This window comes from Pseudophryne corroboree, chromosome 9, assembly GCF_028390025.1.
Source record: "Pseudophryne corroboree isolate aPseCor3 chromosome 9, aPseCor3.hap2, whole genome shotgun sequence".
Lineage (NCBI taxonomy): Eukaryota > Metazoa > Chordata > Amphibia > Anura > Myobatrachidae > Pseudophryne > Pseudophryne corroboree.
Window position 1 is genome coordinate 51,778,033 of NC_086452.1, and position 72,089 is coordinate 51,850,121.

Genomic DNA, 72,089 nt, shown 5'->3' on the forward strand with positions numbered 1-72,089 from the left:
TATCAGGAACAGCAGGGTCTTCCGTGATATGTAATACGTCTTTTATCGCCACAATTATGTACTGAATGCTCTTAGCCAGTTTAGGATTCAATCTGGCATCACTATAGTCGACACTGGAATCAGAGTCCGTGTCGGTATCTGTATCCGCTATCTGGGTAAAGGAACGCTTCTGTGACCCTGAGGGGGTCTGAACTTGTGATAATGCATCCTCCATGGATTTTCTCCATGTCTGGTTCTGAGACTCATATTTATCTAATCTCTTATTTAATCGAGCTACATTTGCATTCAAAACACTCAAAACATTTACCCAATCAACCGTCGGCGGTGCTGACACGGTCACTCCCACAGTCTCTTCTGTCCCCACACCAGCCTCCTCCTGGGAAGAGCACTCAGCCTCAGACATGTCGACACACGCGTACCAACACCAGCGACCACACTGGGCTATAGGGGACAGACCCACAGTAAAGCCTGTCAGAGAAACACAGAGGGAGTTTGCCACCTCACAACCCAGCGCCTATCCCGGTACTGAAACTTATACACAATGCCTCAGACCTGTTAGCGCTTTTAGAATTATTAAAACAGCACCAAATTTACTGTGCCCCCGCCCCCCTGTTTTGCACCCTGTTACTTGGACAGTAGTGTAGGAGGCCAGGGCCAGCGATTCTGCAGCTCTGTGAAGAGAAAATGGTGCTGATTAGAGCTGTGAGGGCTAAGCCACGCCCCCTTAATGGCGCGCTTCAGTCGCGCTAATTTTCATATTCTTTATACTGACGGGGGTCTGGATATAGTGCCAAAGCACTGTATTCCTCTTTTGCCAGGTATTTATGAGGTATTATGCTGCCCAGGGCGCCTCCCCCTGCGCCCTGTAGTGCCGCTGTCAGTGTGGGAGCATGGCGTGCAGCGCGGCCGCTGCGCGATACCTCAAAGACACTGAAGTCTTCTGCCGTCACTGAAGTCTTCTGATCTTCTTTTACTCACCCGTCTTCTGACTTCTGGCTCTGCAAGGGGGTTGACGGCGCGGCTCCGGGAACGAGCATCTAGGCGTACCTAGCGATCAGACCCTTTGGAGCTAATGGTGTCCAGTAGCCTAAGAAGCAGAGCCTTGAAACTCGCAGAAGTAGGTCTGCTTCTCTCCCCTCAGTCCCACGAAGCAGGGAGCCTGTTGCCAGCAGAGCTTCCTGAAAATAAAAAACCTAACATAAGTCTTTTTTAGAGAAACTCAGTAGAGCTCCCCTGTGTGTGACCAGTCTCCCTGGGCATAGAATCTAACTGGGGTCTGGAGGAGGGGCATAGAGGGAGGAACCAGTTCACACCCATTTAAATTCTTAAAGTGCCCATGTCTCCTGCGGATCCTGTCTATACCCCATGGTTCTTGAAGCATCCCCAGCATCCTCTAGGACCTATGAGAAATGTAGATTTACCATACTATGCCTTTAAACCGGGACGCTCAGGGATTACACAGGTTCTCTAGCTGCTTAAAACCAGGTGAAATGCAGGCTTGAAGTCAGCCAGTCACAGAACCTGTGTAATTCATAAGTGTCCTGGTTTAAAGGGATAGTATAGTAAGCCTATAGAGAGAGAGAGAGGCAGAGATACATACACACATATTAAACTGACTTATTATGCAGATTATAAATTCCTGGTCATGTGTCAGTCACCCTGCCCTGTGTGCATGGGAAAGTGTCAGTAAAACACTGCAGATCTTGTGACAGGACTGGAGCCCTGGGCAACACCAAGCAGGAAAAACATTCCTCCTCATCCTCCTCACTACAACTGAATTGACTTTCCAGACTTTACCTTGCTTTTGCCACTAGCAAAAATGGCGGCGTAGGACTCAGTTCTACGTCACGCACATACAGCGAAATGCGGCTGGCCGCTTCGAATGAAGCCCCGCCCAGCCGACGGGGCACGTTGGCCCAATCAGAAAGCCCCATCGGACGCGACGCAGAAAGCGTCCCACGGTTGTCACGGAGACCGTCGCCGGCGAATAGCCAATCAGGTGACGCGGCGGCTGGAGTTTAAAACCTGGGGCGAGAGGCGTGCGCAGCGCTGTGTGACCGTTACTGGTGGCTACTGAGAGCGGTGTGACGGTGAGTGCGTTCCCCGGGATGTTGCTGCTGCGGCCTGAGGACCGTGTACACGGTGCTGGGCAGAGGAGAGCCTGTGGGGGAATGTGTCAGATGGGGCAGTGGTGTCAGCACTGCATGTTTATCAGGATATCCTCTGTTATAAGGCGTTGCCCCCTGTGCTGTGTGTGGGATATCTCTGGGCTGTATCTCCTATAGAGGCGTGTGGCCTTTATATAGGCTCCCTGCTGACTTATACTCATTGCTGCTTATTAGTACACACTGCAGTAACAATAATAATCTGTATTGTTACTCTATTATACCCCTCACTGCTGAAACACAGGTGCCACTGGGGCAGGCATGGTGTTGCCCAATTGGCATTGTGCCCTGGACAAAAAACTAACCCCAAATCTGTACATTGAGGGCTTTTTGTTCCTGTGCTGATGTGCGCCATCAACATAGGCTGGTGTATTAGCGCTCAGCTGTGCCATGTAGGGCCATAGCCTTGCAGCGTTACTGGGTGTAGGTTGTGCAGTGTGGTATTGCTACCCTTATTGCTAACGAACCAGTGTTGGATGTGTTTCATTACTTTATATCGGTGTTGCAAGCCCTGACCCCTCTGTCACATCTGCGGGTGGTCTCTGTTGCATGTGGCCTGTAACTGTATGCCTGTGGCTGGTTGTAACAACTTTTATGTTAAGATGACTACTGCTTATATTGTCACATGTTGCTGTTTGGAAGAAATTTGGGTTGATGTATCAGTGAAACGCCTGGTGTATGAGTGTTTGTGGTTTTTGGAAGGGGTGGTGGGGGGGTGCATGAGCTTTAGTGACTGGGTAGGTAATGTCACTCTCTAACTTCCTCTAACGCTGTCTAACTTGTCTCCATGCAGATTAAGGGATCATGGCGCAGTTTGTATTTGAAAATGATCTAAACAGTATTCTCAAGCTGGATGCACCAATCCCGAATGCACCTCTTGCAAGATGGCAGCGGAAGGCGAAGGAAGGGAGCTGCTCCTTTGCGAACACATCGGTGAACACTAGTGTTCTATCGCCCATGAAGGCTGCAAACCGGTCTCACAGTTCCAGCAAGACCCCTTCAAAAACTCCAGGTGTGGCGTTGTTCCGTCTGTCTTGGCACAGATTGACTGAAAAATGTGGCCCAATATGGCGGCGTGGGGCTTCATGACCAGCGCAGTTCTTCATGGCTGAGTAACTTGGGTATTGGGTGTCATGATAATGCGGTACCCCTCAAACTGCGCTGACAGGCCTGAGTCACGGTGTACGTGTTGCAGCTGCTAGGCCACTGAGCAACAATCCTTTCTGGCAAAGTCCCTGACACGACTATCCCTGTTGTGCTGTGGGCTTGTTCAATAACTTCTTATGCACACGCTTGTATAAGAACAGACCAGAGTAAAACGCCAGCTAGACAAATTCTTTAGCCTACTATCTAAGGAACCGTATTACCCAGTTTGAGACGTGACCAGTTTCAGGTTGGTAAAAGCAGAGATTGTAGTTGGTAAGGAACGTCCTTTTAGCAATACTTTTATGTCTTGCATGTAGGGTGGCCAAACACGGGACTGGTTTGTATCCTGTGTGGCCGCAGCCGCCCCACACACACAACTCACCATACTACACAGGCAGGAGGGTGGGTCACTTCCTCTGGGTGCGGTGGGTGACGGGCGGCTGGCTGCGCACAATTCCACCGTTTTTGGTAAGGTCTGTGTCTGGCTGCGCAACTTGACTTGACTTCACGTTGCATTGCGCAGGGGGAGAAGGAAGTCGAGCAGCGTCTGAGCCTCCTGAGGACGCTTAACGTTGCCCGGCATTTAAAAAGACACAGGGCCGCCTGATCCTGAAATCCCTGGGATTGGAGCGTCCAATCTGGGATTAAATCCCGCATTATTTTTGGCCTAAATCCTGGGATTGGCCATCCTATTTGTGGCATGTTAAACTAAATGGCTTAGTGGGATGAAGTTGGCATCACAATGTATGGGATACCAGCGCCCAGAATCCTGACTGATTCTGACGGGGGGGGTTAGGGTTACTTTAGTTGAGCACACCTGTCGGGATTTTAGGCATCCTGACTGCTGGTATCCCGTACCAAACTCTGTTTAATGATTGGTTAGCACAGGTCTAGTTTATTTTCGCACATTACTCTTATGAAGTGGAGTTGGTGACATGTTTGTCTCTTCAGGCAAATCCCAGGGTAAAATGCAGGGTACCCCGTCCAGAGCTGGTGGTGACCGGTACATTCCCAATCGGAGCACTATGCAAATGGATGTCGCCAGCTTTCTACTAACCAAAGAGAATGAGCCGACTGACCAGTCTCCCACAAAGAAGGTAATGCATATTGTCTGCTTCGTAACCCCCCAAAACATGGATGACTTGTAGCTGACCGTTGGGGTGTTTGTCAATCAGTTACTAAAAGAAGGCTGTGCCCTGCAATATCTGCCATAATGACCTAAATATCCTTGTGTGCTTTCAGATTGAGTTGCTCAGTGATCAGTTCATTAACGTTAGACAATCACAAATGCATTGTAAAGAGGTGCACTGACCTTGTTAGGCCTCTGGAACTGCTTAAGATACTCATCCTGGAATGCAGACTCTAATCCCATCTACATGTATGTGCACTCTGGGCAGTGTTGTCTGCGGGTGGTTCTGTGTGTCGGATGGTGGGAGTGCAGTGCTTATGGCAGCTGTTCCAAGTTATAAAGATGTTAAAAATGGTATGCTTTCTGCAGCAGGGTACATAGGGTTTCCACAGGGAAACATCGGGGGTGTAGTGGTGGATGAGGCATCCACCCGGGCACCAACAACCGAAGCTTTAGCTGTCCCAGGATGCATAGCTTCCCCCCTCTATAACTCTCTGCCTCCAGGCACTAGTAGCTCAGTTTTTCAGTCAGTGCCTGCAGCATAGCAGGAGCACTAAATTGCGCTGTGGACAGTTTCTGGGACTGCGTGGCACACGAGTGTGTGTGGTAGTGATTTCTCTCCACTTTATATCTATGCTTTGATAAATACCCCCCTTGGTGCTCCTGTGAACTGAGACTTGCAGATGTAAGATACCCATTTAAAGTACTAAGCTTCCATTGTAGTTCTGATTAAATTACCCACCACCCCATTCTAGAAGGATGAAGCTCAATGGGAGACTGCAGTCTTCTGAGCTACTGTGCATCATCACCAAACCCTATCCAGGGAGTCCTCCATTCCAGGCAGTGCGTTTCTTTAAAGCAAGAATGCCAAACTGTTAGGAGTTTCTCAAACTCTGTCCTCTGTTCTGATTTTCCAGGTCATCTGGATCTTTTAAATGGGATAGTAGGGAATGAATACATAGTAGGGAATGAATACAAGGTGGTCTGCAAAATGAGAATGGTTAGCGGCCCTAAGGACAGAGTCTGAGAAACTTTCCTAACATGGAAACTGTCTACAGAAGAATGAATGAGCACGTTGGTGTATACACTTGGTGGTCTATTACTAAGCAATGTGTTTTCAACCCGTATACCCCATGGGTTATGGGTGAGCTGCAGTCTTCAGCTTTTACATTAACTCAGGCTCCTATGCGAAGTCATATTTAACTTCCAATGCTACAGTGCAATGCAGGAGGTCTTTAAATGTGAATAGAGCTGGTGATCTACCGTGGCTAAATAGATGTGTCTTCTTAGATCTTTGCTCCGTGCATTACACAACGCATTGGTGACGTGTGACTCTGTAGCACAGAGCAGCTTTTTTTTTTCTTCTCTAGCATCCATAAGGGATATTGGGTGAAACTAGTATGATGGGTATAGACGTGGTCCAAAGGAGCCAGTGCACTTTAAATTTGAACTGGGTGTGCTGGCTCCACCCCTCCATGCCCCCTCCCACAGGCAGTTTAGAAAAAAATGCCTTCAGGTGAGGATGCACACTCAGAAGCTCCAGAGTTTTTCTTCAATTTCATTTTTAAAACTTTATTTATTTTTTCCCGGTATGCTGTCTGGGCATCGGCATCCCTGCACCATGGGAGTTGGGGGGTGTTCATTGGCCTTGCGAGGTGCAGAGCTGCTTCCCCGCTGCAGGACCGCTGTCTTGAGCGGGGCGCTGCGCCTTGGCTGTCACAGCCGCAGCACGTCACACACCCTTAACATTAGCCTGAAGGTGACATTGGTGGTGAGTACACACCAGGGACCCCGCTCCACCCCCTCCAATGGCTAGGTGCCATTGGAGGGGGTGGAGCTTCCTCAGAGTGGGACTAGCGGCGTTTTGGCGCCTTCCTCTTTCAGCAGCACACAGTCAGCACTTCCTACCTCAGACACGCTGGAAACTGGTACAGGGTGTAGCTAAGGGGGAGAGCTGCTTGTGTACACTTTTCTGTGCCTATTCAGGACTGCATTTATTAGTTATTGTGATTATAGAGATGAGTCTAACTGGGGCTGTGTAGCTCTGGGTGTGCTGGTATTTCTCCCTCTGGGTCTCCTCTCACATACAGTAGGGCAAGCTTGCTTTATAACTGTCTGTTTGTACTTGCTGTGAAATATGGGTAAGCACAAGCTGTGTAGTATCTGTCACACCAGATTCTCCATTATCAAATGACTGTTTCATGTGAGCAATGTAGTCAATCTTCACAAATTAGTGAAGAGGTTGGGGGAGAAGGGTACAGAGCCCCACTGGTTAGGGTCTGTTAAGAGTGATGTCAGATATGTCATCCCAGCTCACTGCTAATGTACAGAAAACCCAGCTGCTGCAACAAGCTGTTGCAGATTTAGCTGCTAGGGCTGATGCACAGCCCCTGCTTTCTCATGCAGGAACCCCAAAAGTGTGGTTTACCTGTGCTGCGATCTGATACAGATGATGATATCCAGGATGATGGGGATGACCTGGATCCCGATTCTACTCGGGGTATTGAACCCCTCATTTTGGCTATAAGGGATGTTACAGCTTCCTCTAGAGGACACTGCATCACAGCAGTTTGTTTGTTTTTCTTTGTACAAAACAAGCCCAATGTCACTTTACCTGAATCTCCAGAGTTAGATGACTTGTTTTAAACAAGCCTGGAAAAATCCAGACAAAATTCCAAGTGTCCAAAAAGTTTTTGTACACTTTCCCATTTGCTCCTCAAGGTAGAACATTTTGCGAGGAACCCACTGGGGTGGATGTCTCAGTCTCTCGCCTGTCTAAGAAGGCGGTGCTGCCTGCCCCGGTCTCCTTTACTGTGAAGGATCCTGGGGATAGAAATATTGAGACTACCCTAAAATCTGTATACACTGCAGCCGGCCTTTCACAAAGACAGGTCATTGCAGGTTGCTGGATGAGCCATGCTATTCATTTTTGGGCCACGCAAATTCAGTGGGGATATGCCCTTAGTTACTATGGTAACCCTCCTGCCACACATTAAGGACACTACCAGTGTCTGTGATTCTCTCAAGGAGATGGGGAACATTAATGCTCAGATGTCTGCCATGGCAGTGTCTGCACACAGGGTCTTGTGGTTGCATCAGTGGATTGCGGATGCAGAATCCAAACGTAGTGTGGAATCCCTCCCCTTTTCTGGGGAATGGCTCTATGGGGTTGAGTTGGATACATGAATTTCCAAAGTCACTGCAGGGAAATCCACATTTCTCCCCTCTGGACCCCTGCCAGCTAGGCATTCCTACCTGAGGCAGTCTGTCCAGTCTTTTCGGTCTAACAGATTTTGTTCTAGGGCCAGAGGTACCTCCACTGCGACTAGAGGTACCAGACAGTAGACAGCCCAGCTGTTGCAGGTTCTTGGGAGAGCACCAGTTCTGCTTCCACTGAGGTCTCGGCATGACGGTGCCCACCCAGCCCGAGGGGATCTCTAGATGGGAGCTCAACTGCATCACTTCAGCTGTGTCTGGGAGAGCTCCTGCCAGGACACCTGGGTAAAGGACATCTCTCACGGCTACAAGCTGGAGTTTGATGGCGCTCCTCCGCAATGATTTTTCAAATCAGCCTTTCCAGCTTTGAAGGATAAGCATGTTACATGGAAACAGGCCATCCAAAAATTGTTACTGTGCCACTGCAACATGGAAAGGGTTACTACTCCAACCTGTTTGTGGTACAGACACCAGACTGTTTGCTAGGGCCTATTTTGGATCTAATATCCTTGAACCCTTGCCTACAGGTTTGCAAGTTCCAGCTGGAATACTTGCGAGCAGTGCTTGCAGGCCTGGAAGACCGCAAGCTTTTATTGCTTCATTTAGGCTGCACTATCCAACTTCTGTCACAGCATGGTTAGATTCTCAATTTACAGAAGTCCCACCTGGAGCCAACTCAGCAGCTCCTGTTCCTGGGAATGTTGCTGGATACTGTGGCCCAGAAGGGTTCCTCCCAGGGGACACAGTGAGAGCATTTCAGGAGTTGGTCGCATGGTTCTCCGGCCTACTCAAATATCCATCCTTGCATAGGATTGTTGAGAAAGGTGCACCCTCATACGAGGTGATCCAGTATGGAAGGTTACATGCTAGAACTTTTCAATTGGATCTCCTGAGCAAGTGGTTCGGATGCACCAGATAATACGGCTGTCACCTCAGGCCAGGATTTCTCTCCTGTGGTGGCTGTGGTCCTCCAACCTACTGGAAGGCTAAAGTTTTGGGATCCAGGATTGGATACTCCTCAGGACGGATGAGTATGGGGAGCTGTCACCCAAAGGGCTCAGTTCCAGGGCAGGTGGTCAGCTCACGAAGCCCTCCTTTCCAATAAACAGTCTAGAACTTCAGGTGGTCTACAATGCCCTGCTTCAGGCCTCTCCTCTACCCAAGGATCGCACGATCAAAGTCCAGTCTGACAATGCCACAGCAGTGGTGTACATCAATCGGCAGGGAGAGACGAAAAGCAGAGCCTGCATGCGAGAGGTGTCAAGGATACTCTGGGTGCAAAGAAATGCAAGAGCACTGTTGGCAATCTTCATTCTGGGTGTGGCCAACTGGGAGGTGGACTTCCTGAGTCGTTGGGGCTCCACCATCTGGTGTTCCAGCAGATCATTAGCTGGTGGGGTTGCCCACAAATAGCCATGATGGCTTCTCATCTCAACAAGAAACTTCCCTGGTATTGCTCACGCACAGTGGACCTTCAGGCGAGGGCAGTGGACGCACTGGCGTTGCCTTGGCTGTAACAGCTGGTCTACCTGTTTTTCCTCCGATTCTGTTGCTCCCAAGGGTTTTAAAGCTAATTAGAAATCGGGGTGTTCAGGCAATTCTGATTGGCCTCAGAGCATGGTACGCAGTTCTGGACATGTCCGTCAAAGACCCTTAGCCTCTACCACTCAGAAGAGATCTTCTTCAGCAAGTACTGTTAATCTACCCGGACTTACGGTGACTTCATTTGACGGCATGGAGGTTGAGCGGCACTTCCTAGCTCACAAGAGCCTTTCCAAGAAGGTTATTGCTACCATGGTTCAGGCCCGGAAACCTGTGACGTCAAAACACAATCATATCTGGAGGATATGTCTCTTGGTGCGAGGCACGCAAGTATCCACCTGCAGAGTTTCACATGGGACATTTCCTGCAGGCTGGTGTGGATAAGGGCTTACGTCTGGTTTCTATTAAGGTCCAGATTTCAGCCCTCTATTTTTCTTCCAAAGAAATACTCCACATACAACCACCTTTTGTGCTGCCTCTGGCACCCTAGGATTTGGCTGTAGTATTGGCATTTCTACAGTCCTCCTGGTTTGAACCTGACAATGCAAGACCAGTACCTCATGTGGAAAACCGTAATGTTACTGGCCCTGGCTTCTGCTCAACGTGTCTCAGAATTGGGGGCCTTGTCGTGTAAAAGTCCGTACTTAGTCTTTTACAAAAGCTGAGCGGAGCTCCGGACTAGACTGCAATTCCTGCTGAAGGTTGTCTCTGCGTTTTTCCTCTGAATCAACCTATTGTGGTTCCGTCCACTTCTGACGCTTCTGCTCCTCCGGAGGCTTTGGATACAGTGCGTGTTTTGAAGATCTATGTGAAGTGCACGGCTCGGGTCAGAAAAACGGATTCCTTGTTCGTGCTTTATGTGCAGAAGGGTTGCCCTGCTTCAAAGCAGTCCATTGCTCTTTCAATTATGCATACTAGCCAGCAGGCCTATGTCGGCAGCCTTACCTGTTCCTAGGTCTCTGAAGGCCCACTCTACAAGATCAGTGGGCTCTTCCTGGGCAGCTGCCTGTGGAGTCTCGGCCTTGCAACTATGCTGAGCTCATATCTGGTCAGGGAAGAACACCTTTGAAATTCTACAAATTTGATACCCTGGCCAAAGAGGATACCCAGTTTGGGCAAGCAGTGCCGCCTCAGTGCGTTGACTTTTCTGCAGGTTCTTGTTCTATAGTTACCTGTTCAGCTGTTGCTGTTGTTGCCAGCCATTGCTGGTTGTTAGTGGTGTGCTGGTGTATATATCTCTCCACCTTTTATCTTATTCCTTCTCTCCTATGTCCTTTCACCTTCAGGCACGTTTTTTACCTTTAACTGCCTGTGGGAGGGGGCATAGAGGGGAGGAGCCAGCACACCCAGTTGAAGAAATTTAAAGTGCTCTCGCTCCTTTGGACTCCGTCTATACCCATCGTACTAGTTTCCCCCAATATCCCTTATGGAGTACGAGAGAAGTATTTACCGGTAGGTATTAAAATCCAAAAAATTATTTTTATTTTTTCCCGGTTCTCGCAACAATAAGTCTTAGACCTAAAGTAATGTAATAGGACACACAAGCAGCCTCTGCTGATTAAAATGAGGGGGTGATTCAGGACTGATTGCTGGGCTGCGAACTTTGCTGTCCTGCATTCCGATAGTTGCCGCCTGCAGGGGGAGTGTATATTCACCGTGCAAGTGTGCGATCCCATGTGTACACAGATGCAAAAATCCACTTTGTGCATTCTCTGTGCAGCCCTGGACTTACTCCTACATAAGAGGATGATCGGGTCTGAGTCGAATTGGGACACCCTCCCTGAAAACACTTGGACGCGCCTGCGTTTTCTCTGACGTCCTAGTGGATGCTGGGACTCCGTCAGGACCATGGGGATTAGCGGCTCCGCAGGAGACAGGGCACAAAATTTAAAAGTTTGACCACTAGGTGGTGTACTGGCTCCTCCCCCTATGACCCTCCTCCAAGCCTCAGTTAGGTTTTTGTGCCCGTCCGAGCAGGGTGCAATCTAGGTGGCTCTCCTAAAGAGCTGCTTAGAAAAAGTTTGTTAGGTTTTTTATTTTCAGTGAGTCCTGCTGGCAACAGGCTCACTGCAACGAGGGACTTGGGGGAGAAGAAGTGAACTCGCCTGCGTGCAGGATGGATTTGCTTCTTAGGCTACTGGACACTAGCTCCAGAGGGACGATCACAGGTACAGCCTGGATGGGTCACCGGAGCCGCGCCGCCGACCCCCTTGCAGATGCCGAATAGAGAAGAGGTCCAGAAACCGGCGGCAGAAGACGTCTCAGTCTTCATGAGGTAGTGCACAGCACTGCAGCTGTGCGCCATTGCTCTCCGCACACTTCACACCAGCGGTCACTGAGGGAGCAGGGCGCTGGGGGGGGGCGCCCTGGGCAGCAATGTAATATACCTATTCTGGCTAAAATATATCACATATAGCCCCTGGGGCTATATGGATGTATTTAACCCCTGCCAGGTTCCAAAAAAAACGGGTGAAGAAGCCTGCCGAAAAGGGGGCGGGGCCTATTCTCCTCAGCACACAGCGCCATTTTCCTGCCCAGCTCCGCTGCGAGGAAGGCTCCCAGGACTCTCCCCTGCACTGCACTACAGAAACCGGGTAAAAACAGAGAGGGGGGGCACTTATTGGCGATATTTATAATATTTGAGCTGCTATAAAGGGAACACACTTATTAAGGTTGTCCCTATATATATTTATAGCGCTTGGGTGTGTGCTGGCAAACTCTCCCTCTGTCTCCCCAAAGGGCTAGTGGGGTCCTGTCTTCTATCAGAGCATTCCCTGTGTCTGTACGTGTGTGTCGACATGTATGAGGACGATGTTGGCGTGGAGGCGGAGCAATTGCCTGTAATGGTGATGTCACCCCCTAGGGAGTCGACACCAGAATGGATGGCTTTGTTTATGGAATTACGGGATAGTGTCAGCACGCTACAAAAGTCGGTTGACGACATGAGACAGCCGGCAAACCAGTTAGTACCTGTCCAGGCGTCTCAGACACCGTCGGGGGCTGTAAAACGCCCTTTACCTCAGTCGGTCGACACAGACCCAGACACTGACACTGAATCCAGTGTCGACGGTGAAGAAACAAACGTATTTTCCAGTAGGGCCACACGTTATATGATCACGGCAATGAAGGAGGCTTTGCATATCTCTGATACTGCAAGTACCACAAAAAGGGGTATTATGTGGGGTGTGAAAAAACTACCGATAGTTTTTCCTGAATCAGAGGAACTGAATGAAGTGTGTGATGAAGCGTGGGTTACCCCAGATAGAAAACTGCTAATTTCAAAGAAGTTATTGGCATTATACCCTTTCCCGCCAGAGGTTAGGGCGCGCTGGGAAACACCTCCTAGGGTGGATAAGGCGCTCACACGCTTATCAAAGCAAGTGGCGTTACCGTCTCCTGATACGGCCGCCCTCAAGGATCCAGCTGATAGGAGGCTGGAGAATACATTAAAAAGTATATACACACATATGGGTGTTATACTGAGACCAGCAATCACCTCAGCCTGGATGTGCAGTGCTGGCGTGGCTTGGTCGGAGTCACTGTCTGAAAATATTGATACCCTGGATAGGGACAGTATTTTACGGACTATAGAGCAGTTAAAGGATGCATTTCTTTATATGCGAGATGCACAGAGAGATATTTGCACTCTGGCATCAAGAGTAAGTGCGATGTCCATATCTGCCAGAAGAAGTTTATGGACGCGCCAGTGGTCAGGTGATGCGGATTCCAAACGACATATGGAAGTATTGCCGTATAAGGGGGAGGAATTATTTGGGGTCGGTCTATCGGATCTGGTGGCCACGGCAACGGCCGGAAAATCCACCTTTTTACCCCAGGTCACCTCCCAGCAGAAAAAGCCGCAGTCCTTTCGTTCCTATAAGAACAAACGAGCAAAAGGACATTCCTATTTGCCCCGAGGCAAAGGAAAGGGTAAGAGACTGCAACAAGCAGCTCCTTCCCAGGAGCAGAAGCCCTCCCCGGCTTCTATAAAGGCGTCAGCATGACGCTGGGACCTTACAAGCAGACTCGGGGGCGGTGGGGGGTCGCCTCAAACATTTCAGCGCACAGTGGGCTCACTCGCAGGTGGACCCCTGGATCCTGCAGGTAGTATCTCAGGGTTACAGGTTGGAATTCGAGAAGTCCCCTCCTCGCCGTTTCCTGAAGTCTTTTGCCAACGTCTCCCTCCGACAGGGTGACGGTATTGGAGGCCATTCACAAGCTGTATTCTCAGCAGGTGATAGTCAAGGTACCCCTCCTACAACAGGGACAGGGGTATTACTCCACGCTATTTGTGGTACCGAAGCCGGACGGCTCGGTAAGACCGATTCTAAAGAGAAGGCGTCTTAATTATCCCTTACTTGGACGATCTCCTGATAAGGGCAAGATCCAGAGAACAGCTGGAGGTCGGAGTAGCACTAACCCAAGTAGTGCTCCAACAACACGGGTGGATTCTGAATTTTCCAAAATCCCAACTGATCCCGACGACACGTCTGTTGTTCCTAGGGATGATTCTGGACACTGTTCAGAAAAAGGTATTTCTTCCGGAGGAGAAAGCCAGGGAGTTATCCGATCTAGTCAGGAACCTCCTAAAACCAGGAAAAGTATCTGTGCATCAATGCACAAGAGTCCTGGGAAAAATGGTAGCTTCTTACGAAGCGATTCCATTCGGCAGATTCCATGCACAAACTTTTCAGTGGGATCTGCTGGACAAATGGTCCGGATCGCATCTGCAGATGCATCGGCGGATAAAATTGTCCACAAGGACAAGAGTGTCTCTGCTATGGTGGTTAGAGAGTGCTCATCTGTTAGAGGGCCGCATATTCGGCATACAGAACTGGGTCCTAGTGACCACGGATGCCAGCCTGAGAGGCTGGGGAGCGGTCACACAGGGAAGAAACTTCCAGGGCGTGTGGTCAAGCCTGGAGACGTCTCTTCACATAAATATACTGGAGCTAAGAGCAATCTACAATGCTCTAAGCCTGACAAAACCTCTGCTTCAGGGTCAGCCGGTGTTGATTCAGTCGGACAACATCACGGCAGTCGCCCACGTAAACAGACAGGGCGGCACAAGAAGCAGGAGGGCAATGGCAGAAGCTGCAAGGATTCTCCGCTGGGCAGAAAATCATGTGTTAGCACTGTCAGCTGTGTTCATCCCGGGAGTGGACAACTGGGAAGCAGACTTCCTCAGCAGACACGATCTGCACCCGGGAGAGTGGGGACTTCATCCAGAAGTCTTCCACATGATTGTGGTCCATTGGGAAAGACCAATGGTGGACATGATGGCGTCCCGCCTTAACAAAAAACTGGACAGGTATTGCGCCAGGTCAAGAGACCCTCAGGCAATAGCTGTAGACGCTCTGGTAACACCATGGGTGTACCAGTCAGTGTATGTGTTTCCTCCTCTGCCTCTCATAACAAAAGTACTGAGAATTATACGGCAAAGGGGAGTAAGAACGATACTCGTGGCTCCGGATTGGCCAAGAAGAACTTGGTACCCGGAACTTCAGGAGATGCTCACGGAAGATCCGTGGCCTCTACCTCTAAGACGGGACCTGCTTCAGCAGGGACCGTGTCTATTCCAAGACTTACCGCGGCTGCGTTTGACGGCATGGCGGTTGAACGCCGAATCCTAAGGGAAAAAGGCATTCCGGAAGAGGTCATCCCTACCCTGGTAAAAGCCAGGAAGGAGGTGACTGCACAACATTATCACCGCATTTGGAGAAAATATGTTGCGTGGTGTGAGGCCAGGAAGGCCCCGACGGAGGAATTTCAACTGGGTCGATTCCTACATTTCCTGCCAACAGGATTGTCTATGGGCCTCAAATTAGGGTCCATTAAGGTTCAAATTTCGGCCCTGTCGATTTTCTTCCAGAAAGAATTGGCTTCAGTTCCTGAAGTCCAGACTTTTGTAAAAGGAGTACTACATATACAGCCCCCGGTTGTGCCCCCAGTGGCACCGTGGGATCTTAATGTAGTTTTGGATTTTCTCAAATCCCATTGGTTTGAGCCACTCAAATCGGTGGATTTGAAATATCTTACATGGAAAGTAACCATGCTACTGGCCCTGGCTTCAGCCAGGAGAGTGTCAGAATTGGCGGCTTTATCGTATAAAAGCCCATATCTGATTTTCCATTCGGACAGGGCAGAACTGCGGACGCATCCTCACTTTCTGCCTAAGGTGGTTTCAGCGTTTCACCTGAACCAGCCTATTGTGGTGCCTGCGGCTACTAGCAATTTGGAGGATTCCAAGTTGCTGGACGTTGTCAGAGCATTGAAAATATATATTTCAAGGACGGCTGGAGTCAGAAAATCTGACTCGCTGTTTATACTGTATGCACCCAACAAGCTGGGTGCTCCTGCTTCTAAGCAGACGATTGCTCGTTGGATTTGTAGCACAATTCAACTTGCACATTCTGTGGCAGGCCTGCCACAGCCTAAATCTGTCAAGGCCCATTCCACAAGGAAGGTGGGCTCATCCTGGGCGGCTGCCCGAGGGGTCCCGGCATTACAACTCTGCCGAGCAGCTACGTGGTCAGGGGAGAACACGTTTATAAAATTCTACAAATTTGATACCCTGGCTAAGGAGGACCTGGAGTTCTCTCATTCGGTGCTGCAGAGTCATCCGCACTCTCCCGCCCGTTTGGGAGCTTTGGTATAATCCCCATGGTCCTGACGGAGTCCCAGCATCCACTAGGACGTCAGAGAAAATAAGATTTTACTTACCGATAAATCTATTTCTCGTAGTCCGTAGTGGATGCTGGGCGCCCATCCCAAGTGCGGATTGTCTGCAATACTTATACATAGTTTTCTCTAACGTCCTAGTGGATGCTGGGGACTCCGTCAGGACCATGGGGATTAGCGGCTCCGCAGGAGACAGGGCACAAAAATAAAGCTTTAGGATCAGGTGGTGTGCACTGGCTCCTCCCCCTATGACCCTCCTCCAAGCCTCAGTTAGGTTTTTGTGCCCGTCCGAGCAGGGTGCAATCTAGGTGGCTCTCCTAAAGAGCTGCTTAGAAAAAGTTTTTAGGTTTTTTATTAACAGGCTCACTGCATCGAGGGACTTAGGGGAGAGAAGTCAACTCACCTGCGTGCAGGATGGATTGGCTTCTTAGGCTACTGGACACCATTAGCTCCAGAGGGATCGAACACAGGCCCAGCCATGGAGTCCGGTCCCGGAGCCGCGCCGCCGACCCCCCTTGCAGATGCCGAAGATGGAAGAGGTCCAGAAGCAGGCGGCAGAAGACTTTTCAGTCTTCCTGAGGTAGCGCACAGCACTGCAGCTGTGCGCCATTGTTGTCAGCACACTTCACACAGCGGTCACGGAGGGTGCAGGGCGCTGGGGGGGCGCCCTGGGCAGCAATGTATAATACCTTTTTATGGCTAAAAAATACATCACATATAGCCCTTGAGGCTATATGGATGTATTTAACCCCTGCCAGATCTCACAAACTCCGGAGAAGAGCCCGCCGAAATAGGGGGCGGGGCTTATTCTCAGCACACAGCGCCATTTTCCTGCTCAGCTCCGCTGTGAGGAAGGCTCCCAGGACTCTCCCCTGCACTGCACTACAGAAACAGGGTAAAACAGAGAGGGGGGGCACTTTTTTTGGCGATATTACTATATTTAAGCTGCTATAAGGATACAACACTTATATAGGGTTGTTCCCATATATATTATAGCACTTGGGTGTGTGCTGGCAAACTCTCCCTCTGTCTCCCCAAAGGGCTAGTGGGGTCCTGTCTTCAATAGAGCATTCCCTGTGTGTCGGTACGTGTGTGTCGACATGTATGAGGACGATGTTGGTGTGGAGGCAGAGCAATTGCCGGTAATGGTGATGTCACCCCCCAGGGAGTCGACACCGGAATGGATGGCTTTGTTTATGGAATTACGTGATAATGTCAGCATATTACAAAAATCAGTTGACGACATGAGACGGCCGGAAAACCAGTTAGTACCTGCCCAGGCGTCTCAGACACCGTCAGGGGCTGTAAAACGCCCTTTACCTCAGTCGGTTGACACAGACCCAGACACGGACACTGAATCTAGTGTCGACGGTGAAGAAACAAACGTATTTTCCAGTAGGGCCACACGTTATATGATCACGGCAATGAAGGAGACTTTGCATATCTCTGATACTACAAGTACCACAAAAAGGGGTATTATGTGGGGAGTGAAAAAACTACCTGTAGTTTTTCCTGAATCAGAGGAATTGAATGATGTATGTGATGAAGCGTGGGTTAACCCAGATAGAAAAGTGCTAATTTCAAAAAAGTTATTGGCATTATACCCTTTCCCGCCAGAGGTTAGGGCGCGCTGGGAAACACCCCCTAAGGTGGATAAGGCGCTCACACGCTTATCAAAACAAGTGGCGTTACCGTCTCCTGATACGGCCGCCCTCAAGGATCCAGCTGATAGGAGGCTGGAAACTACCCTAAAAAGTATATACACACATACTGGTGTTATACTGCGACCAGCCATCGTCTCAGCCTGGATGTGCAGTGCTGGGGTGGTCTGGTTGGATTCCCTGACTGAAAATATTGATACCCTGGATAGGGACAGTATTTTACAGACTTTAGAGCAATTAATGGATGCTTTTCTTTATATGCGAGATGCTCAGAGGGATATTTGCACTCTGGCATCGAGAGTAAGTGCGATGTCCATATCTGCCAGAAGAAGTTTATGGACACGACAGTGGTCAGGTGATGCGGATTCCAAACGGCATATGGAAGTATTGCCGTATAAAGGGGAGGAATTATTTGGCGTCGGTCTATCGGATTTGGTGGCCACGGCAACTGCCGGGAAATCCACCTTTCTCTATCGTCCTAGTGGATGCTGGGGTTCCTGAAAGGACCAGGGGGGAATAGCGGCTCCGCAGGAGACAGGGCACAAAAAGTAAAGCTTTTTCCGATCAGGTGGTGTGCACTGGCTCCTCCCCCTATGACCCTCCTCCAGACTCCAGTTAGATTTTTGTGCCCGGCCGAGAAGGGTGCAATCTAGGTGGCTCTCCTAAAGAGCTGCTTAGAAAAAGTTTAGCTAGGTTTTTTATTTTACAGTGATTCCTGCTGGCAACAGGATCACTGCAGCGAGGGACTGAGGGGAGAAGGAGTCAACTCACCTGCGTGCAGGATGGATTGGCTTCTTGGCTACTGGACATCAAGCTCCAGAGGGACGATCACAGGTACAGCCTGGATGGTCACCGGAGCCACGCCGCCGGCCCCCTTGCAGATGCTGAAGACAGAAGAGGTCCAGAATCGGCGGCTGAAGACTCCTGCAGTCTTCAAAAGGTAGCGCACAGCACTGCAGCTGTGCGCCATTTTCCTCTCAGCACACTTCACACGGCAGTCACTGAGGGTGCAGGGCGCTGGGAGGGGGGCGCCCTGGGAGGCAAAATGATTACCTATAAAGGCTAAAAATACCTCACATATAGCCCTAGAGGCTATATGGAGATATTTAACCCCTGCCTAATTTTTCTAAATAGCGGGAGACGAGCCCGCCAGAAAAGGGGCGGGGCCTATCTCCTCAGCACACGGCGCCATTTCCTCTCACAGCTCCGCTGGTCAGGACGGCTTCCAAGTCTCTCCCCTGCACTGCACTACAGAAACAGGGTAAAACAGAGAGGGGGGGGCACATTTATGGCGATATTTTGATATAACAAAGCAGCTATAAGGGAGCACTTAGTATAAGGCTATCCCTGATATATATATAGCGCTTTTGGTGTGTGCTGGCAAACTCTCCCTCTGTCTCCCCAAAGGGCTAGTGGGTCCTGTCTTCGTTAGGAGCATTCCCTGTGTGTCTGCTGTGTGTCGGTACGTGTGTGTCGACATGTATGAGGACGATATTGGTGTGGAGGCGGAGCAATTGCCAAATATGAGGATGTCACCCCCTAGGGAGTCGACACCGGAATGGATGCCTTTATTTATGGAACTACGGGATAGTGTCAACACGCTAAAGCAGTCGTTTGACGACATGAGGCGGCCGGACAATCAATTAGTGCCTGTCCAGGCGACTCAAACACCGTCAGGGGCTGTGAAACGCCCTTTGCCTCAGTCGGTCGACACAGACCCAGACACAGGCGATGACTCCAGTGGTGACGGTGACGAATCAACCGTATTTTCCAGTAGGGCCACACGTTATATGATTTTGGCAATGAAGGAGGCGTTACATTTAGCTGATACTACAGGTACCACTAAACAGGGTATTATGTGGGGTATGAAAAAACTACCTATAGTTTTTCCTGAATCAGAAGAATTAAATGACGTGTGTAATGAAGCGTGGGTTGCCCCTGATAAAAAGCTGATAATTTCAAAGAAATTATTGGCATTATACCCTTTCCCGCCAGAGGTTAGGGAGCGCTGGGAAACACCTCCTAGGGTGGACAAGGCGCTAACACGCTTATCTAAACAAGTGGCGTTACCCTCTCCTGAGACGGCCGCACTTAAAGATCCATCAGATAGGAGGATGGAAAATATCCAAAAAAGTATATACACACATGCAGGTGTTATACTACGACCAGCTGTAGCGACTGCCTGGATGGGCAGTGCTGGGGTAGTTTGGTCAGAGTCCCTGATTGAAAATATTGATACCCTGGACAGGGACAATATTTTACTGTCGTTAGAACAAATAGAGGATGCATTTCTTTATATGCGTGATGCACAGAGGGATATCTGCACACTGGCATCACGGGTAAGTGCTATGTCCATTTCGGCCAGAAGAGCTTTATGGACGCGACAGTGGACAGGCGATGCGGATTCAAAACGGCATATGGAAGTTTTGCCGTATAAAGGGGAGGAGTTATTTGGAGTCGGTCTATCAGATTTGGTGGCCACGGCTACAGCCGGGAAATCCACCTTTCTACCTCAAGTCACTCCCCCACAGAAAAAGGCACCGACTTTTCAACCGCAGCCCTTTCGTTCCTTTAAAAATAAGAGAGCAAAGGGCTATTCATATCTGCCACGAGGCAAAGGTCGAGGGAAGAGACAGCAACACGCAGCTCCTTCCCAGGAACAGAAGCCCTCCCCGGCTTCTACAAAAGCCTCAGCATGACGCTGGGGCTTCTCAAGCGGACTCGGGGACGGTGGGCGGTCGTCTCAAAAATTACAGCGCGCAGTGGGCTCACTCGCAGGTAGATCCCTGGATCCTGCAGATAATATCTCAAGGGTACAGGTTGGAATTAGAGACGGATCCACCTCGCCGTTTCCTGAAGTCTGCTTTACCAACGTCCCCCTCCGAAAGGGAGACGGTTTTGGAAGCCATTCACAAGCTGTACTCTCAGCAGGTGATAGTCAAGGTACCTCTTCTACAACAAGGGAAGGGGTATTATTCCACTCTTTTTGTGGTACCGAAGCCGGATGGCTCGGTAAGGCCTATTCTAAATCTGAAGTCCTTGAACCTGTACATAAAGAAGTTCAAGTTCAAAATGGAGTCACTCAGAGCAGTGATAGCGAACCTGGAAGAGGGGGACTTTATGGTATCCTTGGACATCAAGGATGCGTATCTCCACGTTCCAATTTACCCCTCACACCAGGGGTACCTCAGGTTCGTTGTACAAAACTGTCACTATCAGTTTCAGACGCTGCCGTTCGGATTGTCCACGGCACCTCGGATCTTTACAAAGGTAATGGCCGAGATGATGATTCTTCTTCGAAGAAAAGGCGTATTAATTATCCCATACTTGGACGATCTCCTAATAAGGGCGAGGTCCAGAGAACAGCTAGAGATGGGATTAGCACTGTCTCAAGAAGTGCTAAAACAGCACGGGTGGATTCTGAATATTCCAAAATCCCAGTTAATGCCGACAACTCGTCTGCTGTTCCTAGGGATGATTCTGGACACGGTTCAGAAAAAGGTTTTTCTCCCGGAGGAAAAAGCCAAGGAGTTATCCGAGCTTGTCAGGAACCTCCTAAAACCAGGAAAGGTGTCTGTACATCAATGCACAAGAGTCCTGGGAAAAATGGTGGCTTCTTACGAAGCAATTCCATTCGGCAGATTCCACGCAAGAATTTTCCAAAGGGATCTGTTGGACAAATGGTCAGGGTCGCATCTTCAGATGCACCTACGGATAACCCTGTCTCCAAGGACAAGGGTGTCTCTTCTGTGGTGGTTGCAGAGTCCTCATCTATTGGAGGGCCGCAGATTCGGCATACAGGATTGGATCCTGGTGACCACGGACGCCAGCCTGAGAGGCTGGGGAGCAGTCACACAAGGAAGAAACTTCCAGGGAGTATGGACGAGCCTGGAAACGTCTCTTCACATAAACATTCTGGAACTAAGAGCAATATACAATGCTCTAAGCCAGGCAGAACCTCTGCTTCAGGGAAAACCGGTGTTGATCCAGTCGGACAACATCACGGCAGTCGCCCATGTGAACAGACAGGGCGGCACAAGAAGCAGGAGTGCAATGGCAGAAGCTGCAAGGATTCTTCGCTGGGCAGAGAATCATGTGATAGCACTGTCAGCAGTGTTCATCCCGGGAGTGGACAACTGGGAAGCAGACTTCCTCAGCAGACACGATCTTCTCCCGGGAGAGTGGGGACTTCATCCAGAAGTCTTCCACATGCTGGTAACCCGTTGGGAAAGACCAATGGTGGACATGATGGCGTCTCGCCTCAACAAAACCCTGGACAGGTATTGCGCCAGGTCAAGAGATCCGCAGGCAATAGCTGTGGACGCGCTGGTAACGCCTTGGGTGTACCAGTCGGTGTATGTGTTTCCTCCTCTGCCTCTCATACCAACAGTATTGAGAATTATACGGCAAAGAGGCGTAAGAACGATACTAGTGGTTCCGGATTGGCCAAGAAGGACTTGGTACCCGGAACTTCAAGAGATGATCACGGAAGATCCGTGGCCTCTACCTCTAAGGAGGGACTTGCTTCAGCAGGGTCCCTGTCTGTTTCAAGACTTACCGCGGCTGCGTTTGACGGCATGGCGGTTGAACGCCGGATCCTAATGGAAAAAGGCATGCCGGAAGAAGTCATTCCTACTTTGATTAAAGCAAGGAAAGAAGTAACCGTGCAACATTATCACCGAATTTGGCGAAAATATGTTGCGTGGTGCGAAGATCGGAGTGCTCCGACGGAGGAATTTCAACTGGGTCGATTCCTACATTTCCTGCAATCAGGATTGTCTATGGGTCTCAAATTGGGATCTATTAAGGTTCAAATTTCGGCCCTGTCGATTTTCTTTCAAAAAGAATTGGCTTCAGTCCCTGAAGTCCAGACCTTTGTTAAGGGAGTGCTGCATATACAGCCCCCTGTGGTGCCTCCAGTGGCACCGTGGGATCTCAATGTAGTTTTGGATTTTCTAAAATCTCATTGGTTTGAACCACTAAATAAGGTGGATTTGAAATATCTCACTTGGAAAGTGTCCATGCTTCTAGCCCTGGCTTCTGCCAGGAGAGTGTCAGAATTGGCAGCTTTATCTTACAAAAGCCCATATCTGATTTTCCATTCGGACAGGGCAGAACTGCGGACTCGTCCGCATTTTCTCCCTAAGGTGGTGTCAGCATTTCATCTGAACCAGCCTATTGTAGTGCCTGCGGCTACAAGTGACTTGGAGGACTCCAAGTTACTGGACGTTGTCAGAGCATTAAAAATATATATTGCAAGAACAGCTGGAGTCAGAAAATCTGACTCGTTGTTTATATTGTATGCACCCAACAAGATGGGTGCTCCTGCGTCTAAGCAGACGATTGCTCGTTGGATCTGTAGCACAATCCAACTGGCACATTCTGTGGCAGGCCTGCCACAGCCTAAATCTGTAAAGGCCCACTCCACAAGGAAGGTGGGCTCATCTTGGGCGGCTGCCCGAGGGGTCTCGGCATTACAACTTTGCCGAGCAGCTACGTGGTCAGGGGAGAACACGTTTGTAAAATTTTACAAATTTGATACTCTGGCTAAGGAGGACCTGGAGTTCTCTCATTCGGTGCTGCAGAGTCATCCGCACTCTCCCGCCCGTTTGGGAGCTTTGGTATAATCCCCATGGTCCTTTCAGGAACCCCAGCATCCACTAGGACGATAGAGAAAATAAGATTTTACTTACCGATAAATCTATTTCTCGGAGTCCGTAGTGGATGCTGGGCGCCCATCCCAAGTGCGGATTATCTGCATAAATTGTACATAGTTATTGTTAACTTATTCGGGTTATTGTAGGAAGCCATCTTTCAGAGGCTCCGCTGTTATCATACTGTTAACTGGGTTTAGATCACAAGTTGTACGGTGTGATTGGTGTGGCTGGTATGAGTCTTACCCGGGATTCAAAATCCTCCCTTATTGTGTACGCTCGTCCGGGCACAGTACCTAACTGGAGTCTGGAGGAGGGTCATAGGGGGAGGAGCCAGTGCACACCACCTGATCGGAAAAAGCTTTACTTTTTGTGCCCTGTCTCCTGCGGAGCCGCTATTCCCCCCTGGTCCTTTCAGGAACCCCAGCATCCACTACGGACTCCGAGAAATAGATTTATCGGTAAGTAAAATCTTATTTTTTTACCTCAGACCCCCTCCCAACAGAAAAAGACACCGTCTTTTCAGCCGCAGTCCTTTCGGTCCTATAAGAAGCGGGCAAAAGGACAGTCATATCTGCCCCGAGGCAGAGGAAAGGGTAAGAGGGCAGCAAGCAGCTCCTTCCCAGGAACAGAAGCCCTCCGCGGGTTCTGCAAAGCCCTCAGCATGACGCTGGGGCTTTACAAGCGGACTCAGGAACGGTGGGGGGTCGACTCAAGAATTTCAGCGCGCAGTGGGCTTGCTCACAGGTGGACCCCTGGATCCTGCAGGTAGTATCTCAGGGTTACAGGTTGGAATTCGAGAAGTCTCCCCCTCGCCAGTTCCTAAAGTCTGCTTTGCCAACGTCTCCCTCAGACAGGGCGACGGTATTGGAAGCCATTCACAAGCTGTTTTCTCTATCGTCCTAGTGGATGCTGGGGTTCCTGAAAGGACCATGGGGAATAGCGGCTCCGCAGGAGACAGGGCACAAAAAGTAAAGCTTTAGGATCAGGTGGTGTGCACTGGCTCCTCCCCCTATGACCCTCCTCCAAGCCAGTTAGATTTTTGTGCCCGGCCGAGAAGGGTGCAATCTAGGTGGCTCTCCTAAAGAGCTGCTTAGAAAAGTTTAGCTTAGGTTTTTTATTTTACAGTGAGTCCTGCTGGCTACAGGATCACTGCAACGAGGGACTTAGGGGAGAAGAAGTGAACTCACCTGCGTGCAGGATGGATTGGCTTCTTGGCTACTGGACATCAGCTCCAGAGGGACGATCACAGGTACAGCCTGGATGGTCACCGGAGCCTTGCCGCCGGCCCCCTTGCAGATGCTGAAGTAAGAAGAGGTCCAGAATCGGCGGCAGAAGACTCCTCAGTCTTCTAAAGGTAGCGCACAGCACTGCAGCTGTGCGCCATTTTCCTCTCCGCACACTTCACACGGCAGTCACTGAGGGTGCAGGGCGCTGGGAGGGGGGCGCCCTGGGAGGCAAATGAAAACCTATTTTGGCTAAAAATACCTCACATATAGCCTCCGGAGGCTATATGGAGATATTTAACCCCTGCCAGAATCCGTTAAAAGCGGGAGACGAGGCCGCCGAAAAAGGGGCGGGGCCTATCTCCTCAGCACACAGCGCCATTTTCCCTCACAGAAAGGCTGGAGGGAAGGCTCCCAGGCTCTCCCCTGCACTGCACTACAGAAACAGGGTTAAAACAGAGAGGGGGGGCACTAATTTGGCGTTAGAAATATATAAAAAAGATGCTATAAGGGAAAACACTTATATAAGGTTGTCCCTATATAATTATAGCGTTTTTGGTGTGCTGGCAAACTCTCCCTCTGTCTCTCCAAAGGGCTAGTGGGTCCTGTCCTCTATCAGAGCATTCCCTGTGTGTGTGCTGTGTGTCGGTACGTGTGTGTCGACATGTATGAGGACGATGTTGGGAGGCGGAGCAAATTGCCTGTAATGGTGATGTCACTCTCTAGGGAGTCGACACCGGAATGGATGGCTTATTTAGGGAATTACGTGATAATGTCAACACGCTGCAAGGTCGGTTGACGACATGAGACGGCCGACAAACAAATTAGTACCGGTCCAGACGTCTCAAAAACACCGTCAGGGGTTTTAAAACGCCCGTTTACTTTATTCGGTCGACACAGACACAGACAGGGACACTGAATCCAGTGTCGACGGTGAATAAACAAACGTATTCCTTATTAGGGCCACACGTTAAAGGCAATGAAGGAGGTGTTACATATTTCTGATACTACAAGTACCACAAAAGAGGGTATTATGTGGGATGTGAAAAAACTACAGTAGTTTTTCCTGAATCAGATAAATTAAATAAAGTGTGTGATGATGCGTGGGTTCCCCCCGATAGAAAATTATGGGCGGTATACCCTTTCCCGCCAGAAGTTAGGGTGCGTTGGGAAACACCCCTTAGGGTGGATAAGGCGCTCACACGCTTATCAAAACAAGTGGCGGTACCGTCTATAGATAGGGCCGTCCTCAAGGACCAGCTGACAGGAGGCTGGAAAATATCATAAAAAGTATATACACACATACTGGTGTTATACTGCGACCAGCGATCGCCTCAGCCTGGATGTGCAGAGCTGGGGTGGCTTGGTCGAATTCCCTGACTAAAAATATTGATACCCTTGACAGGGACAGTATTTTATTGACTATAGAGATGCATTTCTATATATGCGAGATGCACAGAGGGATATTTGCACTCTGGCATCAAGAGTAAATGCGATGTCCATATCTGCCAGAAGATGTTATGGACACGACAGTGGTCAGGTGATGCAGATTCCAAACGGCAAAAAGGTGTATTGCCGTATAAAGGAAGAGGAGTTTTTTGGGGTCGGTCCATCGGACCTGGTGGCCACGGCAACTGCTGGAAAATCCACCGTTTTTACCCTAAGTCACATCTCTGCAGAAAAAGACACCGTCTTTTCAGCCTCAGTCCTTTCGTCCCTATAAGATCATATCTGCCCAGGGATAGAGGAAAGGGAAGAAGACTGCAGCAGGCAGCCCATTCCCAGGAACAGAAGCGTTCCACCGCTTCTGACAAGTTCTCAGCATGGCGCTGAGACCGTACAGGACCCCTGGATCCTACAAGTAGTATCCCAGGGGTACAGATTGGAATGTAGAGACGTTTCCTCTTCGCAGGCTCCTGAAGTCTACTTTACCAAGGTCTCCCTCCGACAAGGAGGCAGTATGGGAAAAAATTCACAAGCTGTATTCCCAGCAGGTGATAATTAAATTACCCCTCCTACTACAAGAAAAGGGGTATTATTCCACACTATATTGTGGTACTGAAGCCAGAAGGCTAGGTGAGACTTATTCTAAAAAAATTTTTGAACACTTACAAAGGTTCAAATCAAGATGGAGTCACTCAGAGCAGTGATAACGAACCAGGAAGAAGGGTACTATATAGTGTCCGGGGACATCAGGGATGCTTACCTCTATGTCCCAAATTTGCCCTTCTCACTAAGGGTACCTCAGGTTCGTGGTGCAGAACTGTCACTATCAGTTTTAGACGCTGCCGTTTGGATTGTCCACGGCACCCCGGGTCTTTACCAAGGTAATGGCCGAAATGATGATTCTTCTTCGAAGAAAAGGCGTCTTAATTATCCCTTACTTGGACGATCTCCTGATAAGGGCATAGTCCAGGGAACAGTTGGAGGTCGGAGTAGCACTATCTCGGATACTGCTACAACAGCACGGGTGGATTCTAAATATTCCAGAATCGCAGCTGATCCCAAAGACACGTCTGCTGTGCCTAGGGATGATTCTGGACACAGTCCAGAAAAAGGTGTTTCTCCCGGAAGAGAAAGCCAGGGAGTTATCCGAGCTAGTCAGGAACCTCCTAAAAACAGTGCATCATTGCACAAGGGTCCTGGTAAAAATGGTGGCTTCCTACGAAGCAATTCCATTCGGCAGATTTCACGCAAGAACTTTTCAGTGGGATCTGCTGGACAAATGGTCCAGATCGCATCTTCAGATGCATCAGCGGATAACCCTATATCCAAGGACAAGGGTGTCTCTCCTGTGGTGGTTGCAGAGTGCTCATCTTCTAGAGGGCCGCAGATTTGGCATTCAGGATTGGATGCTGGTGACCACGGAGCCCAGCCCGAGAGGCTGGGGAGCAGTCGCACAAGGAAAAAATTTCCAGGGAGTGTGATCAAGTCTGGAGACTTTTCTCCACATAAATATACTGGAGCTAAGGGTAAATTTATAATGCTCTAAGCTTAGCAAGACCTCTGCTTCAAGGTCAGCCGGTATTGATCCAGTGGGAAAAACATCACGGCAGTCGCCCACGTAAACAGACAGGGCGACACAAGAAGCAGGAGGGCAATGGCAAAAACTGCAAGGACTTTTCGCTGGGCGGAAAATCATGTGATAGCACTGTCAGCAGTGTTTCATCCCGGGAATGGAAACTGGGAAGCAGACTTCCTCAGCAGGCACGACCTCCACCCGGGAGAGTGGAAACTTCATCGGGAAGTTTTTTTCCACATGATTATAAACCGTTGGGAAATACCAAAGGTGGGCATGATGGCATCCCGTCTGAACAAAAAACGGGACAGGTATTGCGCCAGGCCAAGAGACCCTCAGGCAATAGCTGTGGACGTTCTGGTAACACTGTGGGTGTACCAGTCGGTGTATGTGTTCCCTCCTCTGCTTCTCATACCTAAGGTGCTGAGAATTATAAGACGTAGAGGAGTAAGAACTATACTCATGGCTCCGGATTGGCCAAGAAGGACTTGGTACCCGGAACTTCAAGAGATGCTTACAGAGGTTTTATGGCCTCTGCCGCTAAGAAGGGACTTGCTTCAGCAAGTACCATGTCTGTTCCAAGACTTACCGCAGCTGCGTTTGTCGGCATGGCGGTGGAACGCCGGATCCTAAGGGAAAAAGGCATTCCGGAAGAGGTCATTCCTACCCTGGTCAAAGCCAGAAAGGAGGTGACCGCACAACATTATCACCACATGTGGCGAAAATATGTTGCGTGGTGTGAGGCCAGGAAGGCCCCACAAAGAAATTTCAACTCTGTCGTTTCCTGCATTTCCTGCAAACAGGAGTGTCTATGGGCCTCAAATTGGGGTCCATTAAGGTTCAAATTTCGGCCCTGTCGATTTTCTTCCAGAAAGAATTGGCTTCAGTTCCTGAAGTCCAGAAGTTTGTCAAGGGAGTATTGCATATACAACCCCCTTTTGTGCCTCCAGTGGCACTGTGGGATCTCAACGTAGTTCTGGGATTCCTCAAATCACATTGGTTTAAAACCAGTCAAATCTGTGGATTTGAAGCATCTCACATGAAAAGTGACCATGATCTTGGCCCTGGCCTGGACCAGGCGAGTGTCAAATTGGTGGTTTTTTCTCAAAAAAGCCCATATCTGTTTGTCCATTCGGACAGGGCAGAGCTGCGGACTCGTCCCCAGTTCTCTCCCTAAGGTGGTGTCAGTGTTTCACCTGAACCAGCTTATTGTGGTGCCTTGCACCTACTAGGGACTTGGAGGACTCCAAGTTGCTAGATGTTGTCAGGGCCCTGAAAATATGTTCCAGGACGGCTGGAGTCAGGAAAACTGACTTGCTGTTATCCTGTATGCACCCAACAAACTGGGTGCTTTTGCTTCTAAGCAGACTATTGCTAGTTGGATGTGTAATACAATTCAGCTTGCACATTCTGTGGCAGGCCTGCCACAGCCAAAATATGTAAATGCCCATTCCACAAGGAAGGTGGGCTCATCTTGGGCGGCTGCCCGAGGGGTCTCGGCTTTTACAACTTTGCCGAGCGGTTATTTAGTCAGGGGCAAACACGTTTGTAAAATCCTACAAATTTGATACCCTGACTAAGGAGGACCTGGAGTTCTCTCATTCGGTGCTGCAGAGTCATCCGCACTCTCCCGCCCGTTTGGGAGCTTTGGTATTATCCCCATGGTCCTTTAAGGAACCCCAGCATCCACTAGGACGATAGAGAAAATAAGAATTTACTTACCGATAATTCTATTTCTCGGAGTCCGTAGTGGATGCTGGGCGCCCATCCCAAGTGCGGATTATCTGCAATACTTGTACATAGTTACAAAAATCGGGTTATTATTGTTGTGAGCCATCTTTTCAGAGGCTCCGCTGTTATCATACTGTTAACTGGGTTCAGATCACAGGTTGTACAGTGTGATTGGTGTGGCTGGTATGAGTCTTACCCGGGATTCAAAATCCTTCCTTATTATGTACGCTCGTCCGGGCACAGTATCTAACTGGCTTGGAGGAGGGTCATAGGGGGAGGAGCCAGTGCACACCACCTGATCCTAAAGCTTTACTTTTTGTGCCCTGTCTCCTGCGGAGCCGCTATTCCCCATGGTCCTTTCAGGAACCCCAGCATCCACTACGGACTCAGAGAAATAGAATTATCGGTAAGTAAATTCTTATTTTCTCAGCAGGTGATAGTCAAGGTACCCCTCCTACAACAGGAAAAGGGGTATTACTCCACGCTATTTGTGGTACCGAAGCCGGACGGCTCGGTAAGACCTATTCTAAATCTGAAATCTTTGAACCTGTACATACAAAAATTCAAGTTCAAGATGGAATCACTCAGAGCAGTGATAGCGAATCTGGAAGAAGGGGACTTTATGGTGTCCCTGGACATAAAAGATGCTTACCTGCATGTCCCAATTTGCCCTTCACATCAAGGGTACCTCAGGTTCATGGTGCAAAACTGTCATCAGTTTCAGACGCTGCCGTTTGGATTGTCCACGGCACCTCGGGTCTTTACCAAGGTAATGGCCGAAATGATGATTCTTCTGCGAAGAAGAGGCGTATTAATTATCCCTTACTTGGACGATCTCCTGATAAGGGCAAGGTCCAGAGAACAGCTGGAGGACGGAGTAGCACTAACCCAAGTAGTGCTGCAACAACACGGGTGGATTCTGAATTTTCCAAAATCTCAGTTGACCCCGACAACACGTCTGCTGTTCCTGGGAATGATTCTGGACACGGTTCAGAAAAAGGTGTTTCTTCCGGAGGAGAAAGCCAAGGAGTTATCCGAACTTGTCAGGAACCTCCTAAAACCAGGAAAAGTGTCTGTGCATCAATGCACAAGAGTCCTGGGAAAAATGGTGGCTTCTTACGAAGCAATCCCATTCGGCAGATTCCACGCACGAACTTTTCAGTGGGATCTGCTGGACAAATGGTCCGGATCGCATCTGCAGATGCATCAGCGGATAACCTTATCGCCACGGACAAGGGTGTCTCTTCTGTGGTGGTTGCAGAGTGCTCATCTGTTAGAAGGCCGCAGATTCGGCATACAGGACTGGGTCCTGGTAACCACGGATGCCAGTCTGAGAGGCTGGGGAGCGGTCACACAGGGAAGAAACTTCCAGGGAGTATGGTCAAGCCTGGAGATGTCTCTTCACATAAATATACTGGAGCTAAGAGCGATTTACAATGCTCTAAGCCTGGCAAAACCCCTGCTTCAGGGTCAGCCGGTGTTGATCCAATCGGACAACATCACGGCAGTCGCCCACGTAAACAGACAGGGCGGCACAAGAAGCAGGAGAGCAATGGCAGAAGCTGCAAGGATTCTTCGCTGGGCGGAAGATCATGTGATAGCACTGTCAGCAGTGTTCATTCCGGGAGTGGACAACTGGGAAGCAGACTTCCTCAGCAGACACGATCTACACCCGGGAGAGTGGGGACTTCATCCAGAAGTCTTCCACATGATTGTGAACCGTTGGGAAAAACCAAAGGTGGATATGATGGCGTCTCGCCTCAACAAAAAACTGGACAGGTATTGCGCCAGGTCAAGAGACCCTCAGGCAATAGCTGTGGACGCTCTGGTAACACCGTGGGTGTTCCAGTCAGTGTATGTGTTTCCTCCTCTGCCTCTCATACCCAAAGTACTGAGAATTATACGGCAAAGGGGAGTAAGAACGATACTCGTGGCTCCGGATTGGCCAAGAAGAACTTGGTACCCGGAACTTCAGGAGATGCTCACGGAAAATCCGTGGCCTCTACCTCTAAGACGGGACCTGATTCAGCAGGGACCGTGTCTATTCCAAGACTTACCTCGGCTGCGTTTGACGGCGTGGCGGTTGAACGCCGAATTCTAAGGGAAAAAGGCATTCCAGAAGAGGTCATTCCTACACTGGTTAAAGCCAGGAAGGAGGTGACTGCACAACATTATCACCGCATTTGGAGAAAATATGTTGCGTGGTGTGAGGCCAGGAAGGCCCCCACGGAGGAATTTCAATTGGGTTGATTCCTACATTTCCTGCAAACAGGATTGTCTATGGGCCTCAAGTTGGGGTCCATTAAGGTTCAAATTTCGGCCCTGTCGATTTTCTTCCAGAAAGAATTGGCTTCAGTTCCTGAAGTCCAGACTTTTGTAAAAGGAGTACTACATATACAGCCCCCGGTTGTGCCCCCAGTGGCTCCGTGGGACCTTAATGTAGTTTTGGATTTTCTCAAATCCCATTGGTTTGAGCCACTCAAATCGGCGGATTTGAAATATCTTACATGGAAAGTAACCATGCTACTGGCCCTGGCTTCAGCCAGGAGAGTGTCAGAATTGGCGGCTTTATCGTATAAAAGCCCATATCTGATTTTCCATTCGGACAGGGCAGAACTGCGGACGCGTCCTCATTTTCTGCCTAAGGTGGTGTCAGCGTTTCACCTGAACCAGCCTATTGTGGTGCCTGCGGCTACTAGCGATTTGGAGGATTCCAAGTTGCTGGACGTTGTCAGGGCGTTGAAAATATATATTTCAAGGACGGCTGGAGTCAGAAAATCTGACTCGCTGTTTATACTGTATGCACCCAACAAGCTGGGTGCTCCTGTTTCTAAGCAGACGATTGCTCGTTGGATTTGTAGCACAATTCAACTTGCACATTCTGTGGCAGGCCTGCCACAGCCTAAATCTGTCAAGGCTCATTCCACAAGGAAGGTGGGCTCATCCTGGGCGGCTGCCCGAGGGGTCTCGGCATTACAACTCTGCCGAGCAGCTACGTGGTCGGGGGAGAACACGTTTGTAAAATTCTACAAATTTGATACCCTGGCTAAAGAGGACCTGGAGTTCTCTCATTCGGTGCTGCAGAGTCATCCGCACTCTCCCGCCTGTTTGGGAGCTTTGGTATAATCCCCATGGTCCTGACGGAGTCCCCAGCATCCACTAGGACGTTAGAGAAAATATAGATTTATCGGTAAGTAAAATCTTTTCTCGTAGTCCGTAGTGGATGCTGGGCGCCCATCCCAAGTGCGGATTGTCTGCAATACTTGTACGTAGTTATTGTTACAAAAAAATCGGGTTGTTCTTGTTGTGAGCCGTCTGTTCAGAGGCTCCTACGTTGTCATATTGTTAACTGGGTTCAGATCACAAGTTGTACGGTGTGATTGGTGTGGCTGGTATGAGTCTTACCCGGGATTCAAAATCCTTCCTTATTGTGTACGCTCGTCCGGGCACAGTATCCTAACTGAGGCTTGGAGGAGGGTCATGGGGGGAGGAGCCAGTGCACACCACCTGATCCTAAAGCTTTATTTTTGTGCCCTGTCTCCTGCGGAGCCGCTAATCCCCATGGTCCTGACGGAGTCCCCAGCATCCACTACGGACTACGAGAAATAGATTTATCGGTAAGTAAAATCTTATTTTTCCAGACACACCAAAATAAATGGTCAGTTGCCACCCACAAACTGCCAATCACCTTGCGAACGCCTGTGCAATCGGATATTTCGTACCATCCCGGTGATGCCCTTTGTGCCCGACAAGTGTGCACATTGCATGCGGAGTTAGTACTTGATTGCCCGCTGTGCGAAAACGCACAGCAGCGGATCAGGTCTGAATCATCCCCTATAGTCTTTGTGACTGTAACTGTATTTGCATACAAAATGCTATGCTACAGTGCTTTCGTGGAAAACTGGAACATGGCATTTCAGATGCAGATACACAATTACACACTGAATATAGACATACTGCATATCTATTAAATCAGCGGAAGCTGCTTGTGCGTGTGTTGCATTACTTTGTGACAAAGACTTTCACTGGGAAAATCTGTAATACTTAATGCTGGTCTGTATAAGGCACATTGCTAATCTTCAGGTCTCGTTACAGGAGCAGCAGAAAGCCTGGGCTGTCAACCTTAATGGGTTTGACATGGAAGAGGCAAAAATCCTGAGGCTTGGCGGCAAATCACTTAATGCCCCTGAAGGTTGGTAAACGTTATACCTGTGTATTTATGGGGCTTTCATTTGATCGTTGCTTGCTGTGAGCAATAATGGCTTCCGCACTCTCCCGATTTGCAGGTTATCAGAACAATTTGAAGGTCCTCTACAGCCAAAAAACAACCCCAGGTTCTAGTAAAAAATCCGGCAGATACATCCCCTCCATGCCTGACAGAGTTCTCGACGCCCCAGAGATCAGGAACGATTACTGTGAGTCTTGCTCTAGAAAGTGCCCATTGTCTAGTGTGGCTCAGCACATACTACTTCATGTACACAACATACTTGTGGATTTTGTTACCTTGTGTATATTATGGCACCTGGGCATAGCTAAAGATTCTGCATTTATACCTGCAGATCTTAATCTGATTGACTGGAGCTCCCAGAATCTCCTGGCTGTAGCGCTGAATGACTCGGTCTATCTGTGGAATTACCTATGTGGGGACATAACTCTGCTGCTGCAGATGGAGAACTCGGAGGAGTATATTTCATCTGTCTCTTGGATCAAAGAAGGCAATTATCTGGCAGTAGGGACCAGCAACGCTGAAGTACAGGTGAGCCTAGCGAAATAATCCCTACTAGCGCAGTACGGCATAATTGATAAGCACTTTATGGTAAATTGTATGATGTTGCGATCTGGAACTGCTTGCAATGACCATGGTAGTGTAGTGTTCACTCTAGGCTGTTTTAGCAGGGCGCCGCACCCTGCCCATTTTTTTAGCAGGCAAAACCCGCCCTGCCCCTTTTGCGGCGCCCTGCTAGAACAGCCGCCTGCTTCCTGCCCTCCCGGCGTGTATAGATGCAGTGCGCATGCGCGCAGCATCCATTCACGCATTGGGAGAGGGCTGGGGGAAGCCCAGCACCGACGGAGGTGCAGGGCACGCCCCCAACAGTGACGTTGCCGGCCACAGACGCTCTCTATAGTAGCGTCTGTGGGCCGCACCGCCCCCTAAAATGATGTAGGCGTAGCCACGCCCCCTGATTTGCGTGGCCGCGCCCCTGTTTCGGGCGCGCGGCAAAGCCGCGCGCGCACATGTGCCCTCGGAGTCTGGCGCCCTGCCCCTTTTCACTCCTAGAGTGAACACTAGTAGTGTGTATCCGCAAATCAACCCAATTCTTTGATTGGGTGATGGAATTGTCCCGTCTAATGTGTTACACGTCCAGTGGGATGATTACACTGACAACACTGTTACGTGAGGTATGTAACAAACACTGCATCATTGTATGGTGATGTGATATAGTTTCACTGCATCTCCAGATTGCAATGTTCTGTTGTGTACCCAGCTTTAGACTGTGTCTACTCTTCTCCTCCAGCTGTGGGATGTACAGCAGCAGAAGCGGCTCCGGAACATGGTCAGCCACTCCTCTCGTGTTGGTGCGCTCAGCTGGAACAACCATATCCTTTCCAGGTGAGTGGTTATGCTGCAGTCAACTGGCTGTTGGGAGTTGATGTGGAATCCTACATATGGCATGAAGGCTGTGTTGCTCAGCCAGCCTCATTCTGTGTGGCCAGCCCATCCGAACATATACCCTTCTGGACTTTCAGTCCTGCCCTGATGTAGAATTCACTGCACAAAGTGAACAAATTGCATCCATTCCATATAAAAGGACATGGCTGTAGACCAGGCCTTGCCAACCTCTGGCTCTCCAGCTGTTGTACTAAAGGTTCCAGCATACCCTGCCTTAGTTTTGTTAGTAGGACTAAAACTGTGGCAGGGCATGCTGGGATGTGTAGTTTGACAACAGCTGGTGAGCCACGGGTTGGACAGGCTGCTGTAGACTGATATTGGGCTACAGTAACTTGTAGTGGCTTGTAATATTTGGCTAAAATGCAAGGTTTCTAATGAACGTTTGTTTTGTGTTGAGATCAGTGATGAATGTCCTTAGTTACCAGACACACGGATCCCCTCCGATAGTGAGACTCTTCATGCTCATCCTATTACTGAATAAATGTGGCGCTAACGTTAAGATTTGATTTATGAAAGGATTATAGTATTTACATTGGGTTTTAATATACCGGACATATTGTATAATGTATAACTGGCGTCGGTGGGGCATTAATGACTGAAGCAGCATTCCTAACCAGTGATGCCATGGGTAATTTGATAGGTTCAGTCATATCATGAAACTGACTTGACACTCTATGGCAGGCCTGGCCCAACCTATGGCTCTCCAGCTGTTAAACTACACATCCCAGCATGTCCTGCCACAGTTGGCATTCCCTAATGGCAAAACTGGCAGTGCATGTTGGGACTTGTAGTTTCACAACAGCCAGAGAGCAACAGGTTGGCTGTGAAAGGCCTGCTCTACTACTTCATTATGCAGTTGTAGCGCTGCAACGACACCTGCCATGGGCTGAGAAACAATAGGATTTTAATACCTACCAGTAAATCCTTTTCTCTTAGCCCGTAGAGGATGCTGGGGACGATTCAAGAACCATGGGGTATAGACAGGATCTGCAGGAGACATGGGCACTTTAAGACTTTCAAATGGTGTGACCTGGCTCCTCCCTCTATGCCCCTCCTCCAGACTCCAGTTTAAGGAACTGTGCTCAGGGAGACTGACATTTCGAGGAAAGGATTTATCGTTAAACCAGTGAGCAATCTTACCAGCTCACACCGCAAGCATGCCGCAGAACGCGGCATTCAATAGAACACAAGCCAACGGCATGACTAGTTTGCAGCAATATGCTGACAAAAAACCATAACACAACCTGTGTGTAACCACAACCAATAACTGCAGACAGAGTCCGCACTGGGACGGGCGCCCAGCATCCTCTACGGACTAAGAGAAAAGGATTTACCGGTAGGTATTAAAATCCTATTTTCTCATACGTCCTAGGGGATGCTGGGGATGCTTCAAGAACCATGGGGTTTATACCAAAGCTCTAGAACGGGCGGGAGAGTGCGGACGACTCTGCAGCACCGAACGATCAAACGTGAGGTCAACCTCGTCCAAGGTATTAAAACTAAAACTTAGCCAAATTGTTTGTTAACTAGCTGCTCCGCAAAGTTGCAATACCGAGACTCCCCGGTCATCTGCCCCGGACGAGCCGACCTTTCTAGTAGAATGGGCATTCACCAATTTCAGTAACTGCAATCCAGCCGTGGAAGGAGCATGCTGAATCGCACCATAGATCCAGCGCGCAATGGTCTGCTTGGAAGCAGGACACCCAATCTTGTTGGGAGCACACAGGACAAAACAGAGCCTCTGTTTTCCCAATCTGAGCCTTTCAGGCGACATAACCTTCAAAGCTCTAACCACATTCAGAGACTGTGACTCAGCGCAGGCGTCAGTTGCTGTAGTCACCAGAATAGGTCGGTTACTGTAGAAAGAAGAAACAACCTGTGGGTGAATACGCTGACGTCCTCCAGTCAGCGTTATCTTCATAGAAGATCAAACAAGGGCTCGCATAGGACAAGGACCCTAACTCAGACACCCACCTTGCAGATGCCAAGGCCAACCAAAGGTCCAAACCAACTTGATTAAAGGAACTGCCACACCACTTTAAAAACCCATAGTGCCACTGGAGGTACAATGGAGGTTGGATGAGCAACAAGCCTTTCACGAAAGCCTGAACTTCTGGAAGAGAAGCCAATTTTTTCAGAAAGAAAATTGCCAATGCCGAAACCTGATGGGATCCAATTTCAGGCTGCCTTACTCCTGCCTGTAGGAAATGGAGAAACGCCCTAATTGAAATTCTTCCGTTGGAACCTTCTTGGATTCACACCAAGACACATTTTCTCCCAAAAAAAAACTGCTGTAATGTTCAGACGTTACTCCATTCCTGGCCTGAGCAAGAGTGGGGATGACCTACTAGGGAATACCCTTTCGGGCTAGGATCTGGCACTCAACCACCATGCCGTCAAATGTAGCTGCAGTAAGCCTAGGTACACTCCCAGTACCTACCGTAGTAGGTCCTCGCGAAGAAGAAGAAACCCAGGATCTTTTCATGAGCAACTCCTGAAGATCTGGGTACCAACTCTCCTTGGTCAGTCTGGGCCAAAGAAATTTTTCGGAATCATTGTTACGATCTCGAACTTTTGGGATCAGTGGAAGTGGCGAGAACACATACACCAACCAGCATTGCCACTGGGACACCAGTACATCAACTGCTATTGTCCGCGTCTCTTGACCTGGAACAATGTTTTGAGCTTCTCGTCGAGACGAGATATCATGTCTACTTGAGGAACTCCCCAAAGACTTGTCATATCTGCGAAGACTTCTTGGTGGAGGGTCCACTCTCCCAGATGGAGATTGTCTGCTTCCCAGTTGTCCACTCCCAGAATGAAAATAGCAGACAGAGACCTTATGTTTCTCTAACGTCCTAGTGGATGCTGGGGACTCCGTAAGGACCATGGGAATAGACGGGCTCCGCAGGAGACTGGGCACTCTAAAGAAAGATTAGGTACTATCTGGTGTGCACTGGCTCCTCCCTATATGCCCCTCCTCCAGACCTCAGAATCTGTGCCCGACCAGAGCTGGGTGCTCCTAGTGGGCTCTCCTGAGCTTACTAGTAACAGTATTTTGTTAGGTTTTTTATTTTCAGTGAGCTTCTGCTGGCAACACTCACTGCTACGTGGGACTGAGGGGAGAGAAGCAAACCTACCAATACCCCTTTTACACTCGCACTCCCAGGATGCATTCCCAGGACTGACCCCTTTCACACTGCACTAACACCTGGGTTTGACCCGGGACAGCCCCATTTACACTGATCCCAGGATATCCCTGCAAATGCATAAGTATGTCATTAGGAATGGCCTTGGGCTCAGAAAAGATGACATCTTTTCTGAGCCCAAGAAAGCTCCAATCCGAGTCCTTTTTAACAGTCCCGGGATAGTGACACTACACAGCTTCCCGGGACCAACCCTGGTCGAGACCTGGGTTGAAATCCCAGGGTTCTCGACCTGGGAAATTGTCCCTGTACCCTTTCACACTGACAAAAATCCCGGGATGATGCGCATTCACGTGCAAAATCCTGAGATTTTCATACGAGTGTAAAAGGGGTATAACTGTGGCTAGGTTGCGCTTCTTAGGCTACTGGACACCATTAGTTCCAGAGGGATCGAAACAGGACCCTAACCTTGATCGTCCGTTCCCGGAGCAGCGCCGCCGTCCCCCTCGCAGAGCCAGAAGTACAGAAGAAAGAAGACTTTGAAATCGGCGGCAGAAGACTCCCGTCTTCACTAAAGGTAGCGCACAGCACTGCAGCTGTGCGCCATTGCTCCCACAGCACACTGCACACTCCGGTCACTGTAGGGTGCAGGGCGGGGGGGGGGGGGGCGCCCTGGGCAGCAATAAATTACCTTTTGGCAAAAATTAGACATATATACAGTCTGGGACTGTATATATGCCCGAGCCCCCGCCATATTTTCCTCAGCACACCAGCGCCATTTTCTCTTCACAGCTCCGCTGGAAGGACGCACCCCAGGCTCTCCCCTGCAGTATACAGGTGCATTAGATAAAAAGGAGAGGGGGGGTGGCACATAAATTTAGGCGCATACATATATAATATAAAAACGGCAGTTACCGGGTAAACACTACAGTACTGTGTAATTCCTGAATTTTATATAGCGCTGGGGTGTGTGCTGGCATAAGCTGTCTCCCCAAAAAGCCTTTGCGTGGTCCTGTCCTCAGTCTGAGCATTCCCTGTGTGTGTGCGTGGTGTGTTGGTACGCCTGTGTCGACATGTTTGATGAGGAAGGATACGTGGAGGCAGAGCAAGTGCAGACAGATGTGGTGTCACCCCTGACGGGGCCGACACCAGATTGGATGGATATGTGGAAGGTGTTAAATAATAATGTAAGCTCCTTACATAACAGATTGGCTACAGCTGTAGCCTTGGGACAGTTGGGGTCTCCACCCATGCCTGCTCCCACAGCGCAGAGGCCGTTGAGTCTCAAAAGCGCCCAATATCCCAGTTAGTTGACACAGATGTCGACACGGACTCTGATTCCAGTGTTGACGATGAGGCAAAATTGCAGCCAAAAATGACTAAGGCTATCTGCTACATGATTGTGGCAATGAAGGATGTATTACACATTTCTGAGGAAAATCCTGTCCCTGAGAGGATTTATATGTATGGAGAAAAAAAGCAAGAAGTGACTTTTCCCCCGTCACATGAATTTAATAAATTATGTGAAAAAGCGTGGGATTCCCCGGATGGGAAGCAAGTGATTTCCAAAAGATTGCTGATGGCGTATCCTTTCCCGCCAACAGACAGGTTACGCTGGGAATCCTCGCCCAGGGTAGACAAGGCGTTGACGAGACGGCTGCCCTTAAGGATCCTGCAGATAGAAAGCAGGAAGCTATCCTGAAGTCTGTTTACTCACATTCTGGTACACTGCTGAGGCCTGCCATTGCTTCGGCCTGGATGTGTAGTGCGGTAGCGGCATGAACAGATACTCTGTCTGAGGAGATAGATACCCTGGACAGACTGTTTTGCTGACCCTGGCACATATCAAGGACACGGTCCTATATATGCAGGATGCCCAGAGGGACATTTGCCTGCTGGGCTCCAGAGTAAATGCAATGTCCCTCTCTGCCAGAAGGGTCTTATGGACTCTGCAATGGACAGGGGATGCCGACTCAAAGAAGCACATGGAGGTTTTACCTTTTAAGGGTGAGGAATTGTTTGGGTACGGTCTCTTGGACCTAGTTTCCACAGCTACGGCTGGGAAGTCAAATTTCTTGCCTTATGTACCTCCACAGCCTAAGAGCACCGTATTACCAAATGCAGTCCTTTCGCTCGCAAAAGAGCAAGAAAGTCAGAGGTGCATCCTTTCTTGCCAGAGGCAGGGGTAGAGGAAAAAAGCTGCACCACGCAGCCAGTTCCCAGGAGCAAAAGTCCTCCCCGGCTTCCACTAAATCCACCGCATGACGCTGGGGCTCCACAGGCGGAGCCAGGAGCGGTGGGGGCGCGTCTCCGAAATTTCAGCAACCAGTGGGTTTGCTCATCGGTAGATCCTTGGGCTATTCAAATTGTATCGCAGGGATACAAGCTGGAATTCGAAGTGAACCCCATCCCCCCCTCACCGTTACTTAAAATCGGCCTTGCCAGCTTCCCCCGTGGAAAGGGAGGTAGTACTGGCGGCAATTCAAACTTTTTTTTTCTCCAGCAGGTGGTGGTAGAGGTTCCTCTCCCCCCCCCCCCCCCTCCTCCCTCTTCAAAGGGGAAGGGGCTACTATTCCACTATGTTTGTGGTACTGAAACCGGACAGTTCGGTCAGACCCATTCTGAATTTAAAATCCCTGAACATCTATCTGAAGAAGTTCAAATTCAAAATGGAATCGCTCAGAGTGGTCATTGCAAGCCTGGAAGAGGGGGATTTTATGGTATCTTTGGACATCAAGGATTCTTACTTGCATGTCCCCATTTATCCGCCTCATCAGGAGTACCTCAGGTTTGTGGTACAGGACTGTCATTACCAATTCCAGACGTTGCCATTTGGCCTGTCCACGGCACCGAGAATTTTTACCAAGATGGTGCTCCTTCGGAAGCAAGGGGTCAAAATTATCCCATACTTGGACGATCTCCTCATAAAGGCGAGGTCCAGGGAGCAGTTGCTGATCAGCGTAGCACACTCAGGAGGTGTTGTGTCGACACGGTTGAATTCGGAACATCCCAAAGTCACAGCTGATTCCTACGACGCGTCTGCCCTTCCTGGGCATGATTCTGGACACAGTCCAGATGAAGTTGTTTCTCCCGGTGAATGCACAGGAGCTCGTGACTCTGGTCAGAGACCTCCTAAAACCAAAACAGGTATCGGTGCATCACTGCACGCGAGTCCTAGGAAAGATGGTGGCGTCATACGAAGCCATTCCATTCAGCAGATTTCATGCGAGGATCTTTCAGTGGAATCTGTTGGACAAGTGGTCCGGGTCGCATCTTCAGATGCATAGTCTGATCACCCTGTCCCCCAGGGCCAGGGTGTCTATTCTGTGGTGGCTGCAAAGTGCCCACCTCCTCGAGGGCCACAGGTTCGGCATACAGGACTGGGTCCTGGTGACCACGGATGCAAGCCTCCGCGGATGGGGGGCAGTCGTTCAGGGAAGAAACTTCCAAGGGTTGTGGTCAAGTCAGGAGACTTGTCTGCACATAAATCTGCTGGAACTAAGGGCCATATACAACACCCTGAGTCGAGCGGAGCCTCTGCTTCGAGACCAACCAGTGCTGATTCAGTCAGACAACATCACGGCGGTCGCCCATGTGAACCGCCAGGGCGGCACAAGAAGCAGGGTGGCAATGGCGGAAGCCACAAGGATTCTTCGTTGGGTGGAGAATCACGTGCAAGCACTGTCAGCAGTGTTCATTCCGGGAGTGGACAACTGGGAAGCAGATTTCCTCAGCAGACACTACCTCCACCCGGGAGAGTGGGGACTTCATCAGGAAGTCTTCACGCAGATCGATGGGAACTGCCACAGGTGGACATGATGGCGTCCCACCTCAACAAAAAGCTAAAAAGATATTGCGGCAGGTCAAGGGACCCTCAGGCGATAGCTGTGGACGCACTAGCAACCCCGTGGGTGTTCCAGTCGGTCTGTGTTTCCTCCTCTTCCTCTCATACCCAAGGTGCTGAGAATAATAAGAAAGAGGAGTGCGAACAATACTCATTGTTCCGGATTGGCCAAGAAGGACTTGGTACCCAGAACTACTAGAGATGCTCACAGGGACCCCTGGCCTCTGCCTCTAAGACAGGACCTGTTGCAACAAGGGCCCTGTCTGTTCCAAGACTTACCGCGGCTGCGTTTGACGGCATGGCGGTTGAACGCCGGATCCTAGCAGAAAAGGACATTCCGGATGAAGTTATTCCTACGCTGATGAAGGTTAGGAAGGACGTGACTGCAAAACATTATCACTGTATATGGCGATATGTTGCTTGGTGTGAGGCCAGGAAGGCCCCTACAGAGGAATTGCCACTGGGTCGATTCCTGCACTTCCTATAGTCAGGGGGGGTGACTTTGGGCTTAAAATTAGGGTCCATAAAGGTCCAGATTTCGGCCCTATCCATTTTCTTTCAAAAAGAACTGGCTTCACTGCCTGGGGTTCAGACGTTTAAGGGAGTGCTGCATATTCAGCCCCCTTTTGTGCCACCAGTGGCACCTTGGGATCTTAACGTGGTGTTGAGCTTCCTGAAATCCCACTTGTTCGAGCCACTTAAGACACTGGAGCTAAAGTATCTCACGTGGAAAGTGGTCATGCTGTTGGCCTTAGCTTCGGCTAGGCGTGTGTCAGGATTGGTGGCTTTGTCATGTAAAAGCCCCTATCTGGTTTTCCATATGGACAGGGCAGAATTACGGACTCGTCCACAATTTCTGCAAAAGGTGGTGTCATCTCTTCATTTAAACCAACCTATTGTGGTGCCTGCGGCTACTCGTGACTTGGAGGATTCCAAGTTGCTGGACGTAGTCCGGGCTTTGAAGATTCGTCACCAGAACAGCTGGAGTCGGGAAGACTGACTTGCTGTTGATCCTGTATGCATCCAACAAGCTGGGTGCTCCTGCTTCAAAGCAAACTATTGCTCGCTGGATCTGTAACAAGATTTGGCAGGCTCATTCTGCGGCTGGATTGCCGCATCCAAAATCGGTGAAAGACCATTCCATGAGGAAGGTGGGCTCTTGGGCGGCTGCCCGAGAGGTCTCTGCTTTACAGCTTTGCCGAGCTGCTACTTGGTCAGGTTCAAACATATTTGCAAAGTTCTACAAGATTGATACCCTGGCTAAGGAGGACCTTGAGTTTGCTCATTCGGTGCTGCAGAGTCATCCGCACTCTCCCGCCCGTTTGGGAGCTTTGGTATAATCCCCATGGTCCTTACGGAGTCCCCAGCATCCACTAGGACGTCGGAGAAAATAAGAATTTACTCACCGGTAATTCTATTTCTCGTAGTCCGTAGTGGATGCTGGGCGCCCGTCCCAAATGCGGACTTTCTGCGATACGTGTATATAGTTATTGCTTACTAAAAGGGTTATTGTTATGAGCCATCTGTTGAGTGCTCAGTTGTTCATACTGTTAACTGGGTAAAAAGTTATCACAAGTTGTACGGTGTGGCTGGTATGAGTCTTACCCTGGATTCCAAAATCCTTTCCTTGTAATGTCGGCTCTTCCGGGCAGTTTCCCTAACTGAAGTCTGGAGGAGGGGCATAGAGGGAGGAGCCAGTGCACACCAGATACTACTGAATCTTTCTTTTAGAGTGCCCAGTCTCCTGCGGAGCCAGTCTATTCCCCATGGTCCTTAAGGAGTCCTCAGCATCCACTACAGACTACAAGAAATAGAATTACCGGTGAGTAAATTCTTATTTTGTGCCCAGAGGAAGATCTTCGTCACCTCTGCCACTTCCGCCCTGCTTTTCGTTCCGTCCAACTGGAATCACACAGGATCTTAAAGAAGATGTACCGCTTGTTGAAGGCCGTTGTAGATGGCTCTCAATTCCATCTTATTCATGAGAAAGCAGACTTCCTGACTTTAGACTTTTTCTTGGAAGCTATTCCCTAGAGAGACAGCTTCCCAGCCTCGGAGACTTACATCCGTGGTTACCAGGACACAGTCCTGAATCCTGAGCCTGCGTCCCTCTAGTAGGTGCGAGCTGTGTAGCCATCACAGGAGTGAAACCCTGGCATTTGACGACAGGGCTATCAATTGGTGCATGTGTAGGTGGGAATCCCAAATGGGTTTAGTGTCTGCACACTCAATACAATTTTCAAATTTTATGGATGTGTGAGGTTCATCGCCTCACATCCATTAAAAAGGAGCCCCTCTTATCACAAATAATATCCTATATTTGCAGGGGGTGCTGTCAACTACAGTATGCATTCATTAAGGTTTGTGGGGAAAGAGAAACAGAGGAATCTGTAATATTGACGCACTAAATAGAAGTATTATTAAAATATAACCTTTATTAGATATACATTAAATTATATTCTGAATCATTGGTCCAGACTACAGTGAAACATAGAGTTAAAAAATAGACAATACTGACATGTATGTGAATAAAGAAATGAAAAATGTGAATAAAGATTTTGTTAAAAAATGTGTCCACGTATGTTTTGATATAAGGTCTTATTTGGTAACCGTATGGGCATATGGGTGCCAAATTCTATGATCTTTATTATCCCAATGGTCTATCCCCACTGGATCCGTATCCCTAGATCATAAATCACTGAACTATTATTTAAGTATATTTTTGTTAGAATCCTGAAATTGAGGTGATGTTTCTTCACTTAGAGCTGATGGGAATATAGCAGTTCCCGTATTCAGATTTTACAGCTCACAATTGTCTCTGTATTTGGCTAATATTCAGTTATGCTAGAAATATTAGCACTATATTACTTTCCTTAGAGGTATGCCAACCCCAATTATATTGGAAAGCCAACTAATTATCAGTACAGGACATCACTTATACAGCCCACACTGTTAAAGGGAGTGACCCTTATTTTTTACAGTGTGAATGGGCTGTAGGGATATAATGATCCAACTTCTCATATATATATATATATATATATACATATATGTGTAGTGATATTGATCTTGATTCAGTGGTTGATAATATGGATAGAATCACTCATTAATGGCAACATATGCCCTCCCACTTATATGACTGAGGAGGATTTATTTTAATTTAAAATGTCCGATAATTCGAATCTATACATATTAGATATAATAATAATATGTGGAAAAAATGGATCTAACTTATCCAGAAGGATTTATTAATATGGATGAAGACAAGCCACAGCACAAGGTCTTCAGTTTCAAACTTTGTTATGGCACATAAATTAAACTGTGCTGTCTCACTGACGGTGAGCGTAATTTTTCAGCTGCCAGCTGACTTATTGATACTACCAGTGAGATTGTTACAATGTATTGAGGTAACTATGGCTCTGGAGTCTGTTGCAATTCTCTTGTTCTCATTTGTTTTCAATCATGTTTGTTACAAATTATAACATTTCACTTGGAACAAGAGACTGCTCACATCACACTGAAGAGATGGTGCAGATATTATAATTGCTTAAGTAACTGGTGCTGTTCCAGTGTGTTGTATCATATATAGCACTTGACAGCTATCTATTGCATATTATATAGGTTCCATCCAAAACTATTATGGCATACACATTTATTTATTGAATTTTAATTTTTTAAAAATGTAGCTTAAATCCTATAAGACTGTTAGATCAGTGTGATGTGACAGGCTCACATTAGTATCTATTCCTCCTGTGTCAGTGGTCCGCTATCCTCTGGCATTATTGGCATGCACTATTAACTATCTGCCTTCTCATGCCGTCACTAATGGTGAAGCCTGATCTCATTCATAAGTGGGAGCGGTTTTAATAATTTAAACAATTAGATATTGAACATTCCTAAATGTATACACACGTGGACACAGTGTGTCCACGTGTGTATACATTTAGGAATGTTCAATATCTAATTGTTTAAATTATTAAAACCGCTCCCACTTATGAATGAGATCAGGCTTCACCATTAGTGACGGCATGAGAAGGCAGATAGTTAATAGTGCATGCCAATAATGCCAGAGGATAGCGGACCACTGACACAGGAGGAATAGATACTAATGTGAGCCTGTCACATCACACTGATCTAACAGAGTCTTATAGGATTTAAGCTACATTTTTAAAAAATTAAAATTCAATAAATAAATGTGTATGCCATAATAGTTTTGGATGGAACCTATATAATATGCAATAGATAGCTGTCAAGTGCTATATATGATACAACACACTGGAACAGCACCAGTTACTTAAGCAATTATAATATCTGCACCATCTCTTCAGTGTGATGTGAGCAGTCTCTTGTTCCAAGTGAAATGTTATAATTTGTAACAAACATGATTGAAAACAAATGAGAACAAGAGAATTGCAACAGACTCCAGAGCCATAGTTACCTCAATACATTGTAACAATCTCACTGGTAGTATCAATAAGTCAGCTGGCAGCTGAAAAATTACGCTCACTGTCAGTGAGACAGCACAGTTTAATTTATGTGCCATAACAAAGTTTGAAACTGAAGACCTTGTGCTGTGGCTTGTCTTCATCCATATTAATAAATCCTTCTGGATAAGTTAGATCCATTTTTTCCACATATTATTATATCTAATATGTATAGATTCGAATTATCTGACATTTTAAATTAAAATAAATCCTCCTCAGTCATATAAGTGGGAGGGCATATGTTGCCATTAATGAGTGATTCTATCCATATTATCAACCACTGAATCAAGATCAATATCACTACACATATATGTATATATATAAGAAGTTGGATCATTATATCCCTACAGCCCATTCACACTGTAAAAAATAAGGGTCACTCCCTTTAACAGTGTGGGCTGTATAAGTGATGTCCTGTACTGATAATTAGTTGGCTTTCCAATATAATTGGGGTTGGCATACCTCTAAGGAAAGTAATATAGTGCTAATATTTCTAGCATAACTGAATATTAGCCAAATACAGAGACAATTGTGAGCTGTAAAATCTGAATACGGGAACTGCTATATTCCCATCAGCTCTAAGTGAAGAAACATCACCTCAATTTCAGGATTCTAACAAAAATATACTTAAATAATAGTTCAGTGATTTATGATCTAGGGATACGGATCCAGTGGGGATAGACCATTGGGATAATAAAGATCATAGAATTTGGCACCCATATGCCCATACGGTTACCAAATAAGACCTTATATCAAAACATACGTGGACACATTTTTTTAACAAAATCTTTATTCACATTTTTCATTTCTTTATTCACATACATGTCAGTATTGTCTATTTTTTAACTCTATGTTTCACTGTAGTCTGGACCAATGATTCAGAATATAATTTAATGTATATCTAATAAAGGTTATATTTTAATAATACTTCTATTTAGTGCGTCAATATTACAGATTCCTCTGTTTCTCTTTCCCCACAAACCTTAATAGGTGGGAATCCCAACAGGTCCCCCTGGAACACCCTGGCATGGAACATGCTAACTGTATGGCCTCGTAGGCTGCCACCAAATTTGCCCTAATGGATCAACACACTTGATGGTTGCAAAACTAGTTTTACCATTTTCTGTATTTCCAGCCTTTTTTCCCTCGGAAGAAACTCTGAACCTCCCTGTCCAGAACCATCCCGAAAGAAAAAAATATTTCCTGTATGCACCCGTGTTAATGGAGCATGAACAGGTAGAGCGCGATGTTTTGTACCAACTGCTCCCTGGATGTCTGCTGTATCAGGTGACCGTCTGGATAAGGAATTATATTGACTCCTTCTTGAATCAGGAGGATCCTCATCTCCACTGTCACCTTGGTGAAAACCCTCGGCGCTGTGGAGAGACCAAAAAGGTAACTTCTGGAATCTGTAATGGCAATCCTGACCCACGAATCTGATAAGCCTGAGGAGGATAAATGGGAACCTGCAGGTAAGTATCCTTTACGTCTGATACCCTGCAATCTCCCTCCTCGACTGGAAATCACTGCTCCCAGGGATTCCAACTTGAAACTGAACCGGCTTAAGTAGAGATTCCCCAAAAAATATTTTTTCTTTTTCTGGGGTTTAGGATCGGTCCAACCGAGGCGTCGTGGGTGGATTGGGGTGTTTGTTTTTTTTTTTGTTTTTGTTTTTAACTACAAGATGCTTGAATAAAACCCCTCCCTTTGTTGCGACACAGGCACCATGACTATGCCCTGGTCCTGACATAATTTCTGAATTAGTTATTGCTACTTTTCTTTCTGGAAGAAAAGCTGGCAAAATCTATTTAAAAAAAATCTGCATGGGGGAACACTTGCACTTCAGTTTGAACCCCTGGGACGCTATTTGTAAAACCCAAGAATCCAGGCCAGATTGACTCCAACCTTGGCTGAACAGTTGTAAAATAACGTGCCTCCACCCAAGCGACCTCCCGCAAGGGAGCCCCAGCGTCATGCTGTAGACATGGCAGAAGTAGGGGTAGAATTCTGTTCTTGGGAACCTGAAGCCGTTGTGGATATCTTTCAGTCTCTTCTGGCTGTGCAAGGGTGGTAACGGCGGGATCTGGTAACGAGCATCTAGGCGTACCTAGTGTTCAGACCCTCAGGAGCTAATGGTGTCCTGTAGCCAAAGAAGCAGAGCCCTGAAACTCACAGAAGTAGGTCTGACTTCTCTCTCCAAAGTCCCACTATACAGGGAGCCTGTTGCCAGCAGTTCTCCCTGAAAATAAAAAAAACCTAACAAGTCTCTTAAGAGACTCTGTAGAGCTCCTCAGAGTGCATCCAGTCTCACTGGGCACATATCTAAAACTGGAGTCTGGAGGAGGGGCATAGAGGGAGGAGCCAGGTCACACCATTTGAAAGTCTTAAAGTGCCCATGTCTCCTGCGGATCCAGTCTATACCCCCATGGTTCTTGAGGTGACCCCAGCATCCTCTAGAACAAAGGTTCTCAAACTCTGTCTTCAGGACCCCACACAGTGCATGTTTTGTAGGTAACCCAGCAGGCGCACAGGTGTATCTATTACTCCCTGACACATTGTAAAAGGTCCACAGGTGGAGCTAATTATTTCACTTGTGATTCTGTGAGGAGACCTGCAAAACATGCAGTGTAGGGTCCTGAGGACAGAGTTTGAGAACCTGTGATCTAGGACGTATGAGAACCTACTTGGTCTTACAAATTTCTGGTACCCACCTGTGGTCTTTTAGTAGTTGCACAGACTACGAACTAATGGTATGACTGACCATGGTCTTCACATGGAGTCATTACATAATGACGGTCTTCAAACTATAAGCTTCTATTATGTTCCCTGTCTCTAGAATAAACAGTCGGGGTTCCCTTCTGGGACTTGGGCATTGGTACTGTACCAGCCATTCTATGCTGCTTATTAACAGTTTGGATCTTGTTTCAGCGGTTCCCGGACAGGTCACATTCATCATCACGATGTCAGGGTGGCTCAGCATCATGTGGCTACCCTGACTGGCCATACACAAGAGGTCTGCGGGCTGAAGTGGTCTCCGGATGGGCGCTATCTTGCCAGTGGGGCAAACGATAACCTCGTAAACATCTGGCCCTGTAACCAGGGTGATTCTGGAGAGTTTACACCTGTACAAACCTTCACACAACATCAAGGTGCTGTCAAGGTGAGTGACTGACTTAGTAGGTAGTGTACTCAGCAGGGGTGTATGGAGGGGTCCGAGTGCCCCTGGCAAAGTAAGGGCTGGTGACTTCCCCCCCCCCCCCCTTCTCCCCCATAGTTAGAGGGTGTATCAAAGGGTGTGGCCTTGTTGGGAATGGGCGTGGCCATACGATAGTACTTCCAATTCAAATTATGCCACAGTATCACATTACACCGCACAGTAGTGTCTTATTCACGTTATGCCACACAGTATCGCATTACACTGCACATTAGTCTTATTCACGTTATGCCACACAGTATCACATTACACCGCACAGTAGTGTCTCTTATTCACGTTATGCCACACAGTATCATATTACACCGCACAGTAGTGTCTTATTCACATTATGCCACACAGTAGTACCCCTATAGGAAACACTGTCTATGGAAGACATATGGGGAATGCAAATGGAGAATAGAAATGTGGACCGGTGCTAGTAAATATTTCTATTTGTATAAGTGGAATGCGGCCAAACCACATTCAGGGATGTGACTGCAATATCTCTGTTCTCAGCGCTCCGTCGATTGTATCACATTGGCTGTAAACACGAATACGCACATAAATACAGTAGATACTTAAACACACACACACACACACACACACACACACACACACACACACACACACACACACACACTGACTATATAGTGTTTACCCCCCCCCCCCCCCCTCACTTCAGACTGGGTACACTCAGTGCATGGACTTTAGTAGCTCCCAGTCCTCTCCTCCATGCTGCTGGGTTGCCTGGCACTGACTGAGTGCTGTGTAGCTCCACCCCCTGGTTCCACTCCACCCACATCCCAAAGGTCAAGGCAGTCCTGTGCCACCCCTCCCCTCACTTAATCCGGATTACACCTTGTGACTGTTACTGCCGGTGCTTCACTGCACTAGTGAACAATCAGATTCAAAATAAACTACAGCTCCCGGATGCATGGGATGCTGGGAGCTGTAGTTTATGTTGAGTCCGATTTACAAGTGAGGTGCGCCTCAACCTGACACTGGCTCTGGCACTAACAGACAGTCACCAAGTCAAAGTACTACTGGATTCTACCCCCTGGTTGTGGATCGCACTGCCAGGCGGCGCCCCCTCCTTACCTGGTACCCCTGGCGAGTGCCATCCTGGCCAATGGGCAGATACACCCCTGTACTCGGGTACTCTATACACATGTGCTTCAAACAAATTACTCTTCTATGCAATTCTAGTCTTGTTGCCTTACAGTGGTCCTAGCTAGCATTATGCCCAATGGCAGGTCCACAATAGATGTTCATGGCAGAATGGAGTGCTTTCTGTTTTGCTTATTTGAGTTGCTAGTATACTCTGTAGTTCATATTAGACTTTTATAGAATTGTTAGAGTAGTGATAGGGGACTATGACCTCCACATGAAACTGCTCAGATTGGGGCTTTTCAAAAAAACATTAAAGTTGGTCTGCTGTTGGCTTTATTAAATCTGTGTATAAAAGTTTAAGCTCTGTTGTGGACACTACTTCCTACATCTGTCTAGTTGACTTATATTTATGACCTCAGTCTGTGCTTTCAGCCTGAACCTGATAAATGTCTGAGTTCCATTGGTGTTAGCCTAAATACAAATGTTTCTTAGGCTGTGGCATGGTGCCCATGGCAGTCCAACGTCTTGGCAACTGGTGGTGGAACGAGTGACAGACACATCAGAATTTGGAATGTGTGCTCTGGAACTTGCTTAAATGCAGTAGACACCCACTCCCAGGTAGGTTTAATATTCTTCTCCAGGTTTTATAATGGCATCAGGATTGTACCATTTGTGGAAAGTTTCTAAAATGCCTATTTTTATAGGTGTGTTCTATATTGTGGTCCACGAGCTACAAAGAAGTGATCTCTGGGCATGGGTTTGCCCAGAACCAGCTGGTGATCTGGAAGTATCCTACAATGTCCAGAGTTGCAGAATTAAAGGGTGAGTAGTTGGTTGCAGTGCTTAAAATCCATTATGCTGGTCTCCATGTACAAAGTGGTCAAACCTCCTCTGCTCTCTTTCCAGGGCACAGCGCTCGGGTCCTCAACCTGGCAATGAGCCCAGATGGCTCCACGGTGGCCTCTGCAGCAGCCGACGAGACGCTCCGGCTATGGAAGTGCTTTGAGGTTGATCCAGTTACAAAGAAGGAAAAGGAGAAGGCACGGAGCAGTAAGAGCCTAATTCATCAGAGCATCCGCTGAGGAACGTCACCCCCCTCCCCCATGTGTTTTTAAACTGCAAATTGTACATTTACTTGTCTTGGAATAAATGCCTGTTCTGTTTTTTTTTTTCTTTTTTTTCTTTTCTTTGTGCATAAATGTAGCCATCAAATCGCCTTTGTTTTAACTGCTCATGTACAGAGCTTGGTTTTTTAGCTGTTGGAAGTTATTCCTTACTGACCACTGTAACAAAGGTAAATCTATTTATGAAGAGAACGGTCATAAACATGCTTTGTAAAAAAAAAGTTATGTGCTGAATCTGTATCTAGTAAAATCACTGATGGCAGAATAACTGTATCCTGCGCTACTCACTTGGTGTGATGTTCCTTATCACTCTAATCTTAGTATAAGATGACTTAATAGGGACTATGGGTTGCTTATGCAGCGCCCTCTTGTGTTATAAATGTAGTATTTCTTGGTGTCTTGTATTACACAACTTGACTCTCACCACTTCCCTGGCCACTGCTACTTCTGCACCTTTTTATTGTGCTGTTGCTGGATGAGGCACTTTACTTTCTGATATGTGGGAAGTTGACTGATTCTACTGACCACTTTTAATAAAGCTGGAAAATTAAGCCGTTCTCATTGGGGGCTTATTTCGTTGCTGATGTGGAGATGATGCTTAAAAAAAATTAAAGTTCTATATCATTATTTTTTTGTATCTGTATCTTGCTCTACTGGGTTTATGGCTTTTTTGGTAAGTTGTGATGTTCCTATCAGGGTTGCACAATTTAAATCAAATCAAAAACATTAAACTACAACTTTTGCTTAGAAAGATATAGATGTTTAGGAGGGGGTAGTTGCGTGTTTGTTTGTTTTTTAGCTCTGTTGGAGAGAATGGATGGTGGATAGGAGATTCTACCAATTGACATACACTGGAATACTATGGCAGAATTTTTGGAGTCTTTTCTGAAAAACTGAGCCATTCTTGTTAGAGTATGTAATGAAAACAAAGATTATATCCCAGAAGACATTAAAGTTAATAACTTTGGTATTAAGTGGACTGCTGATTATTTGGCTCGACTGAAACATGTAGTTCTGGATTGTGCAGTTGTCTTTGTACCATCAGTGAGGTCGTACAGGTGTGGAAGAAGCAGTTAGATCTTGAAGAGATTGGACACCACATCATTGTAATAAAGATGGTGAAGGAGGGAGCTAAAATTGCACTCTCAGATGCCCACTTGCTGCCTAATCTACTTGATCCTAGATATGGGGGGGGGGGGGGGCTTAGAAATTGAGACTGCTATAGCATTTACTCATGCCAATAATCGTCAAATTATGTAGGTCATCAACTCTCATGCTTCCATGAAATCATTTGCCCCATACAAGTTTGTAGTGGACACTATGCCATTATCTCCTCTAGCTTGGTGGATGTCCTATGCAGCTCAACTTCAGTTAGACACTTCTGTAGTAAATCTTCTGAATCAGATGTTCACGGCAGTTTCATCAAGTGCAGGAATTGCAAGGCTTTTTTCTCTAACGTCCTAGTGGATGCTGGGGACTCCATAAGGACCATGGGGAATAGACGGGCTCCGCAGGAGACTGGGCACTCTAAGTAATAATTAGTACTACTGGTGTGCACTGGCTCCTCTCTCTATGCCCCTCCTCCAGACCTCAGTTAGAATATGTGCCCGGACAGAGCTGGGTGCATTTTAGAGAGCTCTCTAATAAGAAAGTATTTTAGTTAGGTTTTTTATTTTCAGAGAGCTTCTGCTGGCAACAGACTCTCTGCTACGTGGGACTGAGGGGAGAGAAGCAAACCTACTAACTGCGGCTAGGTTGCGCTTCTTAGGCTACTGGACACCATTAGCTCCAGAGGGATTGAACACAGGAACCTAACCTTGTTGTCCGTTCCCGGAGCCGTGCCACCGTCCCCCTCGCAGAGCCAGAAGACAGAAGCCGGCGGGTTGAAGCAAGAAGATGTCAAAATCGGCGGCAGAAGATCCCTGTCTTCATATGAGGTAGTGCACAGCACTGCAGCTGTGCGCCATTGCGCCCACACACTCCGGTCACTGTAGAGTGCAGGGCGCAGGGGGGGGGCGCCCTGGGCAGCAATTAAGTACCTCCTGGCAAAAGCAGCATATATACAGTTGGACACTGTTATATGCATGAGCCCCCGCCATTAATTTTACACACAATCGTGGGACAGAAGCCTGCCGCTGAGCGGGCGGGGCCTTCTTCCTCAGCACTCACCAGCGCTATTTTCTCTCCACAGCTCCGCTGAGAGGAAGCGCCCCAGGCTCTCCTCTGCAGACTCTCGGTAGAAAGGGTAAAAAGAGAGGGGGCGCACATAAATTTAGCGCATTAATTATATATACAGCAGCTACTGGGTAAACACTAAGTTACTGTGTGATTCCTGGGTGATATAGCGCTGGGGTGTGTGCTGGCATACTCCAAAAGGCCTTGTGGAGGTCCTGTCTTCGTATAGAGCATCCCCTGTGTGTGTGTGTGGTGTGTCTGTACCTGTGTGTCGACATGTTTGACAAAGAAGGCTATGTGGAGGCAGAGCAAGTCCAGATGAATGTTGTGTCTCTGCTGACCGTGCCGACACCTGATTGGATGGATATGTGGAAGGTGTTAAATGATAATGTAAACTCCTTGCATAAAAGGTTGGATAAAGCTGATTCCTTGGGACAGTCGGGGTCTCAGCCCATGCCTGATCCTACAGCGCAGAGGCTGTCAGGGTCTCAGAAGCGCCCACTATCCAAAATTGTTGACACAGATATATCGACCCGGGGTTCTGACTTCAGTGTCGATGATGCAAAATTGCAGCCTAAAATGGCTAAAGCCATCCGCTACATGATTATAGCAATGAAGGATGTATTGCACATATCAGAGGTAAACCCTGTCCCTGACAAGAGTGTTTATATGTATGGGGAGAAAAAGCAAGAGGTGACTTTTCCCCCTTCACATGAGTTAAATGAATTATGTGAGAAGGCGTGGGATTCCCCAGATAAAGTGCTGATTTCCAAAAGGTTACTTATGGCGTACCCTTTCCCGCCAACAGCCAGGATGCGCTGGGAATCCTCCCCTAGGGTAGATAAAGCTCTTGACACGCTTATCTAAGAAGGTGGCCCTGCCGTCACAGGATACGGCCGCCCTAAAGGATCCTGCAGATAGGAAGCAGGAAAGTATCCTGAAGTCTGTTTATACACATTCAGGTACTCTACTGAGGCCGGCAATTGTGTCGGCCTGGATGTGTAGTGCTGTAGCAGCATGGACAGATAATCTGTCTGAGGAAATGGATACCTTAGACAAGGATACCATTTTACTGACCCTGGGGCATATAAAAGACGCTGTCCTATATATGAGGGATGCCCAGAGGGACATTTGCCTACTGGGCTCTAGAATAAATGCAATGTAAATTTCTGCCAGAAGGGTCCTGTGGACTCTGCAATGGACAGGTGATGCTGACTCCAAAAAGCACATGGAGGTGTTACCTTACAAGGGTGAGGCATTGTTTGGGGACGGTCTCTCGGACCTAGTTTCCACAGCTACGGCTGGGAAGTCAAATTTTTTGCCATATATTCCCTCACAGCCTAAGAAAGCACCGTATTACTAAATGCAGTCCTTTCGATCACAAAGAAGCAAGAAGGTCAGAGGTGCGTCCTTTCTTGCCAGAGGCAGGGGTAGAGGAAAGAAGCTGCACCATACAGCTAGTTCCCAGGAACAGAAGTCCTCCCCGGCTTCCACTAAATCCACCGCATGACGCTGGGGCTCCACAGGAGCCAGGAGCGGTGGGGGCGCCTCTCCGAAATTTCAGCCACCAGTGGGTATCTCCAGCAGGTGGTGGTAAAGGTTCCCCTCCAACAAGGCAGAGGATACAATGTTTGTGGTACCGAAACTGGACGGTTTGGTCAGACCCATATTGAATTTAAAGTCCCTGAACATTTATCTGAAAAGATTCAAGTTCAAAATGGAATCGCTCAGAGCGGTCATTGCAAGCCTGGAAGAGGGGGATTTTATGGTGTCTCTGGATATCAAGGATGCTTACTTGCATGTCCCCATTTATCCACCTCATCAGGAGTACCTCAGATTTGTGGTACAGGACTGTCATTACCAATTCCAGACGTTGCCGTTTAGGCTCTCCACGGCACCGAGAATATTTACAAAGGTAATGGCAGAAATGATGGTGCTCCTTCGAAAGCAAGGAGTCACAATTATCCCATACTTGGACGATCTCCTCATAAAGGCGAGGTCCAGAGAGTAGTTGCTAATCAGTGTAGCACACTCTCAGGAAGTGTTGCAACAGCACGGCTGGATTCTGAATATCCCAAAGTCGCAGCTGATTCCTACAACGCGTCTGCCTTTTCTGGGCATGACTCTGGACACGGACCAGAAGAAGGTGTTTCTCCCGGCGGAGAAGGCTCAAGAGTAGTCAGAGACCTCTTAAGACCGAAACAGGTGTCTGTGCATCGCTGCACGAGAGTCCTGGGAAAGATGGTGGCATCATACGAAGCCATTCCCTTTGGCAGGTTCCATGCGAGGATCTTTCAGTGGGATCTGTTGGACAAGTGGTCCGGATCGCATCTTCAGATGCATCGGCTGATCACCCTGTCCCCGAGGGCCAGGGTGTCTCTTCTGTGGTGGCTACAGAGTGCTCACCTTCTCGAGGGCCGCAGGTTCGGCATACAGGACTGGGTCCTGGTGACCACGGATGTGAGCCTCCGAGGGTGGGGGGCAGTCACTCAGGGAAGAAACTTCCAAGGATTGTGGTCAAGTCAGGAGGCTTGTCTGCACATAAATATCCTGGAACTAAGGGCCATATACAACGCCCTGAGTCAAGCGGAGCCTCTGCTTCGCAACCAATCGGTGCTGATTCAGTCAGACAATATCACCGCAGTGGCTCATGTAAACCGCCAGGGCGGCACAAGAAGCAGAGTGGCGATGGCGGAAGCCACCAGGATTCTTCGTTGGGTGGAGAATCACGTGCAAGCACTGTCAGCAGTGTTCATTCCGGGAGTGGACAACTGGGAAGCAGACTTCCTCAGCAGGCACGACCTCCACCTGGGAGAGTGGGGACTTCATCACGAAGTCTTCACTCAGATTACAAATCGATGGGAACTGCCACAGGTGGACATGATGGCGTCCCGTCTCAACAAAAAGCTAAAAAGATATTGCGCCAGGTCAAGGGACCCTCAGGCGATAGCTGTGGACGTACTGGTAACACCGTGGGTGTTCCAGTCGGTCTATGTGTTTCCTCCTCTTCCTCTCATACCCAAGGTGCTGAGAATCGTAAGAAAAAGAGGAGTGAGAACAATACTCATTGTTCCGGATTGGCCAAGAAGGACTTGGTACCCGGAACTGCAAGAAATGCTCACAGAGGACCCGTGGCCTCTTCCTCTCAGACAGGACCTGTTGCAACAGGGGCCCTGTCTGTTCCAAGACTTGCTGCGTTTGACGGCATGGCGGTTGAACGCAGAATCCTAGCGGAAAAAGGCATTCCGGAGGAAGTTATTCCTACGCTGATAAAGGCTAGGAAGGATGTGACAGCAAGACACTATCACCGTATATGGCGAAAATATGTTGCCTGGTGTGAGGCCAGGAAGGCCCCTACAGAGGAATTCCAGCTGGGTCGATTCCTGCACTTCCTACAGTCTGGAGTGACTGGGCCTGAAGTTGGGGTCCATAAAGGTCCAGATTTCGGCCCTATCCATTTTCTTTCAAAAGGAACTGGCTTCTCTTCCTGAAGTTCAAACGTTTGTTAAGGGAGTGCTGCATATTCAGCCCCCTTTTGTGCCACCAGTGGCACCTTGGGATCTCAACGTGGTGTTGGGTTTCATGAAATCCCACTGGTTTGAGCCACTTAAGACTGTGGAGCTAAAGTATCTCACGTGGAAGGTGGTCATGCTATTGGCCTTAGCTTCGGCTAGACGTGTGTCAGAATTGTCAGCTTTGTCATGTAAAAGCCCATATCTGGTTTTCCATATGGACAGGGCAGAATTACGGACTCGTCCGCAATTTCTGCCGAAGGTGGTGTCATCTTTTCATTTGAACCAACCTATTGTGGTGCCTGCGGCTACTCGTGACTTGGAGGATTCCAAGTTGCTTGATGTAGTCAGGGCTTTGAAAATATATGTTTCCAGGATGGCTGGAGTCAGGAAGACTGACTCGCTGTTTATCCTGTATGCACCAAACAAGTTGGGTGCTCCTGCTTCGAAGCAGACTATTGCTCGCTGGATCTATAGCACAATTCAGCTTGCGCATTCTGCGGCGGGACTGCGCATCCTAAATCTGTAAAAGCCCATTCCACAAGGAAGGTGGGCTCTTCTTGGGCGGCTGCCCGAGGGGTCTCGGCTTTACAACTTTGCCGAGCAGCTACTTGGTCGGGGTCAAACACATTTGCTAAGTTCTACAAGTTTGATACCCTGGCTGAGGAGGACCTAGAGTTTGCTCATTCGGTGCTGCAGAGTCATCCGCACTCTCCCGCCCGTTTGGGAGCTTTGGCATAATCCCCATGGTCCTTACGGAGTCCCCAGCATCCACTTAGGACGTCAGAGAAAATAAGATTTTACTCACCGGTAAATCTATTTCTCGTAGTCCGTAGTGGATGCTGGGCGCCCATCCCAAGCGCGGATTGTCTGCAATACTTGTATATAGTTATTGTTAACTAAAGGGTTATTGTTGAGCCATCTGTTTAGAGGCTCAGTTATATTTCATACTGTTAACTGGGTATAGTATCACGAGTTGTACGGTGTGATTGGTGTGGCTGGTATGAGTCTTACCCGGGATTCAAAATCCTCCCTTATTGTGTCAGCTCTTCCGGGCACAGTATCCTAACTGAGGTCTGGAGGAGGGTCATAGGGGGAGGAGCCAGTGCACACCAGGTAGTCCTAAAGCTTTCTTTAGATGTGCCCAGTCTCCTGCGGAGCCGCTATTCCCCATGGTCCTTATGGAGTCCCCAGCATCCACTACGGACTACGAGAAATAGATTTACCAGTGAGTAAAATCTTATTATAGGAGGTCATTCCAAGTTGTTCGCTCGCAAGGCGATTTTAGCAGAGTTGCTCACGCTAAGCCGCCGCCTACTGGGAGTGAATCTTAGCATCTTAAAATTGCGAACGATGTATTCGCAATATTGCGATTACACACCTCGTAGCAGTTTCTGAGTAGCTTCAGACTTACTCGGCATCTGCGATCAGTTCAGTGCTTGTCGTTCCTGGTTTGACGTCACAAACACACCCAGCGTTCGCCCAGACACTCCTCCGTTTCTCCGGCCACTCCTGCGTTTTTTCCGGAAACGGTAGCGTTTTTCCCCACACGCCCATAAAACGGCCTGTTTCCGCCCAGAAACACCCATTTCCTGTCAATCACACTACGATCGCCTGAGCGAAGAAAAAGCTGTGAGTAAAAATCCTAACTTCATAGCAAATTTACTTGGCGCAGTCGCAGTGCGGACATTGCGCATGCGCACTAAGCGGAAAATCGCTGCGATGCGATGAAATTTACCGAGCGAACAACTCGGAATGAGGGCCATTGTACAATGAGTCCTCTAATGGTCGAAAAACTGCCATCTGTCGAAAAGATGGAAGTTTTAGACTTTTTAAGGTTGAATCATGATTCGACCTATTCAATCCCAGCTGTTTTTATTTGATAAGTCTGGGAATTTGACTTGTCAAATAGTATGTGAATCGGCGGTATTGCTGCCGATTCACATACTTTTGAGGGAAGTTCTGTCGAATTTGGCCCAGTTTGGTCCAACATAAAAAAAAAAAAAATAATATTGAACTGAGATGAGGGATCTTCAGGGGGAGAGCTGTGGGCATATAGGGGAGAGCAGCGCTGCAGCAGGATGTCTCTCAGCCGCGCCGCTCACGGCAGCGTCCACCAGGCTCCAGCAAGTGAGGTCACGCTTGCTGGAGCCGGGTGGACGCTGCCGGGAGGTCAGGCGGATGTGAGACATCCTTCTGCAGCGCAGCTCTCCTCAGTCTGCCCGTGGCTGTCCCCGCTGGTCTCCCCTTCCCCTCTCCTCCGCTCACAGGTCTCGTCTCAATTTTACTTTTTTTTTTTTTTAAGTCAAATTGAGATGGGATTGAATAGGGGTTGTCTGATCCATTCCGACAAATGCATGTCTGAATGGATCCAACCCTAATTGAATATACCCCTTAGTGTCTGTTTCTGTACTTACTGTGAAACATGGGTAAACATACACTGCACAGCTTATGTCACACTAGATTCTTTCCAGTATCATCTGATTCTGTTTCTTGTGAACAATGTAGCCAATCTTCACAAATCAGTGAAGGGGCTGAAGTAGAGGGTTAAGAGCCCTCCTGGCTCGGGTCTCTTAAAACTGATGTCTGATATGTCATCCCAGCTCACTGCAAATGTACAGAAAACTCAGCTACTACAACAGGCTGTTGCAGATTTAGCTGCAAGGGCAGATGTTACACAGCCCTCCCTCTCATGCAGCACCACAGAAGCGTGGTGTGCCTGCTCTACTCTCTCTGACTCAGATGAGGAAATACAGGAGCATGGAGAGGACTTGGATCCCGTCAGTGGGGAATCCGATTCTACTTAGGGTATTGAACCCCTCATACTGGCTATACAGGACGTGTTAAAGCTCCCTCTAGAGGACGCTGCATCAGCAGTCGTTTTTATTTACTCAAAACAAGCCCAATGTCGCTTTCTCTGATTCTGCAGAGTTAGATAACTTATTCAAATTAGACTAGAAAAATGCAGACAAAGAAGTTTTCTCTTATATCCTAGAGGATGCAGGGGTCCATTTAGTACCATGGGGTATAGACTGGTTCACTAGGAGCCACTGGCACTTTAAGAGTTCTTAATAGTGTGGGCTGGCCCCTCCCTCTATGCCTCTCCTACCAGACTCAGTTTAGAAAATGTGCCCTGAGGAACTGGTCACAGCTAGGGGAACTCCTAGGAGTTCTCTTAGTTTTATTTGTTTAAAGTTTTGTTTTACAGCCTACCTGCTTCGTGGGATTTGGGGGGGAGAGAGATAGTAGGAACCAATTTAATGGAGAGTTAATGGTTCTCTACTCCGATGACAGGACACTGAGCTCCTGAGGGTGATGTTCGCAAGCCCACGAGGTGAACGCTCACTCCCGCAGCACAGCCACCACCCCCTAACAGAGCCAGAAGATAGAAGAGTGGTGAGTACAGCGCCAGCATCCTGGTTAGTGGGTCGCCAGCGGGTATGGCGGCACAAGGGTTGGGGCGCAGCTCTAACAGGCTACGTTCCTAGAAAGCTCAGCAACGTGTAGGTGCTTGAGCGCATAACCCTACACTGGTCACGCTAGTTAACGGACTAATCCCACTGTTAACATTTCAGAATCCTCTCAGAACGGATTCAGCACTCACCAGTGCCATATTCTCCCTGCAGATCATTCAGACAGGATGCTGACGGAGCGCTGCCCTCCACATCACTCCAACAGTACTCTGGTACCAGGGTGTTATAGGCAGGGGGGTAAGTGTTATATCAGTACTAACTACCCTATTAAGGATAGTTAGTAAGTGTCGGGCTTTTATCATAATAACTGCCTACAGGGGCGTAGTGTGGCTGGCTCCTTATACTCTGTGACTCTCTGAAGGTACTCTGGGGGAAACTGTATCTGACATTTTCCTGTGTGAATATCCCACATTACCATGTCTATGGACTCTGTGTCCTGCGCTGCAGAGTGTTTATCTTCTCCTGAAGAGTCTAATCCATGTACTCAGGACTGCTATATGCTTTCTTAAGGTGCATACACACGGTGAGATTCAGACTTATCCGATTCTCACCGTGCGACAGGGGAACGGGTCGGCACTTAGCCAGTATCGCAAGCACATAATGAGTGTGCTTGCGATGCTGGCTATGTGCGATTTTGGCTAAGTGTCAATCCTGACTATCTCTTCTATAGAGATAGTCAGGATTGACTTGCCTGCACAGCCTATTTTTTCGGCCGATGCCGACCGCGCGGGGCCGCGCATCGGCATCGCAAGGTGACTGTCACCTTGCGATCTGCACTATCTTTTCTTCCGATTCTGACTATATAGTCAGAATCGGAAGAAAAAATCGACCCGTGTGTACACACCTTCAGCCTTTCGAACCCGCATGGGTGGATTCTTTAAGGGGAATGATATCCCAGATTTCTACACATACTGAGAAAGAGAGACAGTTTTTTGAGGAAATCTGTGGAGGGTTTGCAGTATTTGGCCTCCACTACTTCGTCGAAAACCCCACCTACATACCCACAAAAGCATACACTTGCACACATAATGCAAGCTGACACTGATACAGGGGACGGTGATGGGGATATGCAGGAGGGGGATGCATCCCTTGCCAAAGGGGTGCAACTATTGATTGAAGCCATTAGGGATGTTTTGCACATTACTGAGACGGTACCTGAGCAGGAAGAGGATTCTTATTTTACCGTAAATAAGAAATACTCGCTTACCTTCCTCGCTTCTAGGGAGTTAAACCCTTTGGGAAACCCAGAGAAAAAAATTCCAGATCCCTAAAAGAATTCTCATTGCCTTTGCCTGAAGAGGACAGGAAAAAGTGGGAAAACCCACCTATAGTAGACGCTTCTGTATCTAGGTTGTCTAAAAAGGTGGTTTTACCTGTCCCCGGTTCAACCGCCTTAAAGGAGCCAGCTGACCGCAAGATTGAGACTACGCTCAAATCACTATACACTGCTACAGGTGTGGCTTTAAGGCCCACTATTGCGTGTGCGTGGATTTCTAAAGCTATAGTAAAGTGGTCAGGCACATTACTAGAGGAATTGGATACTATTAATAGGGGTGACATTGACTTGTTTTTACGTCACATACAAGATTCTACAGGTTTCATGGTGGAGGCCATGAAGGACATTGGCCATCTTAATGCACGGGCTACTTCCATAGCAGTCTCGGCACGCAGAGGACTCTGGCTACGCCAATGGACTGCGGATACGGAATCCAAGAAAAGTGGAGAAACTAGCCTTCACAGGTCAGGGTAACTGACCTTTCTTCCCTCCGCAGCTCCACCGGCTCGGAAATCTTATCCTACTCCTCCACTGCAGTCCTTTCGGACCGCAAAATTAAAAAAAAATCCAAAGGCCCCTTCTTTAGAGGAGGTCGGGGAAAATCCAGAAGCCTGCACCAACAGGTTCCCAGGAACAGAAACCAGGTTCTGCTTCCTCAAAATCTTCAGCATGACGGTGGACTTCCCAGCCTGGAGATCGGGCAGGTGGGAGCGAGATTAAAAGATTTCAGTCACGTCTGGGCATCATCGTGCCTAGACCCCTGGGTAACAGATATTGTTGCCATGGGGTACAGACTGGAGTTTCAGGAACTCCCACCTCACAGATTCTTCAAATCAGGCTTACCAGTTTTGATGACAGAAAGTACTATTCTACAGGAAGCCATTCAAAAGTTGGTATGAACAAATGTCATTGTTCCGGTTCCACCTCACCTAACACACAAGGGTTATTACTCCACCTTGTTTGTGGTTCCGAAACCGGAGGGTTTGGTAAGACCAATATTGAACCTAAAATCATTGAACCCCTACTTAAAGGTATTCAAATTCAAGATGGAGTCGCTGAGAGCGGTGATCTCCGGTCTGGAGCAGGGGGAATTCCTGGTATCCCTGGATATCAAGGATGCAAACCTTCACTTTCCGATCTGGCTGCCTCATCAGGCTTATCTGATTTGCACTACTGGACTGTCACTATCAGTTCCAGACATTACCATTTGGCCTCTCCACAGTGCCAAGGGTGTTCACCAAGGTCATGGGAGAGATGATGTTCCTCCTCCGCAAGCAGGGAGTGAACATAATTCCATATCTGGACGATCTACTGATAAAGGCATCTTCCAGGGAGAGACTGTTGCAGAGTATTGCTCTCTCAACTCAACTACTTCGGGAACACGGGTGGATCCTGAACCTTCCAAAGTCACATTTGGAGCCGACAAGGAGACTGACCTTCCTGGGGATGATTCTTGACACGGAAATGCAGAGGATGTTTCTACCAGTGAAGAAAGCATTGATGATCCAATCAATGGTCCGTGAAGTCCTGAGGCCAGCCTGGGTATCGGATCATCAGTGCATTCGCCTTCTGTAGAGCCTCCTATGAGGCTCGACAGTATGTAAGATTCCATGCACTGTTCTTCCAGCGGGATCTCCTGAACAAGTGGTCAGGATCACATCTCCACATGCACCAGCGTATACGCCTGTCGCCAAAAGCCAGAATTTCACTCCTCTGGTGGCTCCAAACTTCTCACCTGCTCGAGGGATGCAGGTTCAGGATTCAGAATTTGATTCTTCTAACCACGGATGCGAGTCTCAGAGGTTGGGGAGCAGTCACCCAGGGTGAAAACTTCCAAGGAAGGTGGTCAAGTCAGGAATCTCTCCTTCCAATAACGACCTTATACAACGGCCTTATACAAGCGGCACATCTTCTGCAAGATCAAGCCATTCAGGTTCAGTCGGACAACGTCACAGCGGTGTCCTGCATAAACAGGCAGGGCGGAACGAAGAGCAGAGCTGCAATGTCAGAGGTAACAAGAATCCTCCTCTGGACAAAAAAACACGCAGTGGTGTTGTCAGCGATCTTCATTCTGGGAGTTGACAACTGGGAAGCGGACTGCCTCAGCAGACATGATCTCCATCCAGGAGAATGGGGCCTCCACCCGGAGGTATTCGCAGAGGTAATAAGCTGATGGGGCATGCCTCAGATAGACATGATGGCATCTCGCCTCAACAGGAAGCTTCCGCAGTACTGTTCCAGGTCACGAGACCCACGAGCAGTGGCGGTGGACGCCCTGGTAACTCTGTGGGTGTTTAATTATGTGTATGTGTTCCCTCCTCTTCCTCTCATCCCAAGGATTCTCAAACTTATAAAAAAAACGAGTTCAGGCGAACCTAATTGCTCCAGACTGGCCAAGACGGGCTTGGTACGCGGATCTTCTGGAATTACTGCTGGAGGATCTGAGGCCTCTTCCTCTTCGCGAGGACCTTCTACAACAGGGGCCGTTCACCTATCAAGACTTACCGCGGCTACGTTTGACGGCATGGAGATTGAACGCCAGATCTTAGCTCGGAAGGGCTAGGAAGGGAGTGACGTCTAGGCATTACCATTGGATTTGGAAAAAGTATGTGTCTTGGTGTGAATCCAAGAGGTTTCCAACGGTGGATTTTCAATTAGGACGCTTTCTCTTTCTGCAAGCGGGTGTGGCTGTGGGCCTACGCTTGAGCTCCATAAAGGTCCAGATTTTGGCCTTATCCATTTTCTTCCAGAAACAATTGGCTGCTCTCCCTGAGGTTCAGACATTCTTGAAAGGAGTTCTGCACATCCAACGCCCCTTTGTACCCCCTACGGCACCTTGGGATCTTAATGTGGTGCTGCAGTTCCTGCAATCGGATTGGTTCGAACCTTTACAGGAGGTGGACGTGAAGTTTCTTGCTTGGAAGGCGGTCAGTTGGCATTGGCATCTGCAAGACGTGTGTCTGAATTGGGGGCATTGTCGCACAAGAGCCCCTACTTGATTTTTCATGAGGATAGAGCTGAGCTCAGGACGTGTCAGCAATTTCTTCCATAGGTTATATCGGCTTTTCATATCAACCAGCCTATTGTGGTGCCTGTGGCTACTGCCACCTCATTTACATCAATGTCCTTGGATGTTGCATGGGCTTTGAAAATATATGTGAAGCGAACTGCTCGTCACAGGAAGTCGGACGCACTATTTGTCCTTTATGATCCCAACAAGATTGGGTGTCCTGCTTCTACGCAGACAATTTCTCGCTGGATTAGGCTTACTATTCAGCATGCTTATTCTACGGCAGGATTGCCGATTCCGAAATCGGTTCAGGCCCACTCTACCCGTAAAGTGGGTTCTTCCTGGACGGCTGCCCGGGGTGTCTCGGCTCTTCAGCTTTGCCGAGCTACTACTTGGTCAGGGTTGAACACTTTTGCTAAGTTCTACCAGTTCGATACTTTGACCAAACTTTAGGTCCTCAGAGGCAAATCTGTTCTGCAGGAACCTCAGCACTCTCCCTCCCGTACTGGGAGCTTTGGTACATCCCCATGGTAATAAATGGAACCCAGCATCCTCTAGGACGTAAGAGAAAGTAGGATTTTAATTACCTACACGTAAATCCTTTTCTCGTAGTCCATAGAGGATGCTGGGTGCCCGCACATTGCTTCAAATTCCTGCATTGTTACTTGGTTAAGTATTGTTGGTTCAGTCGTTGCTGAGTCGTTTCATGTTGGTTAGCTTGGCTTTACTTTTGTAATGAGCTGGTGTGAATCTCACCACTATCTGTGTATTTCCTTCTCTCGAAATATCTCCGTCTCCTCGGGCACAGTTTCTAGACTGAGTCTGGTAGGAGGAGCATAGAGGGAGGGGCCAGCCCACACTATTGAACTCTTAAAGTGCCAGTGGCTCCTAGTGGAGCCATCTATACCCCATGGTACTAAATGGACCCCAGCATCCTCTACGGACTACGAGATAAGGATTTACCGGTAGGTATTTAAATTCTATTTTTGCGCACTTTCCCAATTGCTCCTGAAGGTAGGAAATATTGGGAAGAACCTCCAGGGGTTGATGTATCAGTCTCTCGACTGTCCAAAAAGGCGGTGCTGCCTGCCCCGGGCTCCTTTACTCTAAAAGATCCTGGGGACAGAAAAATAGAGGCTACACTCAAGTCTTGCTCAAATACACCTGCTGCCAAATACATGGCAGCAGGTGTATCGCAAAGGCCAGTCATAGCGGGTTGCTGGATGACCCATGCTGTTCATTTATAGGCCACTCAAATTCAGAAGGGCCTCTCCATCCTGTGTGATTCGTTCAAGGAGATGGGGAATATTAATGCTAAGACTTCTGCCATGGCAGTGTCAGCGCGCAGGACTTTGCGGTTGCGTCCGTGGATAGCGGACGCAGAATCAAAGTGCAGTGTGGAATCCCTCCCTTTTTCAGGGGAATGGCTTTTTGGGGTTGAGTTGGATATGTGGATTTCCAAAGTCACTGCTGGGAAATCCACGTTTCTCCCCTCTGGGGCCCCGCCGGCTAGGCGTTTCTACCCGGGGCCGTCTGTTCAGTCCTTTCAATCTAACAGATTTCGTTCTAGGGCCAGTGGTAAGTCAAAAAGACCTGCAACCGCCGGTTCTCAGGAACAGAGCACCAGTTCTGCTTCCACTAAGTCCTCAGCATGACGGTGCCCACCCATCCCATCTTGAGGTGGGAGGCCGACTACGTCACTTCAGTCACATCTGGGAAAGCTCCTGCCAGGATACCTGGGTAAGGGACCTCATTTCTCAGAGCTACAAGCCGGAGTTCGACGGTGCTCCTCCCCAACGATTTTTCAAATCAAGCTTACCAGCTTTGGAGGATACGCAAGTTACGTTGCAACAGGCGATCCAAAAGTTGGTCCAGTCCCATGTCATTGTCCCAGTACCGATACCACAACGAGGCAGGGGTTATTACTCCAACCTGTTTGTGGTACCGAAGCCGGACGGTTCGGTAAGACCCTTGAATCTAAAGTCCTTGAACCTTTACCTGAAGGTTTTCAAATTCAAAATGGAATCCTTGAGAGCAGTGATTACGGGCCTGGAAGAACAGGAGTTTACTGTTTTCTTGGATATCAAGGATATCTACCTTCATATTCCAATTTGGCCACCTCATCAGGCTTCTTTGAGGTTTGCCCTACTGGACGATCACTACCAGTTCCAGGCCTGTCCACAGTTCCGAGGGTTTTCACAAAGGTAATGGCGGAGATGATGTTCCAGGTCCAGGGGGGTCAATGTTGTCACTTACCTGGACAATCTCCTGATAAAAGCAAGATCCAGGGAGCTTTTATTGCTCCATATCGACCGCACCATCCAACTTCTATCACACCATGGGTGGATTCTCAATTTACAGACGTCTCACCTGGAGCCAACTCAGCGGCTCCTGTTCCTGGGCATGTTACTGGATACTGTGGCCCAGAAGGTATTCCTCCTGTAGGACAAAGCGAGAACACTTCAGGAGATGGTCTGCATGGTGCTCCGACCTGCTCGAGTATCCATCCATCTTTGCATAAGATTGTTGGGGAAGATGGGTTGCCTCATACGAGGAGATCCAATATGGGAGGTTCCATGCCAGAACATTTCAATTGGATCTCCTGAGCAAGTGGTCAGGATCACATCTACAGATGCATCAGATGATACAGCTGTCACCTCAGGCTAGGATTTCCCCCCCGTGAAAGCTGCAGTCCTCCAATCTACTAGAAGGCCGGAGTTTCGGGATTCAGGATTGGACCCTGCTCACAACGGATGCGAGTCTGAGAGGATGGTGAGCTGTCACCCAAGGGGCTCAGTTCCAGGGCAGGTGGTCAGCCCACGTAGCCCTCCTTTCGATCAACATTTTGGACCTTTGGGCAATCTACAATGTTCTGCTTCAGGCCTCTCCTCTGCTCAAGGATCACGTGATCCAAGTATATTCGGACAATGCCACACAACGAAGGACAAAAAGCCACGGCAAGGAGAGACAAAAAGCAGAGCCGGCATGCGAAAGGTGTCAAAGATACTCCTCTGGGCGGAAAGAAATGCAAGAGCAATGTACACAATCTTCATTCCGGGAGTGGACAACTGGGAAGCGGACTTCCTGAGTCATCACGATCTCCACCCGGGGGAGTGGGGACTCCACCATCAAGTGTTTCAGCAGATCATCAACCGGTGAGACTGCCCACAAATAGACATGATGGCTTCTCGATTCAACAAGAACCTTCACTGGTATTGCTTATGAACCAGGGACCCTCAGGCAAGGGCAGTAGATGCACTGATGTCACCTTGGCCTTACCGGCTGATCTACCTGTTTCCTCCAATTCCGTTGGCTTACTCAATGCACGCACCACTGTTATGGTAGTGTCAGCACGCAGGGGCTTGTGGCTTTGCCATTGGACTGCGGATGCGGATTCCAGGAAAGTCGTGGAAAGCCTACCTTTCACAGGTGAAGCCCTTTTTGGGGATGAGCTGGATACGTGGATATCCAAGGCTACGGTGGGTAAGTCTACATACCTTCCTTCCGCAGCTCCCCCAGCTAAAAAATCCTACACTGCTCCAACTCTGCAGTCCTTTCAGACAGCAAGGTTTAAAAACAAAACCAAAGATTCTTCTACGGCCTTCAAAGGTAATAGAGGTAAACCCAGAAAACCAGCAACTGCAGGTTCACAGTAACAGAACCCAGGTTCTGCTTCCTCTAAGCCTTCAGCATGACGGTGGACCGCACTGCCTGGAATTCCCACCTCACAGATTCTTTAAATCGGGCTTATCAAATTCTCAAGAAGCAAGTATGACTTTACAGGAAGCAATTCAAAAACTGGTACAGACTCAGGTCATTGTTCCAGTTATGCTTCAGTTACGAAACAGGGTTATTATTCCAACCTGTTTGTGGTACCGAAACCGGACGGTTCGGTAAGGCCCATTTTAAGTCTCAAGTCGTTGAATCCGTACTTACGGGTGTTCAAGATGGAGTCTCTGAGAGCGGTGATCTCAGGTCTGGAGGAGGGGGAATTCTTGGTGTCTCTGGACATCAAGGATGCGTACCTTCATATTCCAATTTGGCTGCCTCATCAGGCTTATCTAAGGTTTGCCTTACAGGACTGTCACTACCAGTTCCAGGCCCTGACATTTGGCCTCTCTACGGCACTGAGGGTGTTCACCAAGGTAATGGCAGAGATGATGTTTCTCCTCTGCAAACAGGGAGTGAACATAATTCCGTACCTGGACGATCTGCTGATAAAAGCACCATCCACTCAGAGGTTGTTAGACAACATTTCCCTCTCAACCCGACTACTCCAGGATCACGGGTGGATTCTGAACCTACCAAAATCTCATCTGGAACCAACACGGAGGCTTCCGTTCCTGGGGATGATACTGGATATGGAGGCACAGAAGGCATTCCTTCCGTTGGAAAAGGCATTGGTGATCCAGTCGATGGTGCGGGATGTTCTGAAACCAACCCGTATATCGGTGCATCTATGCATTTACCTTGTGGGGAAGATGGTAGCCGCCTACGAGGCGCTACAGTACGGAAGGTTCCATGCAAGGCCCTTCCAACTGGATCTGTTGGACAAGTGGTCCGGATCGCATCTACACATGCACTAGAGGGTCCGTCTGTCCCCAAAAGCCAGGCTTTCTCTTCTGTGGTGGCTTCAGACTTCTCACCTGACTGAGGGCCGAAGGTTCGGGATTCAAAATTGAATTCTGCTAACCACGGACGCAAGCCTCAGAGGTTGGGGAGCAGTCACCCAAGGGGAACAGTTCCAAGGAAAATGGTCAAGTCAGGAAGCCATTCTTCCAATCAACTAAGGGCTATATACAACGCCCTACATGCATTGCATCTTTTTCAAGATCAAGCCATTCAAGTTTAGTCGGACAATGTGACGGCAGTACGTACATAAACCGACAAGGCAGAGCAGCAATGGCAGAGGTAATAAGGATTCTCCTCTGGGCAGAAAGACACGCAGTGGTGTTGTCCGCGATCTTCATTCTGGGAGTAGACAATTGGGAAGAAGATTTCCTCAGCAGAAATGACCTCTACCCAGGAGAGTGGGGCCTTCACCTGAGGTGTTTGGGTGCGTGACACGTCAGTGGAGAATTCCACAAATCGACATGATGGCCTCTCGTCTCAAAAAGAAGCTCAAGCGGTATTGTTCCAGGTCGAGGAACTCACAAGTGGAGGTGATGGACGCTCTGGTGACTCCATGGGTTTACACGATGGTGTACGTGTTTCCACCACTCCCACTGATCCCAAAGATTCTCAAAAGAATAAAAAGGGAAAAGGTTCAAGCAATTCTCATTGCTCCGGACTGGCCAAGAAGGTCCTGGTATGCGGATTTACTGGAGATGCTCCTAGAGGACCCGTGGCCTCTACCTTTTCGCGAGGACCTTCTCCAACAGGGGCCGTTCGTCTATCAAGACTTACCACAGCTATGTTTGATGGCATGGGGGTTGAGCGTCAAATTCTTGCCCGGAAAGGGTACCTGGATAGGGTTGTTCCAACCCTGATCCAAGCCAGAAAGGGGGTAACGTCTAAACATTATCACCATATTTGGAAAAAATACGTATCTTGGTGTGAGAACAGGAAATTTCCTGCAGTGGAATTTCAACTGGGATGTTTTCTCCTATTTCTGCAGTCAGGTGTGGATGTGGGCCTACGTTTGGGCTTCATAAAAGTCCAGATTTTGGCCTTATCTATTTTCTTCCAGAAACAATTGGCTTCTCTCCCTGAGGTTCAGACATTTTTGAAGGGGGTTCTGCACATCCAACCGCCCTTTGTGCCTCCTACGGCACCTTGGGATCTCAATGTGGTGTTGCCGTTCCTGCAATCGGAATGGTTTGTGCCTTTACAGGACGGAGACGTCAAGTTTCTTATGTGGAAGGCCGTAAAACTGTTGGCATTGGCTTCTGCGAGGCATGTGTCGGAGCCGGAGGTGTTGTCTCACAAGAGCCCCTATTTGATTTTTCATAAAGATAGGGCTGAACAGCAATTTCTTCCAAAGGTGGTGTCTGCGTTTCATATCAACCAACCTATTGTGGTTCCGGTGGTTACCGACGCCTCTGCTACTTCAAAGTCCTTGGATGTTATGAGGGCTTTGAAGATCTATGTGAAGCAGACAGCTCATCACAGAAACTCTGACTCGATGTCTGTTCTCTATGATCCCAACAAAATTGGGTGTCCTACTTCAAAGCAGACAATTGCACGCTGGATCAGGCTTACTATCCAGCATGCTTATTCCACGGCAGGTTTGCCGTGTCCAAAATCTGTACAGGCCCACTTTACTAGGTCGATGGGTTCTTCCTGGGCGGCTGCCCGGTGTGTCTCGACTTTACAGCTCTGCCGAGCAGCTACTTGGTCAGGTTCGAACATGTTTGCTAAGTTCTACAAGTTCAATACTTGGGCCTCTATGGACTTTCAGTTTGGTCAGTCAGTTCTGCAGGAACCTCAGAACTTTCCCACCTGGTTTGGAACAGCCTCCCTGCAGCGTGGGATTGAGGGGGGGGGAGCAGTGTCCGCCCTGCGGGGTCTTGAGCCACTGCCCCCGCTGACTGGACATTGAGCTCCAGAGGGGTATGATCACGCCCCGCCGCAGGGGAACGCTCGTCCCGGCAGCCAGCCGCCACCCCCTCAGGGAGCTGAAGATGGCGAGTGAGTCACTGTCCCCCCTTGCAAGCGGGGGGACAGTGTGAAGAAGGCGGCTAGAGGGTCTTAACTGTGCTCCTGGAAGGCTCAGCGGTGCGGCGCTGGGGGGGGGGCGCCCTTGTCCAACTCCGGACCCTACACTGACCACAAGCAGGCTATCGAGGTCTGTGGATCCAGGCCAGCATAAATTCCTCCGGCCAGTATAATCTTCATTGAGCGGGAAGACAGCGCCATTGAGGGGACGGAGCTTCTCCTCAGAGCGGACCCAGCATCTTTCAGC

At 48.5% G+C, this 72,089-nt stretch overlaps 1 protein-coding gene across 1 annotated transcript; it reads left to right on the forward strand.

Moving 5' to 3' along the window:
* Positions 1 to 1,985: 1,985 nt before the first annotated feature.
* CDC20 (cell division cycle 20) lies at positions 1,986 to 52,366 on the forward strand. Its single transcript, XM_063939323.1, has 11 exons — positions 1,986 to 2,090; positions 2,959 to 3,177; positions 4,263 to 4,408; positions 33,266 to 33,362; positions 33,457 to 33,585; positions 33,730 to 33,926; positions 34,687 to 34,781; positions 49,241 to 49,472; positions 51,108 to 51,233; positions 51,320 to 51,437; positions 51,522 to 52,366. Exons 2-11 carry the CDS (start codon positions 2,970 to 2,972, stop codon positions 51,695 to 51,697), a joined length of 1,524 nt encoding a protein of 507 aa, XP_063795393.1. The 5' UTR covers positions 1,986 to 2,090; positions 2,959 to 2,969; the 3' UTR covers positions 51,698 to 52,366.
* Positions 52,367 to 72,089: the final 19,723 nt, after the last annotated feature.

What these genes read in the sequence shown, in the direction of transcription:
- CDC20 (XM_063939323.1), top strand. Translation starts at nt 2,970, where the DNA reads ATGGCGCAGTTTGTATTTGAAAATGATCTAAACAGTATTCTCAAGCTG. An exon ending in GACCCCTTCAAAAACTCCAG is followed by an intron (nt 3,178 to 4,262) that starts GTGTGGCGTTGT and finishes TTGTCTCTTCAG; the next exon opens with GCAAATCCCAGGGTAAAATG. An exon ending in AGAGATCAGGAACGATTACT is followed by an intron (nt 33,586 to 33,729) that starts GTGAGTCTTGCT and finishes TTATACCTGCAG; the next exon opens with ATCTTAATCTGATTGACTGG.